Raw genomic sequence first — 72,089 nt, 5'->3', positions numbered from 1 at the left:
GTAAACATTTGTTCTCCAAATATTTTTCAACAAGGATAAAGGAGCATAAAATATATTTACTCTAGTAAACATGTGAGGAAAACGTCCTAAAAAATATCTAAGAGCGGTAAAATGTCTAATCCCATAACTACTGCTTCAGCTTATTACAGATTACTAATGGCGGAGATGGGGTCTCGCTGAGATGAGTGATGAGGGGGATTCACAGTGACCGACATGTAAATGCACCACACACAGTCTAAAATATTTTTTTTCATTACTGAATTTCTGATAATTTTTGCATCTGTTCAAGTACAAAAAAAAATCACTGAATGAAGATTGTAGTAAAGCTAAAACAAAATATTAAAAATAAATTGTACAACGTTTGTTGCTATTTTGGTTATATTTAGTTATCAATTTCTTATATTTTTTAATAATAAAGGATTTATCCAAGAAATAAAAGTGCAAATTCCCTGTTCACACTGCATTTCTCACCTTTCTCTGGGAATCCACGTAAAATCGTGTTCTAGACAAACTCCCGATGGGTCCAGAGACTGCAATGATGTGAACGGAGCCCAAGTGTATCGGGACAGGATATAGGACCAATAAGGGGGATATTTATCTAAAGGTACCGTCACACATAACGATTTCGTTAACGATATCGTTGCTTTTTGTGACGTAGCAACGATATCGTTAACGAAATCGTTATGCGTGACAGCGACCAACGATCAGGCCCCTGCTGGGAGATCGTTGGTCGCTGCGAATGATCAGGACCTTTATTTGGTCGCTGATCACCCGCTGTCATCGCTGGATCGGCGTGTGTGATACCGATCCAGCGATGTGTTCACTGGTAACCAGGGTAAACATCGGGTAACTAAGCGCAGGGCCACGCTTAGTAACCCGATGTTTACCCTGGTTACCATTGTAAATGTAAAAAAAAAAAACAAAAAAACTACATACTTACATTCCGGTGTCTGTCGCGTCCCCCGGCGTCAGCTTCCCTGCACTATGTCAGCGCCGGCCTTAAAGCAGAGCACAGCGGTGACGTCACCGCTCTGCTTTACGGCCGGCGCTTACACAGTGCAGGGAAGCTGACGCCGGGGGACGCGACAGACACCGTAATGTAAGTATGTAGTGTTTTTTTTTTTTTTTACTTTTACAATGGTAACCAGGGTAAACATCGGGTTACTAAGCGCGGCCCTGTGCTTAGTAACCCGATGTTTACCCTGGTTACCCGGGGACTTCGGCATCGTTGGTCGCTGGAGAGCTGTCTGTGTGACAGCTCTCCAGCGACCACACGACTTACCAACGATCACGGCCAGGTCGTATCCCTGGTCATGATCGTTGGTAAATCGTTTAGTGTAACGGTACCTTTAGTCTTATTTTAATAAAGGGACAATGGGTGAAGACATCATTGTAACTCATGTTCCGTATTCCCTCAGGTTCTCGCCTCCATGCTCCTTTGGAAGCAGTCGAACCGTTAGAAGGATCTTGGCAGCCTGTCTGGTTTCTCTGGTCATCCTCCTGGGCTCCGTCTCCATTGACCTCCATGACTGTATTAAGGAATGGAGGAACACCAAGGCCGCTCTTCAAGCTTTCTCCTCCTGTACGGTTCTTACCGCCATAAGGGTCATAGAATTTCTCCAAGACCAGAGAAGTTTCTGCTGTTGGGATGACCTGAACTCTACTGACGTTCAGACCGTGATGGTACACAAGGTGCGCTCATTGTGTACAGAGACTCAAGAACCTCATTCTGAGACCCTGAGATGTCTGGAAGCAGATGATGTCCGCGCCACCTGTCACTCATTCCTGGATAATTTTATAGTTGGGCGTGTGAACAGCTCCGACGTTAACAACTCATTATGTATGGTCGTTACTGATTTATTAGATGAGATAAGTAAGTCCATAACTGCGGAGACGGTGAAAATGAACCCCAACTGGGCAGACATGGCGTCTCTTCACCTCCTGATGAGAGTGACCGAGGACTTGCATCGCGTGATCCACCACAGTCCATTGTCTTCTTCTCTAATGTATGAAATCGCCACCAGGCTGAACTATGCCTTGTTCTTATCGGACACCATGAAGATGTGCTGTGCCCGTAATAACAACGTGTCCGTCTACCTGAGTCGCTTCCAGGACGTGTCCTTTGTGAGACCATTATGTACCAGTCCGTCATGCTCCGGTAATTTGGAGTTGGCCACCGGTCTGGTCTCCGTACAGAAATGCTTATTTTGGGAAGGTTTTGAAAAACTAAGGAATAAATCAAAAGATACGTTGTCTACGCTGAGCCTGAAGGTGACTCTCCTGACCGTGTCCTGCCTTATATACCCCATCGTGATGGTTTCTTTTAAGCAGATGACTGAGTGGATACAGAACTACGCCAGGAACCTTAAGGAAAGGACGGAAGATCTTAAGAAGGAGAGACGCTTGGCAGAAGATCTGCTCCATCAGATGCTGCCCAAATCTGTAGCCAAGCAGCTGAGGAAGAATAAGCACGTGGAGGCAGAAAGCTATGATCAGGTCGGTCTATGGCTCCTCTCCAGCTATTGTACAACTCCTAGTATGTGCCGACAGCCTGCGACCCCCAGTATCCTCCGCACCCTTAAGGCCTCATTGTAGTCACACCACTTGCCTCTGCATGCACCTTAAAGGGATTGTTTGAAATGAAAAAAGTCCATTGGTTGTATCTGATATTAACTTTAATGGGGTAGAGCTGCAATACCAGACACGGCCTAGTGCCAGGAGTGGCGCTGATCCCGGAGAACAACAAACTGATCGCTTATTTCTAATCTTAGGCAACTCCTTTAGGGGGTCGGGGTAAAGCGGCCCATAAGATAGAGGAAAGACAAAATGGTTCAAGTTGGCTGAGGTCTGACTATGGTTTCCCACAGTGTGACCTGTTTGGTTGGAATTTTTTGGCCATTAATTTATATGGAGAAAGCCAAAGTCTATGTCCCGTGCATCACTAGATAAAGGGGCACAAGGGTATCCCACTGAGAGTGACGGCACATTGCTGAGACCCCCATACAGCTACAAGGACCCCAGGGGCTGTGGACGTACAACTCTGCCCCATTCACGTGAATATCCCACATGATTCATGTCAGATTTTTACTTCATCAGCACAAGATGGAAAAAAAATCTTCAGGGAAATTAGCTCAAAATAAATCATTGTGTTTGGTATAGATGGATCCCACCGATCAGTGCAAGCAGGATATATCCAGGGGGGACGCCATCACCTGCCCTCAGCGGAATAGCCCCATGATAGTTCCTTTAGATCGTGCAATCTGCAATGTTATTATGTGCGACATCTGAGTCAGAAGAGCGCCATACACCATATAGTGGCCGTTCTCAGAACTGCAGCTCAAACCACATTCACTTCCATAGGGGCTGAGCTGCAGTACCGAGTATGACCACTACACACTGTATGGCGCTGTGTTGATCCAGCTCTGTGCATCTGATCTGTGGGGGGGGGGGCTGGGTGTCGGACCACCACCAATCTTATATTGATGACCTATCCAAAAGATCGAAAACCAACCTAAATATTACGACTCATATCCCCAACAATACAATATCTGTGCATGAAAGTGACACCCGGCGTCCTCCTCTGACACAGCGAGGACTGTCCTACTGTAGAAAGCCGCCAATCTGAGATTATATAATGCCGCGCTTTCTCCTATGTTTCCAGCTTGTGCTCATAACCCCCATCAGATTATGACTGCGCTCCATGTCAGACATTGTGTGCAGGGAGCGGAGAGTCATTATCCTAACCGGCCGCCATTGTCTGGATAATTGGCCGTACGCCTTGATCTTCATAGAGCGCCATCCTGATCACAGTCGGGCGAGTCGTGGCCATTGTGTCCAGCTGTGTTACACTAGGAAAGCGTCCACCATTGAACACCCATTGCACCCAGCTTTCCCTGGCTCCTGAATGGTGAACCTTTCATTCCTTGATCGTATCCTCCTGCCCGCTGAGCTTTTATGGAACAGGTTGAATCTGTGCATTGTTTCATTTGAAGCTTCTATGGGGGAAACTGAAAAATACACAGCTTTCTAAGTGCAGAATCACAAAGGAATAAACATAAAAAAGGGGAAAAGATTTAAAAAAAATGCAGCAATAATCTGAGCAGATTACTACTGACACGTGCGGAAATATGTAGCAGAGAAAAGAGCAGCATTTCTGCATGTGTGAACACGGCCCTGGACGCAGCAGATCTGACAACCACGTCCCAGCTCCCCGTTCCTCACTGCACAATATTATATCATCATTTCTTATATTTTTGTCCCCTCCAGGTCACCATCTTTTTTTCAGATATTGTGGGGTTCACTTCCATTTCGGCTTCCTGCACCCCTCTACAGGTGGTGGAGATGCTGAATAACCTGTACATCTGCTTTGACAGCAGAATAGAGTCGTACAATGTGTATAAGGTGGGTATGAGCCATTGTAAAGGGGTCTTGTCAGCACAAATGGGGGTCATCTCACTTCATTTGATTAAACTGCTCTTTAGGGGGGACACCAGAACCCCCCACATCTTCTGTCAGTCATTTGTACCTTTTTGGCCAATCAATACATTTTCTGATTGGCTGTGGGGCTCCGGCAAGCTCAATTTGCATTAAAGGGGGTTTCCGCTGATGTAGACCGCACAAGCCACCGAGATCAGCGATTGGCTGCAGCGTTGATGCGAGCTGTCAACTTTCAACTGTGGCAGCCAAAATACAGAGACCGGAGCAGCAGTGGAATGGGGAGGGGGAGAACTCTACAACTGTGTTGTTTTACAAGTGCAAAGTCCTTTGGGGTCAATGGAAGATCCTTTTAATACCTGCAAAGATTTTGGGGCCCGATCTCCAGGTTATAAGAACAACTAGAAGCTCTAAAATTATTTCCAATCCATCAGGCCAATTGTTTAAAGTGACAGTCCGGATCAAAAACTTTGGGGGGAAAACTATGTGCTAAGAGTTTTATTGCCAGTTAGCCCCCAGTAAGGCAGAAAACCACCTTGCTACTGCCACCTAGTGGAGGTTTCTAATCTACGCCGGACCCCCCAACATGATCAGGGATATTAGAACCCCCCATTTATAGACAGAAGTATCAGGAATTGAAATATCACTTTCTTCCCAGACCGGAGGTTTCCAGACGACCCCCAAAGTTTCACTCCGCTCTTCCCTTGCACAGGTTCCCGGTCGAGTCAAGAAGACAACTGCAACCCAGGACCTAAAAAAGTCCTGATGACCGACCTGCCGAAGGGACAGGAACGTAAAGCTCTGGGATGGGGCCCAAAAAAGGCAAAATTTTCCTGCTGAAGTTTCCACAGTTGAACATTTCGTAATGTTTAAATAAAAAAAAAAAATTGTTGGAACCCGAAAAAAAACTGAAATTTGCAACCTTTACTTGGAGTGTCACTTTAAAAGCTTTAATGCCTAGAAAAGACTCCTTTATGTGTAAGATATCGAGTTCCCCCTGCATATATGTAACTATATGTAACTATATGTCCCTATTTACAGGGGAGAGCCCCAGCGACAGATTCATTCATCGGATACATTTGCAGCCTGTCGCTCCTGTATACATGCGGCAGAATCTTTTCTGCAGAGATACATTGTAACGATTCCTCATCACCTGCTATAGGTGGAAACAATCGGTGACGCCTACATGGTGGTCAGCGGGCTACCGGAGAGGAGCAACGAAAAACACGCTGATGAAATCGCCAAGATGTCCCTGGACTTGGTGGCTGCCGTCCGGCAAGTGATCATTCCGCACATGCCGAGCGAGAGGCTGCAGCTGAGGGTGGGAGTGCACAGCGGTACGTCTGACGGCAAAAACAGCTTTATGTGTGAACGCGCTGCAACGTGTCCAATGTACGCTGTCCAAGTCACGAATACTGAACTCTGCAAGTGTCCCACCAGCCTTCCCCGTCACCGTCATGTATCCCACCAGCCTCCCCCGTCACCGTCATGTATCCCACCAGCCTCCCGTCACCGTCATGTATCCCACCAGCCTCCCCTGTCACCATCATGTATCCCGCCAGCCTTCCCCGTCACCGTCATGTATCCCACCAGCCTCCCCTGTCACCATCATGTATCCCGCCAGCCTCCCGTCACCGTCATGTATCCCACCAGCCTCCCCTGTCACCATCATGTATCCCGCCAGCCTTCCCTGTCACCGTCATGTATCCCGCCAGCCTCCCCTGTCACCGTCATGTATCCCACCAGCCTCCCGTCATCGTCATGTATCCCGCCAGCCTCCCGTCACCGTCATGTATCCCGCCAGCCTCCCGTCACCATCATGTATCCTGCCAGCCTCCCGTCACCGTCATGTATCCCGCCAGCCTCCCGTCACCGTCATGTATCCCCCCAGCCTCCCGTCACCGTCATGTATCCCACCAGCCTCCCCCGTCACCGTCATGTATCCCCCCAGCCTCCCGTCACCGTCATGTATCCCACCAGCCTCCCGTCACCGTCATGTATCCCACCAGCCTCCCCTGTCACCGTCATGTATCCCACCAGCCTCCCCTGTCACCTTCATGTATCCCACCAGCCCCCCCTGTCACTGTCATGTATCCCAGCAGCCTCCCGTCACCGTCATGTATCCCGCCAGCCTCCCCTGTCACCGTCATGTATCCCGCCAGCCTCCCCTGTCACCTTCATGTATCCCACCAGCCTCCCCTGTCACTGTCATGTATCCCAGCAGCCTCCCCTGTCACCGTCATGTATCCCGCCAGCCTCCCCTGTCACCATCATGTATCCCGCCAGCCTCCCGTCACCGTCATGTATCCCGGCAGCCTCCCCTGTCACTGTTATGTGTCCCACCAGCATCCCCCGTCACCGTCATGTATCCCACCAGCCTCCCGTCACCGTCATGTATCCCACCAGCCTCCCCTGTCACCGTCATGTATCCCACCAGCCTCCCATCACCGTCATGTATCCCGCCAGCCTCCCCTGTCACCGTCATGTATCCCGCCAGCCTCCCGTCACCGTCATGTATCCCGCCAGCCTCCCCTGTCACCATCATGTATCCCGCCAGCCTCCCGTCACCGTCATGTATCCCGGCAGCCTCCCCTGTCACTGTTATGTGTCCCACCAGCATCCCCCGTCACCGTCATGTATCCCAGCAGCCTCCCCTGTTACCGTCATGTATCCTGCCAGCCTCACGTCACGTATCCCGCCAGCCTCCCGTCACCGTCATGTATCCCACCAGCCTCCCATCACTGTCATGTATCCCGCCAGCCTCCCATCACCGTCATGCATCCCACCAGCCTCCCGTCACTGTCATGTATCCCAGCAGCCTCCCCTGTTACCGTCATGTATCCCACCAGCCTCCCCTGTCACCGTCATGAATCCCGCCAGCCTCCCCTCTCACTGTCATGTATCCCACCAGCCTCCCCCGTCACTGTCATGTATCCCGCCAGCCTCCCCCGTCACGTATCCCGCCAGCCTCCCGTCACCGTCATGTATCCCGCCAGCCTCCCGTCACGTATCCCAGCAGCCTCCCCTGTCACCGTCATGTATGCCACCAGCCTCCCCTGTTACCGTCATGTATCCCGCCAGCCTCCCCTGTCACCATCATGTATCCCACCAGCCTCCCATCACCGTCATGTATCCCGCCAGCCTCCCCTGTCACCGTCATGCATCCCACCAGCCTCCCGTCACTGTCATGTATCCCAGCAGCCTCCCATCACCGTCATGTATCCCGCCAGCCTCCCCTGTCACCGTCATGCATCCCACCAGCCTCCCGTCACTGTCATGTATCCCACCAGCCTCCCATCACCGTCATGTATCCCGCCAGCCTCCCATCACCGTCATGTATCCCGCCTGCCTCCCCTGTCACCGTCATGCATCCCACCAGCCTCCCTTCACCGTCATGTATCCCACCAGCCTCCCGTCACCGTCATGTATCCCGCCAGCCTCCCCCGTCACCGTCATGTATCCCGCCAGCCTCCCCCGTCACCGCCATGAATCCCGCCAGCCTCCCGTCACCGTCATGTATCCCGCCAGCCTCCTGTCACCGTCATGTATCCCACCAGCCTTCTGTCACCGTCATGTATCCCACCAGCCTCCCCCGTCACCGTCATGTATCCCGCCAGCCTCCCCCGTCACCGCCATGAATCCCGCCAGCCTCCCGTCACCGTCATGTATCCCGCCAGCCTCCTGTCACCGTCATGTATCCCACCAGCCTCCCGTCACCGTCATGTATCCCGGCAGCCTCCCCTGTCACCGTTATGTGTCCCACCAGCCTCCCCCATCACCGTCATGTATCCCGCCAGCCTCCCCTGTCACCGTCATGTATCCCACCAGCCTCCCTTCACCGTCATGTATCCCACCAGCCTCCCGTCACCGTCATGTATCCCGCCAGCCTCCCGTCACCGTCATGTATCCCGCCAGCCTCCCCGTCACCGTTATGTGTCCCAACAGCCTCCCATCACCGTCATGTATCCCACCAGCCTCCCATCACCGTCATGTATCCCGCCAGCCTCCCATCACCGTCATGTATCCCGCCAGCCTCCCGTCACCGTCATGTATCCCGCCAGCCTCCCCTGTCACCGTCATGTATCCCGCCAGCCTCCCGTCACCGTCATGTATCCCAGCAGCCTCCCCTGTCACCGTTATGTGTCCCACCAGCCTCCCCTGTCACCGTCATGTATCCCGCCAGCCTCCCCTGTCACCGTCATGTATCCCAGCAGGCTCCCATCACTGTCATGTATCCCAGCAGCCTCCCCTGTCACCGTTATGTGTCCTACCAGCCTCCCCTGTCACCGTCATGTATCCCGCCAGCCTCCCCTGTCACCGTCATGTATCCCGGCAGCCTCCCCTGTCACCGTTATGTGTCCCACCAGCCTCCCCCATCACCGTCATGTATCCCGCCAGCCTCCCCTGTCACCATCATGTATCCCACCAGCCTCCCTTCACCGTCATGTATCCCACCAGCCTCCCGTCACCGTCATGTATCCCGCCAGCCTCCCGTCACCGTCATGTATCCCGCCAGCCTCCCCGTCACCGTTATGTGTCCCAACAGCCTCCCATCACCGTCATGTATCCCACCAGCCTCCCATCACCGTCATGTATCCCGCCAGCCTCCTGTCACCGTCATGTATCCCACCAGCCTCCCGTCACCGTCATGTATCCCGGCAGCCTCCCCTGTCACCGTTATGTGTCCCACCAGCCTCCCCCATCACCGTCATGTATCCCGCCAGCCTCCCCTGTCACCGTCATGTATCCCACCAGCCTCCCTTCACCGTCATGTATCCCACCAGCCTCCCGTCACCGTCATGTATCCCGCCAGCCTCCCGTCACCGTCATGTATCCCGCCAGCCTCCCCGTCACCGTTATGTGTCCCAACAGCCTCCCATCACCGTCATGTATCCCACCAGCCTCCCATCACCGTCATGTATCCCGCCAGCCTCCCATCACCGTCATGTATCCCGCCAGCCTCCCGTCACCGTCATGTATCCCGCCAGCCTCCCCTGTCACCGTCATGTATCCCGCCAGCCTCCCGTCACCGTCATGTATCCCAGCAGCCTCCCCTGTCACCGTTATGTGTCCCACCAGCCTCCCCTGTCACCGTCATGTATCCCGCCAGCCTCCCCTGTCACCGTCATGTATCCCAGCAGGCTCCCATCACTGTCATGTATCCCAGCAGCCTCCCCTGTCACCGTTATGTGTCCTACCAGCCTCCCCTGTCACCGTCATGTATCCCGCCAGCCTCCCCTGTCACCGTCATGTATCCCGCCAGCCTCCCCTGTCACCGTCATGTATCACACCAGCCTCCCCTGTCATTGTGATGGTCTGTGTAACCAGTAGGGAGCATTGCCCTTTAAATATATAAATGGGACATAGAGGGCAAAAAGCACAATATACCCATGTCATCCTCCCAGTCTCATCTAAAAACAACATTTTACTTACGATATTTTAATTACTTTCTTCTCTAGTCACATCCAGAGCTGTATGTTCAAGTTATTGTGGGAGCTTAAGTCCTCTGCCTATATACGAGGACAGCCAGCAGAATTTTGAATGCAGCTTTGGATGTGAATGGAGTATAAGTAGAAATAGCTAGAAGAGCATAACCCAATAGAATAAAACATAACTTTTACTAATAATGTTAAAAAGTGGACAAAACAATACAGAAAGAAATAAACAAGTGCTCACGCCGAAAACTGTGCTCAGATAAAAAAATGGTTTGATCTCACCAATCATGGACAAAGGGTCCCATAGCCAATGCTGAAGGTCCCAATAGGGTTCCAGTAGTTGTGGGCTAGAGAGATGGGGGGGGGACTGGGGGCCTGTTCCCTAAACCACTGTCGTGCCCCAGTAATAACTCCTGTCCTCACAAGGACAGGCCCAAATCAGTCCCACTACGGACACCCTCCAAAAAGTGTTAGTTGCAGTAAAAAATAGCGTCTCCTCTTTTTTTACTGCAACTAACACTTTTTGGAGGGTGTCCGTAGTGGGACTGATTTGGGCCTGTCCTTGTGAGGACAGGAGTTATTACTGGGGCACGACAGTGGTTTAGGGAACAGGCCCCCAGTCCCCCCCCATCTCTCTAGCCCACAACTACTGGAACCCTATTGGGACCTTCAGCATTGGCTATGGGACCCTTTGTCCATGATTGGTGAGATCAAACCATTTTTTTATCTGAGCACAGTTTTCGGCGTGAGCACTTGTTTATTTCTTTCTGTATTGTTTTGTCCACTTTTTAACATTATTAGTAAAAGTTATGTTTTATTCTATTGGGTTATGCTCTTCTAGCTATTTCTACTGTTTACCCTAAGAGTTGTGCAACAGTCTGGTACTTTTTGCCTGTAGCTGTCCTATTATAGAATGGAGTATAAGACATATGCTTAATATTCAGCAGAATATTTATGAAGTATTTGCACTGTCTCTCGATGTTATGTACCGACCTAAACTTCCCAATGGCCACGGTCACGCGGTCAGTATTTGGTCAGTATTTGGTCAGTATTTGGTCAGTGTTTGTAAACAGGAGAGGAACAATCCGAGGAAAAGTAGAAAAGAAACTCGTCACCACTTCTGCATTTATCACCCACTCCTGGATTTGGCTACAAATACTGATGTGAAATACTGACCAAATACTGATAGTGTGACCGTGGCCTTAAAGTGATAATGTCGCATCTTTCCAGGAATGAATGTGGTTCTTGCAGGAGCCGTCACTGTAAGTGGTTCCTGGCCGGCCGTGGTGTCTGGGCTGTGCATGGTTTACCTATTATGTTCCTGGCAGGCGACTTGGCAGCGACGGCTGCATCGGAACTGGTTGTGGCTTTATGATATTTCCAGTCTCCGTTACTATTTGCTGACGTGTCCTTATAGCTGCTCATATGTCGTGTGTTATTTTAACTGAGCAAATATATTCCGTATCTTCTCTCTATAAGGCCGGCCTCACACTCAGCGTATAACAATACTGTCCGTTATTTACAGCCGTAATACGAAGAAAAGTCCCCAAAATAGTGACCCGTATGTCATCCGTAGGCAGGGTGTGTCCGCGTATTTTGCGCATGGCATCCTCCATATGTAATCCGTACTGCGAGATTTTCTCGCAGGCTTGCAAAACCGACATACAATGGATCCATGGGCTCAAATAATTGTGAAAACATATATACTGAGATATATATATATATATATATATATATACACATTCACCGTATATATATCAGTAGACACATATATGTATATATATATATATTATTACTTCATACAGCGCTAGATAGCTTAAAAGCTGGTAATTCAATTACCGGCTTTTGCTTTCTCCTTCCTAAAACCCGACATGATATGAGACATGGTTTACATACAGTAAACCATCTCATATCCCTTTTTTTTTGTGCAAAATTTGGGCGCTCTAGCTATTAAATTAAAGGGTTAAATCGCGGAAAAAATTGGTGTGGGCTCCCGCACAATTTTCTCCGCCAGAGTAGTAAAGCCAGTGACTGAGGGCAGATATTAATAGCCTGGAGAGGGTCCACGGTTATTGCTCCCCCTCCCCCTCTGGCTAAAAACATCTGCCCCCAGCCACCCCAGAAAAGGCACATCTGGAAGATGCGCCTATTCTGGCACTTGGCCACTCTCTTCCCATTCCCGTGTAGCGGTGGGATATGGGGTAATGAAGGGTTAATGTCACCTTGCTATTGCAAGGTGACATTAAGCCAGATTAATAATGGAGAGGCGTCAATTATGACACCTATCCATTATTAATCCAATAGTAGTAAAGGGTTAAAAACACACACACACACACACACACATTATTACAAAGTATTTTAATTAAATAAATACATAGGTTGTTGTAATATTTTATTATACTGGTAATCCAACTGAAGACCCTCGTCACCTGAAACAAATGTAAACAACACAAACAACAATATCCCATACCTTCCGACGATCAGTCTCGTCCCACGCTGTAAATCCATCTGAAGGGGTTAATGTTGTGAGTTCTGTTTTTGGGCTCCCTCTGGTGGTTACTGATGGTACTGGGTGATTTGTGTTCTGCTGTCTCTGGTGTCCACCTGTTCTATTAGGATTTGGGAGTTTCCTATTTAACCGGGCTTTCTTGTCATTTCCCCGCCGGCTATCAAGGTTATCAGAGTGTTTTGTTACCTCAGCTTCTGGCTTCAGTAATCTTCAGGACAAGCTAAGTTTTTGATTTTCTTGTTCCACGTTTTGCTTTATTTTTGTCTTGTCCAGCTTGCATATAATTGTTTCTTTGCTGCTGGTTGCTCTAGTGGGCTGTAATTGCTCCTCATGTTCCATGAGTTGGAACATGAGTTCAAGTAATTACAGGATGGTTTTTTGAAGGGTTTTTTGCTGACCGCGCAGTTTACTTTTGTATCCTCTGCTATCTAGTTTTAACGGGCCTCATTTTGCTGAATCTGTTTTCATACTGTGAATGTGCCTTCCTCTCATTTCACCGTCATTATATGTGGGGGGCTGCTATTTCTGTGGGGTATTTCTCTGGAGGCAAGAGAGGTCTGTGTTTCTTCTAATAGGGGAAGTTAGATCTTCGGCTGGTGCGAGACGTCTAGGATCAACGTAGGCACGTTCCCCGGCTATTGTTATTTGTGTGTTCAGGTTTAGGGTCGCGGTCAGCTCAGGTTCCATCACCCTAGAGCTCGTTGGTGCTTGTCCTTTTGTGATTCCCTGCCATTGGAATCATGACAGTATAGCCGGCCAAAAATATTTGGGCTGAAGTAGGAGGAAAAGTAGTCTGAGGAAGTTTTTTTTTTTTCTCCTCTGAGGTTGCTGCCTAGCCCTAATTGCAGCCTGGCTGATTTTTTTTTTTTTCCTCCTCTTAATCCTTGAATGGCTCTGACCTTAGCTGTTTATCATAGACGTCCAGAGTTTAGCTTCCAGCTTGAATAATCTTGCTGCTAAGGTTCAAAATATACAAGATTTTGTTGTACATGCTCCTATGTCTGAACCTAGAATTCCTATTCCAGAGTTCTTTGCTGGAGATAGATCTAGTTTTCTGAATTTTAGGAACAATTGCAAGCTGTTCCTTTCTTTGAAATCTCGCTCTTCTGGAGACCCTGCTCAGCAGGTTAAGATTATTATATCTTTCCTGCGGGGTGACCCTCAAAATTGGGCATTTGCATTGGCACCAGGGGATCCTGCGTTGCTTAATGTGGATGCGTTTTTTCTGGCATTGGGTTTGCTCTATGAGGAACCTAACCAAGAGATTCAGGCTGAAAAAGCTTTATTAGCTCTCTCTCAGGGGCAAGATGAAGCAGAAATATATTGTCAAAAATTTCGGAAATGGTCAGTGCTTACTCAGTGGAATGAGTGCGCCCTGGCTGCAAAGTTCAGAGATGGCCTTTCTGAGGCCATTAAAGATGTTATGGTGGGGTTCCCTGCGCCTACGTGTCTGAATGAGTCTATGACTATGGCTATTCAGATTGATCGGCGTTTACGGGAGCGCAAACCTGTGCACCATTTGGCGGTGTCTTCTGAACAGGCACTTGAGACAATGCAATGTGATAGAGTTCAGTCTAGAAGTGAACGGCAAAACTATAGGCGGAAAAATGGGTTGTGCTTTTATTGTGGTGATTCAGCTCATGTTATATCAGCATGCTCTAAACGCACAAAAAAGGTTGATAAGTCTGTTGCCATTAGTACGTTACAGTCTAAGTTCATTCTGTCTGTGACTCTGATTTGTTCATTATCATCCATTTCCGTCGATGCCTATGTGGATTCAGGCGCTGCCCTGAGTCTTATGGATTGGTCATTTGCCAATCGCTGTGGGTTTAGTCTGGAGCCTCTGGAAGTCCCTATTCCTTTGAAGGGAATTGACTCTACACCTTTGGCTATGAATAAACCTCAGTACTGGACACAAGTGACCATGCGTATGACTCCCGTTCATCAGGAGGTGATTCGCTTCCTGGTATTGTATAATTTACATGATGTTCTAGTACTTGGTCTGCCATGGTTACAAACTCATAATCCAGTCCTTGACTGGAAAACAATGTCTGTGTTAAGCTGGGGATGTCAGGGGGTTCATGATGATGCACCTCCGATTTCTATCGCTTCATCTACTCCTTCTGAGGTTCCTGTATTTTTGTCGGATTATCGGGATGTTTTTGAGGAGCCTAAGCTCAGTTCGCTTCCTCCTCACAGGGATTGCGATTGTGCTATAGATTTAATTCCTGGTAGTAAATTTCCTAAAGGTCGTTTGTTCAATCTGTCAGTGCCAGAGCATACTGCTATGCGGGATTATGTTAAGGAGTCCTTGGAAAAGGGACATATTCGTCCATCTTCGTCCCCTTTGGGGGCAGTTTTTTTTTTCGTGGCCAAGAAAGATGGTTCCTTGAGGCCTTGTATAGATTATCGTCTTTTGAATAAGATTTGTTAAATTTGCTAATGACAGGTGTTATGAAGGCAATCCAGAAACACAGTGTGCTTAGCGATCAGAGCGCACACAGTGATCTGACAAATACCCAAAAATACAAGAACGAGCTCTGAGACGTGGAAACTCTGTAGACTGCACACCTGATCCTATCCTAAACACAACTAAAAGCGGCTGTGGATTGCGCCTAACAACTACCTAGGCAACTCGGCACAGCCTAAGAAACTAGCTAGCCTGAAGATAGAAAAATAGGCCTGACTTGCCCCAGAGAAATTCCCCAAAGGAAAAGGCAGCCCCCCACATATAATGACTGTGAGTAAGATGAAAAGACAAAACGTAGGGATGAAATAGATTCAGCAAAGTGGGGCCCGATATTCTAGGACAGAGCGAGGACAGTAAAGCGAACTTTGCAGTCTACAAAAAACCCTAAAGCAAAACCACGCAAAGGGGGCAAAAAAAACCCCACCGTGCCGAACTAACGGCACGGCGGTACACCCTTTGCGTCTCAGAGCTTCCAGCAAAACAAAAGACAAGCTGGACAGAAAAAAAGCAACAAAAAAAACAAAAAGCACTTAGCTATACAGAGCAGCAGGTCACAGGAACAATCAGGAGAAGCTCAGATCCAACACTGAAACATTGACAAGGAGCAAGGACAGCAGCATCAGGCGGAGTTAAGTAATGAAGCAGTTAACGAGCTCACCAGAACACCTGAGGGAGGAAGCTCAGAAGCTGCAGTACCACTTGTGACCACAGGAGTGAATTCAGCCACAGAATTCACAACAGTACCCCCCCCTTGAGGAGGGGTCACCGAACCCTCACCAGAGCCCCCAGGCCGACCAGGATGAGCCGCATGAAAGGCACGAACAAGATCGGAAGCATGAACATCAGAGGCAAAAACCCAGGAATTATCTTCCTGAGCATAACCCTTCCATTTAACCAGATACTGGAGTTTCCGTCTAGAAACACGAGAATCCAAAATCTTCTCCACAATATACTCCAATTCCCCCTCCACCAAAACCGGGGCAGGAGGCTCAACAGATGGAACCATAGGTGCCACGTATCTCCGCAACAACGACCTATGGAATACATTATGTATGGAAAAGGAGTCTGGGAGGGTCAAACGAAAAGACACAGGATTGAGAACCTCAGAAATCCTATACGGACCAATAAAACGAGGTTTAAATTTAGGAGAGGAAACCTTCATAGGAATATGACGAGAAGATAACCAAACCAGATCCCCAACACGAAGTCGGGGACCCACACGGCGTCTGCGATTAGCGAAAAGTTGAGCTTTTTCCTGGGACAAGATCAAATTGTCCACTACCTGAGTCCAGATCTGCTGCAACCTATCCACCACAGAATCCACACCAGGACAGTCCGAAGACTCAACCTGTCCTGAAGAGAAACGAGGATGGAACCCAGAATTGCAAAAAAATGGAGAAACCAAGGTAGCCGAGCTGGCCCGATTATTAAGGGCGAACTCAGCCAACGGCAAAAAGGACACCCAATCATCCTGGTCTGCAGAAACAAAACATCTCAGATATGTTTCCAAGGTCTGATTGGTTCGTTCGGTCTGGCCATTAGTCTGAGGATGGAAAGCTGAGGAAAAGGATAGGTCAATGCCCATCCTACCACAAAAGGCTCGCCAAAACCTTGAAACAAACTGGGAACCTCTGTCAGAAACAATATTCTCAGGAATGCCATGCAACCGAACCACATGCTGAAAGAACAAAGGTACCAAATCAGAGGAGGAAGGCAATTTAGCCAAGGGCACCAGATGGACCATTTTAGAAAAGCGATCACAGACCACCCAAATAACTGACATCTTTTGAGAAACGGGAAGGTCAGAAATGAAATCCATCGAAATATGTGTCCAAGGCCTCTTTGGGACCGGCAAGGGCAAAAGCAACCCACTGGCACGAGAACAGCAGGGCTTAGCCCTAGCACAAATCCCACAGGACTGCACAAAAGTACGTACATCCCGTGACAGAGATGGCCACCAGAAGGATCTAGCCACTAACTCTCTGGTACCAAAGATTCCAGGATGACCAGCCAACACCGAACAATGAAGTTCAGAGATAAGTTTATTAGTCCACCTATCAGGGACGAACAGTTTCTCTGCTGGACAACGATCAGGTTTATTCGCCTGAAATTTTTGCAGCACCCGCCGCAAATCAGGGGAGATGGCAGACACAATGACTCCTTCCTTGAGGATACCCGCTGGCTCAGATAAACCCGGAGAGTCGGGCACAAAACTCCTAGACAGAGCATCCGCCTTCACATTTTTAGAGCCCGGAAGGTACGAAATCACAAAGTCGAAGCGGGCAAAAAATAACGACCAACGGGCCTGTCTAGGATTCAAGCGCTTGGCAGACTCGAGATAAGTCAAGTTCTTATGATCAGTCAATACCACCACGCGATGCTTAGCTCCTTCAAGCCAATGACGCCACTCCTCGAATGCCCACTTCATGGCCAGCAACTCTCGATTGCCCACATCATAATTACGCTCAGCGGGCGAAAACTTCCTGGAAAAGAAAGCACATGGTTTCATCACTGAGCAATCAGAACCTCTCTGTGACAAAACCGCCCCTGCTCCAATCTCAGAAGCATCAACCTCGACCTGGAACGGAAGAGAAACATCTGGCTGACACAACACAGGGGCAGAACAAAAACGACGCTTCAACTCCTGAAAAGCTTCCACAGCAGCAGAAGACCAATTAACCAAATCAGCACCCTTCTTGGTCAAATCGGTCAATGGTTTGGCAATGCTAGAAAAATTACAGATGAAGCGACGATAAAAATTAGCAAAGCCCAGGAACTTTTGCAGACTTTTCAGAGATGTCGGCTGAATCCAATCCTGGATGGCTTGGACCTTAACTGGATCCATCTCGATAGTAGAAGGGGTAAAGATGAACCCCAAAAATGAAACTTTCTGCACACCGAAGAGACACTTTGATCCCTTCACAAACAAAGAGTTAGCACGCAGGACCTGAAAAACCATTCTGACCTGCTTCACATGAGACTCCCAATCATCTGAGAAGATCAAAATGTCATCCAAGTAAACAATCAGGAATTTATCCAGATACTCACGGAAGATGTCATGCATAAAAGACTGAAACACAGATGGAGCATTGGCAAGTCCGAACGGCATCACTAGATACTCAAAATGACCCTCGGGCATATTGAATGCAGTTTTCCATTCATCTCCTTGCCTGATTCTCACCAGATTATACGCACCACGAAGATCTATCTTAGTGAACCAACTAGCCCCCTTAATCCGAGCAAACAAGTCAGATAACAATGGCAAGGGATACTGAAATTTAACAGTGATCTTATTAAGAAGGCGGTAATCAATACACGGTCTCAGCGAACCATCCTTCTTGGCCACAAAGAAGAACCCTGCTCCCAGTGGTGATGACGATGGGCGAATATGTCCCTTCTCCAGGGATTCCTTCACATAACTGCGCATAGCGGCGTGTTCGGGCATGGATAAATTAAATAATCGACCTTTAGGGAATTTACTACCAGGAATCAAATTGATAGCACAATCACAATTCCTATGCGGAGGTAGAGCATCGGACTTGGGCTCTTCAAATACATCCTGATAATCAGACAAGAACTCTGGGACCTCAGAAGGGGTGGATGACGAAATCGACAAAAATGGAACATCACCATGTACCCCCTGACAACCCCAGCTGGATACCGACATGGAATTCCAATCCAATACTGGATTATGGGTTTGTAGCCATGGCAACCCCAACACGACCACATCATGCAGATTATGCAACACCAGAAAGCGAATAACTTCCTGATGTGCAGGAGCCATGCACATGGTCAGCTGGGCCCAGTATTGAGGTTTATTCTTGGCCAAAGGTGTAGCATCAATTCCTCTCAATGGAATAGGACACCGCAAAGGCTCCAAGAAAAACCCACAACGTTTAGCATAATCCAAATCCATCAGATTCAGTGCAGCGCCCGAATCCACAAACGCCATGACAGAAAACGACGACAAAGAGCATATCAAGGTAATGTACAGAAGGAATTTGGACTGTACAGTACCAATGACGGCAGACCTAGCGGACCGCTTAGTGCGCTTAGGACAATCAGAAATAGCATGAGTGGAATCACCACAGTAGAAACACAGACCATTCAGACGTCTGTATTCCTGCCGTTCAACTCTAGTCATAGTCCTATCGCACTGCATAGGCTCAGGTTTAACCTCAGGCAGTACCGCCAAATGGTGCACAGATTTACGCTCGCGCAAGCGTCGACCGATCTGAATGGCCAAAGACAAAGACTCATTCAAACCAGCAGGCATAGGAAATCCCACCATGACATCCTTAAGAGCCTCAGAGAGACCCTTTCTGAACAAAGCTGCCAGCGCAGATTCATTCCACTGAGTGAGTACTGACCATTTCCTAAATTTCTGACAATATACTTCTATATCATCCTGACCCTGGCACAAAGCCAGCAAATTTTTCTCAGCCTGATCCACTGAATTAGGCTCATCGTACAGCAATCCGAGCGCCAGGAAAAACGCATCGACACTACTCAATGCAGGGTCTCCTGGCGCAAGAGAAAATGCCCAGTCTTGAGGGTCGCCGCGCAAAAAATAAATAATAATCAAAACCTGTTGAATAGGATTACCAGAAGAATGAGGTTTCAAGGCCAGAAATAGCTTACAATTATTTTTGAAACTTAGAAACTTAGTTCTATCTCCAAAAAACAAATCAGGAATAGGAATTCTTGGTTCTAACATAGATTTCTGATCAATAGTATCTTGAATTTTTTTGTACATTTATAATGAGATTATCCATTGAAGAGCACAGACCCTGAATATCCATGTCCACACCTGTGTCCAGAATCACCCAAATGTCTAGGGGGAAAAAAAAAAAAGTGAACACAGAGCAGAAAAAAAAAAAAAAAAAAAAATGATGTCAGAACTTTTTCTTTCCCTCTATTGAGAATCATTAGTTAGGCTCCTTGTACTGTTAAATTTGCTAATGACAGGTGTTATGAAGGCAATCCAGAAACACAGTGTGCTTAGCGATCAGAGCGCACACAGTGATTTGACAAATACCCAAAAATACAAGAACGAGCTCTGAGACGTGGAAACTCTGTAGACTGCACACCTGATCCTATCCTAAACACAACTAAAAGCGGCTGTGGATTGCGCCTAACAACTACCTAGGCAACTCGGCACAGCCTAAGAAACTAGCTAGCCTGAAGATAGAAAAATAGGCCTGACTTGCCCCAGAGAAATTCCCCAAAGGAAAAGGCAGCCCCCCACATATAATGACTGTGAGTAAGATGAAAAGACAAAACGTAGGGATGAAATAGATTCAGCAAAGTGGGGCCCGATATTCTAGGACAGAGCGAGGACAGTAAAGCGAACTTTGCAGTCTACAAAAAACCCTAAAGCAAAACCACGCAAAGGGGGCAAAAAAAAAACCACCGTGCCGAACTAACGGCACGGCGGTACACCCTTTGCGTCTCAGAGCTTCCAGCAAAACAAAAGACAAGCTGGACAGAAAAAAAGCAACAAAAAAAACAAAAAGCACTTAGCTATACAGAGCAGCAGGTCACAGGAACAATCAGGAGAAGCTCAGATCCAACACTGAAACATTGACAAGGAGCAAGGACAGCAGCATCAGGTGGAGTTAAGTAATGAAGCAGTTAACGAGCTCACCAGAACACCTGAGGGAGGAAGCTCAGAAGCTGCAGTACCACTTGTGACCACAGGAGTGAATTCAGCCACAGAATTCACAACAAAGATTACCGTAAAATATCAGTATCCTTTGCCTTTGTTGACTGATTTGTTTGCTCGCATTAAGGGGGCTAAATGGTTCACTAAGATTGATCTCCGGGGTGCGTATAATCTTATACGAATAAAGCAAGGTGATGAGTGGAAAACCGCATTTAATACGCCTGAGGGCCATTTTGAGTATTTGGTAATGCCTTTCGGACTTTCTAATGCTCCTTCAGTCTTCCAGTCCTTTATGCACGATATTTTCCGTGAATATCTGGATAAATTTATGATTGTGTATTTGGATGATATTTTGTTTTTTTCTGATGACTGGGAGTCTCATGTTCAGCAGGTCAGGAAGGTGTTTCAGGTCCTGCGGGCTAATTCCTTGTTTGTAAAGGGCTCAAAGTGTCTCTTTGGAGTCCAGAAGATTTCTTTCTAGGGGTATATTTTTTCCCCTTCTACTATTGAGATGGATCCTGTCAAGGTTCGGGCTATTTGTGACTGGACGCAGCCTGCATCTCTTAAGAGTTTGCAGAAGTTCTTGGGCTTTGCTAATTTCTATCGTCGTTTTATAACTAATTTTTCTAGTGTTGTTAAGCCTTTGACGGATTTGACTAAGAAGGGTGCTGATGTTGCTGATTGGTCTCCTGCGGCTCTGGAGGCCTTTCAGGAACTTAAACGCCGGTTTTCTTCTGCTCCTGTGTTGCGTCAGCCTGATGTTTCGCTTCCTTTCCAAGTTGAGGTTGATGCTTCTGAGATTGGAGCGGGGGCGGTTTTGTCACAGAGAAGCTCCGATTGCTCGGTGATGAAGCCATGTGCGTTCTTTTCTAGAAAATTTTCGCCCGCTGAGCGGAATTATGATGTGGGTAATCGGGAACTTTTGGCCATGAAGTGGGCATTTGAGGAGTGGCGTCATTGGCTGGAGGGTGCTAGACATCGTGTGGTGGTCTTGACTGATCACAAAAATCTGATTTACCTTGAGTCTGCCAGGCGTCTGAATCCTAGACAGGCTCGTTGGTCACTGTTTTTCTCTCGTTTCAATTTTGTGGTTTCATACCTGCCAGGTTCAAAGAATGTGAAGGCGGATGCTCTTTCTAGGAGTTTTGTGCCTGACTCCCCTGGAAATTCTGAGCCCACTGGTATCCTTAGGGATGGGGTGATTTTGTCGGCCGTCTTCCCAGACTTGCGACGTGCTTTGCAGGAGTTTCAGGCGGGTAAACCTGATCGTTGTCCGCCTGAGAGACTGTTTGTTCCGGATAGTTGGACCAGTAGAGTCATCTCCGAGGTCCATTCTTCTGCGTTGGCAGGTCATCCTGGAATATTTGGTACTAGAGACTTGGTGGCCAGGTCTTTTTGGTGGCCTTCCTTGTCGAGGGATGTGCGTTCTTTTGTGCAGTCTTGTGAGGTTTGTGCTCGGGCTAAGCCTTGCTGTTCTCGAGCCAGTGGATTGTTGTCACCTTTGCCTATCCCGAAGAGGCCTTGGACGCACATTTCCATGGACTTTATTTCGGATCTCCCTGTCTCTCAAAAAATGTCCGTCATCTGGGTTGTGTGTGACCGCTTTTCTAAAATGGTTCATCTTGTACCCTTGCCTAAGTTGTCTTCCTCCTCTGAGTTGGTCCCTCTGTTTTTCCAGAACGTGGTTCGTTTGCATGGGATTCCGGAGAACATCGTTTCTGACAGGGGATCCCAGTTTGTGTCTAGATTTTGGCGGACGTTCTGTGCTAAGATGGGCATTGATTTGTCCTTTTCGTCTGCATTCCACCCTCAGACGAATGGCCAGACGGAGCGAACTAATCAGACCTTGGAAACTTATTTGAGGTGTTTTGTTTCTGCTGATCAGGATGACTGGGTTACCTTTTTGCCGCTGGCCGAGTTTGCCCTTAATAATCGGGCTAGTTCTGCTACCTTGGTTTCTCCTTTCTTTTGTAATTCGGGGTTTCATCCTCGTTTTTCCTCTGGTCAGGTGGAGCCTTCTGATTGTCCTGGAGTGGACATGGTGGTGGATAGGTTGCATCAGATTTGGAGTCATGTGGTGGACAATTTGAAGTTGTCCCAGGACAAGACTCAGCAGTTTGCTAATCGCCGTCGCCGCGTGGGTCCTCGACTTCATGTTGGGGACTTGGTGTGGTTGTCTTCTCGTTTTGTTCCTATGAAGGTCTCTTCTCCTAAGTTCAAGCCTCGGTTCATCGGTCCTTATAGGATCTTGGAAATTCTTAACCCTGTGTCGTTTCGTTTGGATCTCCCGGCATCGTTTGCTATTCATAATGTGTTCCATCGGTCGTTGTTGCGGAGGTATGAGGTACCTGTTGTTCCTTCGCTTGAGCCTCCTGCTCCGGTGCTGGTGGAGGGAGAATTGGAGTATGTTGTGGAGAAGATCTTGGATTCTCGTGTTTCCAGATGGAAACTCCAATATTTGGTCAAGTGGAAGGGTTATGGTCAGGAGGATAATTCTTGGGTGGTTGCCTCTGATGTTCATGCTGATGATTTGGTCCGCGCTTTTCATAGGGCTCATCCTGGTCGCCCTGGTGGTTCTCGTGAGGGTTCGGTGACCCCTCCTCAAGGGGGGGTACTGTTGTGAGTTCTGTTTTTGGGCTCCCTCTGGTGGTTACTGATGGTACTGGGTGATTTGTGTTCTGCTGTCTCTGGTGTCCACCTGTTCTATTAGGATTTGGGAGTTTCCTATTTAACCGGGCTTTCTTGTCATTTCCCCGCCGGCTATCAAGGTTATCAGAGTGTTTTGTTACCTCAGCTTCTGGCTTCAGTAATCTTCAGGACAAGCTAAGTTTTTGATTTTCTTGTTCCACGTTTTGCTTTATTTTTGTCTTGTCCAGCTTGCATATAATTGTTTCTTTGCTGCTGGTTGATCTAGCGGGCTTTAATTGCTCCTCATGTTCCATGAGTTGGAACATGAGTTCAAGTAATTACAGGATGGTTTTTTGAAGGGTTTTTTGCTGACCGCGCAGTTTACTTTTGTATCCTCTGCTATCTAGTTTTAACGGGCCTCATTTTGCTGAATCTGTTTTCATACTGTGTATGTGCCTTCCTCTCATTTCACCGTCATTATATGTGGGGGGCTGCTATTTCTGTGGGGTATTTCTCTGGAGGCAAGAGAGGTCTGTGTTTCTTCTAATAGGGGAAGTTAGATCTTCGGCTGGTGCGAGACGTCTAGGATCAACGTAGGCACGTTCCCCGGCTATTGTTATTTGTGTGTTCAGGTTTAGGGTCGCGGTCAGCTCAGGTTCCATCACCCTAGAGCTCGTTGGTGCTTGTCCTTTTGTGATTCCCTGCCATTGGAATCATGACAGGTTAACTAATTTTACAAGCAGGAGCTCTGCTAATGCAGCTGTGCCCCTGCCTGTAAAACCCTGGGGAATTAATGGAATGTAGGTCAATGACCTGTAGTTACCTTGAGTTGCGGTGATGCGCCCTCTGCTGGATGTCCTCATATGAACTCGAGCCTGGGAAAATATTCTGAAAAGTTCCCAGCCCAGGGGTTAGTAATGGAGAGGTGTCTATCAAACACCCCCATTGCTAACTCACTAATCCAAAATATATTTTTTTTTAAAAACCCACACCCAGGAAAAAATAGTTTATTAAAAAAAAAAAAAAAAAAACACTCCTCCCCCACAACTCGTTCATCCATATATTAAAAAGCAAAATGCAAACCATGAAGAATAGATCCGACGTAATCCAGCGAATTAGAAATAGTCCAGAAATGGAAACCTGAAAGATATAAAAAGAGCATTAAATAAATAAGAACAAGAGACGCTCCTCATGCAGCAATTTATTAAAATCCCCAAATCTCTGATGTAATCCATTGGGGTCCCACGACGTCCATCGATTCCGTACACTGACAGCAAGCAGAGATATGCACCGGTAGAAGGTCCTCAGCCTCAGTGGAGGCATCTTCTGAATGAGTGTGGCTTCTATGTTGCCCTGTACAGACCACCGTGTCCCCGTCCGTAGCCCCCCATCATACCTCGCAGTCAGGTAATGGGGTCCGGCTGTGTTGTTGCAGGTCCTTGTGTTGCTGGAGTTGTTGGATACAAGATGCCTCGTTATTGCCTGTTTGGCGACACAGTGAACACGGCGTCCCGGATGGAGTCTACAAGCCTACGTATGTATGATGTGTAGTGTGACCACCGAGGGTAAATCAGACGCCCTGGCAGTGGCAAGCGAAGCAGTCACACACTGTACATCTGTCAGTGCTGAAGGGGGCGCTACTGGCCCTGAATAGAATGTTTTCAGGGCACTGTATGGCGGTATTATTAGGGCTCTCTATGGGGTACTATTAGGAAACTTTACAATGCTATTAGGGTATGCATGGTGGTATTAGCGGACTGTATGGAAGTATTATTAGGGCACTCTATGTGGAATTAGAGAGGTGTATGGCGGTATTATTAGGGCATGGTACGGTGGAATTATTAAGGCTCTATATGGTGGCAATGTTAATGCCTTTATAATGGTATTACTACAGCACTGTGTGCGGTATTTATGGGTTATGGTATAGTGGTATTATAGTATTAGGGCACTATATGAAGTTATTATTAGGGCACTATATCATGGCATTATTACCGTACTCTATAAAGGCATTATTAGGGCACTATATGAAGGCATTATTAGGGCACTATATGAAGGCATTATTAGGGCAGTATATGAAGGCATTATTAGGGCACTATATGAAGGCATTATTAGGGCACTATATGAAGGCATTATTAGGGCACTATATCATGGCATTATTACGGTACTCTATAAAGGCATTATTAGGGCACTATATGAAGGCATTATTAGGACACTATGAAGGCATTATTAGGGCACTATATGAAGGCATTATTAGGGCACTATATGAAGGCATTATTAGGGCACTATATGAAGGCATTATTAGGGCACTATATGAAGGCATTATTAGGGCACTATATGAAGGTATTATTAGGGCACTATATGAAGGCATTATTAGGGCACTATGTGAAGGCATTATTAGGGCACTATATGAAGGCATTATTAGGGCACTATGTGAAGTCATTATTAGGGCACTATGTGAAGGCATTATTAGGGCACTATGTGAAGGCATTATTAGGGCACTATGTGAAGGCATTATTAGGGCACTATATGAAGGCATTATTAGGGCACTATATGAAGTCATTATTAGGGCACTATATGACGTCATTATTAGGGCACTATATGAAGGCATTATTAGGGCACTATATGAAGGCATTATTAGGGCACTATATGAAGGCATTATTAGGGCACTATATGAAGGTATTATTAGGGCACTATGTGAAGGCATTATTAGGGCACTATGTGAAGGCATTATTAGGGCACTATATGAAGGCATTATTAGGGCACTATGTGAAGGCATTATTAGGGCACTATGTGAAGGCATTATTAGGGCACTATGTGAAGGCATTATTAGGGCACTATATGAAGGCATTATTAGGGCACTATATGAAGGCATTATTAGGGCACTATATGAAGGCATTATTAGGGCACTATATGAAGGCATTATTAGGGCACTATATTATGGCATTATTACGGTACTCTATAAAGGCATTATTAGGGCACTATATGAAGGTATTATTAGGACACTATATGAAGGCATTATTAGGACACTTTATGAAGGCATTATTAGGGCAGTATATGAAGGCATTATTAGGGCACTATATGAAGGCATTATTAGGGCACTATATGAAGGTATTATTAGGGCACTATGTGAAGGCATTATTAGGGCACTATGTGAAGGCATTATTAGGGCACTATGTGAAGGCATTATTAGGGCACTATGTGAAGGCATTATTAGGGCACTATGTGAAGGCATTATTAGGGCACTATATGAAGGCATTATTAGGGCACTATATGAAGGCATTATTAGGGCACTATATGAAGGCATTATTAGGGCACTATATGAAGTCATTATTAGGGCACTATGTGAAGTCATTATTAGGGCACTATGTGAAGGCATTATTAGGGCACTATGTGAAGGCATTATTAGGGCACTATGTGAAGGCATTATTAGGGCACTTTGTGAAGGCATTATTAGGGCACTATATGAAGGCATTATTAGGGCACTATATGACGGCATTATTAGAACACTATATGAAGGCATTATTGGAACACTATGTGAAGGCATTATTAGGGCACTATATGAAGTCATTATTAGGGCACTATATGAAGGCATTATTAGGGCACTATATGAAGGCATTATTAGGGCACTATATGAAGTCATTATTAGGGCACTATATGAAGTCATTATTAGGGCACTATATGAAGTCATTATTAGGGCACTATATGAAGGCATTATTAGGGCTCTATACGAAGGTATTATTAGGGCACTATATGAAGTCATTATTAGGACACTATGTGAAGGCATTATTAGGACACTATATGAAGGCATTATTAGGACACTATATGACGGCATTATTAGGGCACTATATGACGGCATTATTAGAACACTATATGAAGGCATTATTGGAACACTATGTGAAGGCATTATTAGGACACTATATGAAGGCATTATTAGGACACTATATGACGGCATTATTAGGACACTATATGAAGGCATTATTAGGGCACTATGTGAAGGCATTATTAGGGCACTATGTGAAGGCATTATTAGGGCACTATGTGAAGGCATTATTAGGGCACTATGTGAAGGCATTATTAGGGCACTATGTGAAGGCATTATTAGGGCACTATATGAAGGCATTATTAGGGCACTATATGAAGGCATTATTAGGGCACTATATGAAGGCATTATTAGGGCACTATATGAAGTCATTATTAGGGCACTATGTGAAGTCATTATTAGGGCACTATGTGAAGGCATTATTAGGGCACTATGTGAAGGCATTATTAGGGCACTATGTGAAGGCATTATTAGGGCACTTTGTGAAGGCATTATTAGGGCACTATATGAAGGCATTATTAGGGCACTATATGACGGCATTATTAGAACACTATATGAAGGCATTATTGGAACACTATGTGAAGGCATTATTAGGGCACTATATGAAGTCATTATTAGGGCACTATATGAAGGCATTATTAGGGCACTATATGAAGGCATTATTAGGGCACTATATGAAGTCATTATTAGGGCACTATATGAAGTCATTATTAGGGCACTATATGAAGTCATTATTAGGGCACTATATGAAGGCATTATTAGGGCTCTATACGAAGGTATTATTAGGGCACTATATGAAGTCATTATTAGGACACTATGTGAAGGCATTATTAGGACACTATATGAAGGCATTATTAGGACACTATATGACGGCATTATTAGGGCACTATATGACGGCATTATTAGAACACTATATGAAGGCATTATTGGAACACTATGTGAAGGCATTATTAGGACACTATATGAAGGCATTATTAGGACACTATATGACGGCATTATTAGGACACTATATGAAGGCATTATTAGGGCACTATGTGAAGGCATTATTAGGGCACTATGTGAAGGCATTATTAGGGCACTATGTGAAGGCATTATTAGGGCACTTTGTGAAGGCATTATTAGGGCACTATATGACGGCATTATTAGAACACTATATGAAGGCATTATTGGAACACTATGTGAAGGCATTATTAGGGCACTATATGAAGTCATTATTAGGGCACTATATGAAGGCATTATTAGGGCACTATATGAAGGCATTATTAGGGCACTATATGAAGTCATTATTAGGGCACTATATGAAGTCATTATTAGGGCACTATATGAAGTCATTATTAGGGCACTATATGAAGGCATTATTAGGGCACTATACGAAGGTATTATTAGGGCACTATATGAAGTCATTATTAGGACACTATGTGAAGGCATTATTAGGACACTATATGAAGGCATTATTAGGACACTATATGACGGCATTATTAGGGCACTATATGACGGCATTATTAGAACACTATATGAAGGCATTATTGGAACACTATGTGAAGGCATTATTAGGACACTATATGAAGGCATTATTAGGACACTATATGACGGCATTATTAGGACACTATATGAAGGCATTATTAGGGCACTATGTGAAGGCATTATTAGGGCACTATGTGAAGGCATTATTAGGGCACTATGTGAAGGCATTATTAGGGCACTTTGTGAAGGCATTATTAGGGCACTATATGACGGCATTATTAGAACACTATATGAAGGCATTATTGGAACACTATGTGAAGGCATTATTAGGACACTATATGAAGGCATTATTAGGACACTATATGACGGCATTATTAGGACACTATATGAAGGCATTATTAGGGCACTATGTGAAGGCATTATTAGGGCACTATGTGAAGGCATTATTAGGGCACTATGTGAAGGCATTATTAGGGCACTTTGTGAAGGCATTATTAGGGCACTATATGACGGCATTATTAGAACACTATATGAAGGCATTATTGGAACACTATGTGAAGGCATTATTAGGACACTATATGAAGGCATTATTAGGACACTATATGACGGCATTATTAGGTTTTCTTCACTATATGAAGGCATTATTAGGGCACTTTATGGAGATATTATTAGTGTATTTAAGCCTGCCATACAAAAGATATTTATATCTTAGCTGGTGACAATATATCGCCAAGATCAATGAGCGTCGGACTCCTGTGACCACTATTGATCCTGAGAATGAACAGGCTTCAGCGCTGGATTCTCGTCCCTGCTTTTCCCTGCACAGTGCCACCTGACCACCTGGATGTGCAGGGTACTGCAGTCGTCCCTATTCAGTTGTATGGAGTTATGTTGCAGTGGGCTGAATGGAGCATCTCTGTACAGATTGTAAAGGGGCTGCAGAGCTATGGTGGTCCCAGAGGGTAAGATGAGACCTATGTTTCTGGGTAACACCTCATATACTTATTCTCTTGTGGCTTCTGAGTTTTGTGATGTTTTCTTCTCCATTGCCATCCAATGGCCTCCGGTGACCCCACGGCGTTACATAATGGCAGCTACATTGGGAACTCGGCTGTCAGGACACGATGGACAGAAGTAACAACCAGCGAGATGTCTCCTTGTGCTTCGGATGTGAAGAGAGAAGAATATGTGAACATCAGGATGTAAATTACGGCCTAAGATGCTGAAGTTCTGATTCTTCCATTATTCCATTGTGTTATATTGCTCCTTTCTGTGTCTCATGTCTCTGCCCCGTCATGTTCCAGTCTGTATAGAAGACAATGTCGGTGTCTTTCTCTCGCAGCTCAGAAGATCCACATCAGTTCTGCCACCTTCCAGGTCCTGCTCATTGACAACGCCTATGAGATTGAGCCCCGTGGGGAGATTGAAGTCAAGGTAATGGGATATGGTGGATACAGCGGTCCTATGTCATCCATCCGCGGCCGGGCAGCATGATATCCCCACGTATAATGGTGTCAGTCTCCACTGCAGAGCCGGAATTCTACTCATGGACCCGGAGGCGCAGGACACAAATATACCTTTTGGAAGTGTCTATAAATAGGAAAATGTCAATTTTTCATTTCAGGGGAAAGGGAAAATGAAAACATATTGGCTGATTGGAAACAAGAATTACAGCGTGCAGAACGATAGTCTGGTCTGTCACTGGAACCCCGAAATCTCCAGGAAGAAGAAGATGGAGAGCAGCCTGGGGTCCGGCCACCGGGTGAGAGACGGATCACATTTAAAGGGGTTGTCCATTCTTCTGTAAATAAAGCTTAAAGGGGTTGTTAAGGATTAGAAAACATGGCTGCTTTCTTTGGAATATCAGGGCCTCCTGTCTGTAGATTGTGAGCGGTATTGCAGCTCTGCCCCTGTACAAAGTGTTTGCATTACAGAAAACAAAATGAGAACTAACGATGTGTCAGCTCCTGACAGTGGATTCCGGTTCTGTATTCTTTCTGCACCGAATGTTTTTATTATAGTTTTTTTTCCCCTTCCTGCGAGTTCTGACACAAATGTATAAGCGTTCTGTGATGGATGTGATGGCTCTCTCTGCTTTACAATGTAAAATTAGCGGTTTTGGCCATACATAGTGGATGCTTTCCTGAAACGGAAAGTACTTGCAAGCAGCATAATACAAAGAATAGCAGGTTTACCCAGAATCCTTTGCAGTAGGCGGAGCTATGCAAATCATCTCTTTCCACCCCTGTCTAATCCACAGCGCTTGGAACCGCCAAGCGTGCAATGCTGCGGATTAGTTTCTAAATTTACACAGCCAACCAATTCCTACCTGTGGACACGTGTTTCGGGCTTTAGGCCCTCATCAGCACAGGGCTGGAATTGGTTGGCTGTATGGAGTGGGGCTCGGTGAGCAAGCGATACATACATGCTAGCCACCTTAGGGAGAGACCCAAGTTGGGCTAAATGTAGCGGGACGAAAGAGACCGAAAAGCCCTCTACTTAAAGGAAATACATAGTGGATGCTTTCCTGAAACGGAAAGTACTTGCAAGCAGCATAATACAAAGAATAGCAGGTTTACCCAGAATCCTTTAATTCGTTAAGAACAACTTGTTTTTTTCCCCCCAAAGTCCTTATCCAGTAACGTCCCATCAGATACGAGCCGGGTGAACACACCGCGGATTGTGGAGGAGCTATCGATACAAGATGGACCCCGAGCTGCTTCACCAAACACGGAGAAAATGACGGAAACTGAGGAACAGAGCAAAGTCCCAACTCTGGAACTAGCAGTCCCTGCAAGGACCGAGCTGGAGGCCAAGAGACGCGTCTCCTCAGAGAAGACCATTGTCCTTCCGGGATTTGTGGAGGAATCCATATAATATTGGGGGAGTGCCATACTTAACACCTGATCAGTAGAACAGAGGCCAGACAGGACCCCCAGGACATGGTGATGATCAGAGAGTCCATGGTTTTATATCTGGTGAAGGACCCGGGGAGGAGGAACACGACAAAGGGATTATGTCTGGTGCAGGACCCGGGGAGGAGGAACATGACACAGGGATTATGTCTGGTGCAGGACCCGGGGAGGAGGAACATGATACAGGGATTATGTCTGGTTCAGGACCCGGGGAGGAGGAACACGACACAGGGATTATGTCTGGTGCAGGACCCGGGGAGGAGGAACATGACACAGGGATTATATCTGGTGCAGGACCAAGGGAGGAGGAACACGACACAGGGATTATGTCTGAATCAGGACCCGGGGAGGAGGAACACGACACAGGGATTATATCTGGTGCAGGACCAAGGGAGGAGGAACATGACACAGGGATTATGTCTGGTTCAGGACCCGGGGAGGAGGAACACGACACAGGGATTATGTCTGGTGCAGGACCAAGGGAGGAGGAACACGACACAGGGATTATGTCTGGTGCAGGACCCGGGGAGGAGGAACACGACACAGGGATTATATCTGGTACAGGACCAAGGGAGGAGGAACATGACACAGGGATTATGTCTGGTTCAGGACCCGGGGAGGAGGAACATGACACAGGGATTATATCTGGTGCAGGACCAGGAGAGGAGGAACATGACTCAGGGATTATGTCTGGTGCAGTACCCGGGGAGGAGGAACATGACCCAGGGATTATGTCTGGTGCAGAACCCGGGGAGGAGGAACATGATACAGGGATTATGTCTGGTGCAGGACCTGGGAAGGAGGAACATGATACAGGGATTATATCTGGTGCAGGACCCGGGGAGGAGGAACATGACTCAGGGATTATGTCTGGTGCAGGACCCGGGGAGGAGGAACACGACTCAGGGATTATGTCTGGTGCAGGACCCGGGGAGGAGGAACATGACACAGGAATTATGTCTGGTGCAGGACCCGGGGAGGAGGAACATGATACAGGGATTATGTCTGGTGCAGGACCCGGGGAGGAGGAACATGATACAGGGATTATGTCTGGTGCAGGACCTGGGGAGGAGGAACATGATACAGGGATTATATCTGGTGCAGGACCCGGGAAGGAGGAACATAACACAGGGATTATGTCTGGTGCAGGACCCGGGTAGGAGGAACACGACGCAGGGATTATGTCTGGTGCAGGACCCGGGGAGGAGGAACACGACACAGGGATTATGTCTGGTTCAGGACCCGGGGAGGAGGAACACGGCACAGGGATTATGTCTGGTGCAGGACCCGGGGAGGAGGAACACGACACAGGGATTACATCTGGTGCAGGACGAAGGGAGGAGGAACATGACACAGGGATTATGTCAGGTGCAGGACCCGGGGAGGAGGAACACGACACAGGGATTATGTCTGGTGCAGGACCCGGGGAGGAGGAACACGACACAGGGATTATATCTGGTGTAGGACCAGGGGAGGAGGAACACGACACAGATATTATGTCTGGTGCAGGACCTGGGGAGGAGGAACATGACACAGGGATTATATCTGGTGCAGGACCAGGAGAGGAGGAACACGACACAGAGATTTTGTCTGGTGCAGGACCCAGGGAGGAGGAACAAGACACAGGGATTATATCTGGTGTAGGACCAGGAGAGGAGGAACATGACTCAGGGATTATGTCTGGTGCAGTACCCGGGGAGGAGGAACATGACCCAGGGATTATGTCTGGTGCAGAACCCGGGGAGGAGGAACATGATACAGGGATTATGTCTGGTGCAGGACCTGGGAAGGAGGAACATGATACAGGGATTATATCTGGTGCAGGACCCGGGGAGGAGGAACATGACTCAGGGATTATGTCTGGTGCAGGACCCGGGGAGGAGGAACACGACTCAGGGATTATGTCTGGTGCAGGACCCGGGGAGGAGGAACATGACACAGGAATTATGTCTGGTGCCGGACCCGGGGAGGAGGAACATGATACAGGGATTATGTCTGGTGCAGGACCAGGGGAGGAGTAACATGATACAGGGATTATGTCTGGTGCAGGACCTGGGGAGGAGGAACATGATACAGGGATTATATCTGGTGCAGGACCCGGGGAGGAGGAACATGACACAGGGATTATGTCTGGTGCAGGACCCGGGTAGGAGGAACACGACGCAGGGATTATGTCTGGTGCAGGACCCGGGGAGGAGGAACATGACCCAGGGATTATGTCTGGTGCAGGACCCAGGGAGGAGGAACTCGACACAGGGATTATGTCTGGTGCAGGACCCGGGGAGGAGGAACATGACTCAGGGATTATGTCTGGTGCAGGACCCGGGGAGGAGGAACACGACACAGGGATTATGTCTGGTGCAGGACCCGGGGAGGAGGAACATGACTCAGGGATTATGTCTGGTGCAGGACCCGGAGAGGAGGAGCACGACACAGGGATTATGTCTGGTGCAGGACCCGGAGAGGAGGAACACCACGCAGGGATTATGTCTGGTGCAGGACCTGGGGAGGAGGAACATGACGCAGGGATTATGTCTGGTGCAGGACCCGGAGAGGAGGAACACGACACAGGGATTATGTCTGGTGCAGGACCTGGGGAGGAGGAACATGATCCAGGGATTATATCTGGTGCAGGACCCAGGGAGGAGGAACATGACTCAGGGATTATGTCTGGTGCAGGACCGGGAGAGGAGGAACATGACTCAGGGATTATGTCTGGTGCAGGACCCAGGGAGGAGGAACTCGACGCAGGGATTATGTCTGGTGCAGGACCCGGGGAGGAGGAACATGACTCAGGGATTATGTCTGGTGCAGGACCCGGGGAGGAGGAACACGACACAGGGATTATGTCTGGTGCAGGACCCGGGGGGAGGAACATGACTCAGGGATTATGTCTGATGCAGGACCCGGAGAGGAGGAGCACGACACAGGGATTATGTCTGGTGCAGGACCCGGAGAGGAGGAACACGACACAGGGATTATGTCTGGTGCAGGACCTGGGGAGGAGGAACATGACGCAGGGATTATGTCTGGTGCAGGACCCGGAGAGGAGGAACACGACACAGGGATTATGTCTGGTGCAGGACCTGGGGAGGAGGAACATGATCCAGGGATTATATCTGGTGCAGGACCCAGGGAGGAGGAACATGACTCAGGGATTATGTCTGGTGCAGGACCCGGAGAGGAGGAACACGACACATGGATTATGTCTGGTGCAGGACCCGGGGAGGAGGACCACGACACAGTGATTGTGTCTAGTGTAGGACCAGGGGAGGAGGAACACGACTCAGGGATTATGTCTGGTGCAGGACCCGGGGAGGAGGAACACGACCCAGGGATTATGTCTGGTGCAGGACCCGGGGAGGAGGAACATGACACAGGGATTATGTCTGGTGCAGGACCCGGGGAGGAGGAACATGACACAGGGATTATGTCTGGTGCAGGACCCGGGGAGGAGGAACATGATCCAGGGATTATATCTGGTGCAGGACCCAACGAGGAGGACCATGAAACAGGGATTATGTCTGGTGCAGGACCCGGAGAGGAGGAAAACGACACAGGGATTATTTCTGGTGCAGGACCAGGGGAGGAGGAACACGACGCAGGGATTATGTCTGGTGCAGGACCAGGGGAGGAGGAACATGATAGAGGGATTATATCTGGTGCAGGACCCAACGAGGAGGACCATGAAACAGGGATTATGTCTGGTGCAGGACCCGGAGAGGAGGAACACGACAGAGGGATTATGTCTGGTGCAGGACCCGGAGAGGAGGAACACGACACAGGGATTATGTCTGGTGCAGGACCTGGGGAGGAGGAACACGACACAGGGATTATGTCTGGTGCAGGACCAGGGGAGGAGGAACACGACTCAGGGATTATGTCTGGTGCAGGACCAGGGGAGAAGGAACACAGCACAGGGATTATATCTGGTGCAGGACCAGGGGAGGAGGAACACGACACAGGGATTATATCAGGTGCAGGACGAGGGGAGGAGGAACACGACACAGGGATTATATCTGGTGCAGGACGAGGGGAGGAGAAACACGACACAGGGATTATGTCTGGTGCAGGACCAGGGGAGGAGGAACATGACTCAGGGATTATGTCTGGTGCAGGACCCGGGGAGGAGGAACATGACACAGGGATTATGTCTGGTGCAGGACCCGGGGAGGAGGAACACGACACAGGGATTATGTCTGGAGCAGGACCCGGGGAGGAGGAACATGAAACAGGGATTATGTCTGGTGCAGGACCCGGGGAGGAGGAACATGACTCATGGATTATGTCTAGTGCAGGACCCGGGGAGGAGGAACACGACTCAGGGATTATACATGGTGCAGGACCCGGGGAGGAGGAACATGACACAGGGATTATGTCTGGTGTAGGACCTAGGGAGGAGGAACATGACACAGGGATTATGTCTGGTGCAGGACCCGGGGAGGAGGAACATGACACAGGGGTTATGTCTAGTGCATGACCCGGGGAGGAGGAACACGTCACAGGGATTATATCTAGTGCAGGACCCGGGGAGGAGGAACACGTCACAGGGATTATGTCTAGTGCAGGACCCAGGGAGGAGGAACACGACGCAGGGATTATGTCTAGTGCAGGACCCGGGGAGGAGGAACACGACTCAGGGATTATACATGGTGCAGGACCTGGGGATGAGGAACATGACACAGGGATTATGTCTGGTGCAGGACCCGGGGAGGAGGAGCACGACACAGGGATTATGTCTGGTGCAGGACCCGGGGAGGAGGAACATGACACAGGGATTATGTCTGGTGCAGGACCTGGGGAGGAGGAACATGACACAGGGATTATGTCTGGTGCAGGACCCGGGGAGGAGGAACATGATACAGGGATTATATCTGGTGCAGGACCCAACGAGGAGGACCATGAAACAGGGATTATGTCTGGTGCAGGACCCGGAGAGGAGGAACACGACACAGGGATTATGTCTGGTGCAGGACCAGGGGAGGAGGAACACGACACAGGGATTATGTCTGGTGCAGGACCAGGGGAGGAGGAACATGATACAGGGATTATATCTGGTGCAGGACCCAACGAGGAGGACCATGAAACAGGGATTATGTCTGGTGCAGGACCCGGAGAGGAGGAACACGACACAGGGATTATATCAGGTGCAGAACGAGGGGAGGAGGAACACGACACAGGGATTATATCTGGTGCAGGACGAGGGGAGGAGAAACACGACACAGGGATTATGTCTGGTGCAGGACCAGGGGAGGAGGAACATGACTCAGGGATTATGTCTGGTGCAGGACCCGGGGAGGAGGAACATGACCCAGGGATTATGTCTGGTGCAGGACCCGGGGAGGAGGAACATGACACAGGGATTATGTCTGGTGCAGGACCCGGGGAGGAGGAACACGACACAGGGATGTCTGGAGCAGGACCCGGGGAGGAGGAACATGAAACAGGGATTATGTCTGGTGCAGGACCCGGGGAGGAGGAACATGACTCATGGATTATGTCTAGTGCAGGACCCGGGGAGGAGGAACACGACTCAGGGATTATACATGGTGCAGGACCCGGGGAGGAGGAACATGACACAGTGATTATGTCTGGTGTAGGACCTAGGGAGGAGGAACATGACACAGGGATTATGTCTGGTGCAGGACCCGGGGAGGAGGAACATGACACAGGGATTATGTCTAGTGCATGACCCGGGGAGGAGGAACACGTCACAGGGATTATATCTAGTGCAGGACCCGGGGAGGAGGAACACGTCACAGGGATTATGTCTAGTGCAGGACCCAGGGAGGAGGAACACGACGCAGGGATTATGTCTAGTGCAGGACCCGGGGAGGAGGAACACGACTCAGGGATTATACATGGTGCAGGACCTGGGGAGGAGGAACATGACACAGGGATTATGTCTGGTGCAGGACCCGGGGAGGAGGAACATGACACAGGGATTATGTCTGGTGCAGGACCCGGGGAGGAGGAACACGACACAGGGATTATGTCTGGTGCAGGACCCGGGGAGGAGGAACATGACTCAGGGATTATGTCTGATGCAGGACCCGGAGAGGAGGAGCACGACCAGGGATTATGTCTGGTGCAGGACCCGGAGAGGAGGAACACGACACAGGGATTATGTCTGGTGCAGGACCTGGGGAGGAGGAACATGACGCAGGGATTATGTCTGGTGCAGGACCCGGAGAGGAGGAACACGACACAGGGATTATGTCTGGTGCAGGACCTGGGGAGGAGGAACATGATCCAGGGATTATATCTGGTGCAGGACCCAGGGAGGAGGAACATGACTCAGGGATTATGTCTGGTGCAGGACCCGGAGAGGAGGAACACGACACATGGATTATGTCTGGTGCAGGACCCGGGGAGGAGGACCACGACACAGTGATTGTGTCTGGTGTAGGACCAGGGGAGGAGGAACACGACTCAGGGATTATGTCTGGTGCAGGACCCGGGGAGGAGGAACACGACCCAGGGATTATGTCTGGTGCAGGACCCGGGGAGGAGGAACATGACACAGGGATTATGTCTGGTGCAGGACTCGGGGAGGAGGAACATGACACAGGGATTATGTCTGGTGCAGGACCCGGGGAGGAGGAACATGATCCAGGGATTATATCTGGTGCAGGACCCGGGGAGGAGGAACACGTCACAGGGATTATATCTAGTGCAGGACCCGGGGAGGAGGAACACATCACAGGGATTATGTCTAGTGCAGGACCCAGGGAGGAGGAACACGACGCAGGGATTATGTCTAGTGCAGGACCCGGGGAGGAGGAACACGACTCAGGGATTATACATGGTGCAGGACCTGGGGAGGAGGAACATGACACAGGGATTATGTCTGGTGCAGGACCCGGGGAGGAGGAACATGACACAGGGATTATGTCTGGTGTAGGACCCGGGGAGGAGGAGCACGACACAGGGATTATGTCTGGTGCAGGACCCGGGGAGGAGGAACATGACACAGGGATTATGTCTGGTGCAGGACCTGGGGAGGAGGAACATGACACAGGGATTATGTCTGGTGCAGGACCCGGGGAGGAGCAACATGATACAGGGATTATATCTGGTGCAGGACCCAACGAGGAGGACCATGAAACAGGGATTATGTCTGGTGCAGGACCCGGAGAGGAGGAACACGACACAGGGATTATGTCTGGTGCAGGACCAGGGGAGGAGGAACACGACACAGGGATTATGTCTGGTGCAGGACCAGGGGAGGAGGAACATGATACAGGGATTATATCTGGTGCAGGACCCAACGAGGAGGACCATGAAACAGGGATTATGTCTGGTGCAGGACCCGGAGAGGAGGAACACGACACAGGGATTATGTCTGGTGCAGGACCCGGAGAGGAGGAACATGACACAGGGATTATGTCTGGTGCAGGACCTGGGGAGGAGGAACACGACACAGGGATTATGTCTGGTGCAGGACCAGGGGAGGAGGAACACGACTCAGGGATTATGTCTGGTGCAGGACCAGGGGAGGAGGAACACGACACAGGGATTATGTCTGGTGCAGGACCAGGGGAGGAGGAACATGATACAGGGATTATATCTGGTGCAGGACCCAACGAGGAGGACCATGAAACAGGGATTATGTCTGGTGCAGGACCCGGAGAGGAGGAACACGACACAGGGATTATGTCTGGTGCAGGACCCGGAGAGGAGGAACATGACACAGGGATTATGTCTGGTGCAGGACCTGGGGAGGAGGAACACGACACAGGGATTATGTCTGGTGCAGGACCAGGGGAGGAGGAACACGACTCAGGGATTATGTCTGGTGCAGGACCAGGGGAGGAGGAACACGACACAGGGATTATATCAGGTGCAGGACGAGGGGAGGAGGAACACGACACAGGGATTATATCTGGTGCAGGACGAGGGGAGGAGGAACACGACACAGGGATTATGTCTGGTGCAGGACCAGGGGAGGAGGAACATGACTCAGGGATTATGTCTGGTGCAGGACCCGGGGAGGAGGAACATTACACAGGGATTATGTCTGGTGCAGGACCCGGGGAGGAGGAACATGACACAGGGATTATGTCTGGTGCAGGACCCGGGGAGGAGGAACATGACCCGGGGATTATGTCTGGTGCAGGACCCGGGGAGGAGGAACTCGACACGCCGATTATATCTGGCGCAGGACCCGGGGAGAAGGAAATAGACTCAGGAATTATATCTGGTGCAGGACCCGGGGAGGAGGAACACGACACAGGGATTATGTCTGGTGCAGAACCTGGGGAGGAGGAACATGACTCAGGGATTATATCTGGTGCAGGACCCAGGGAGGAGGAACACGACACAGATTATGTCTGGAGCAGGACCCGGGGAGGAGGAAATGACACGGGGATTATATCTGGCGCAGGACCCGGGGAGAAGGAAATAGACTCAGGGATTATATCTGGTGCAGGACCCAGGGAGGAGGAACACGACACAGATTATGTCTGGTGCAGGACCAGGGGAGGAGGAACACGACTCAGGGATTATGTCTGGTGCAGGACCAGGGGAGGAGGAACACGACCCAGGGATTATGTCTGGTGCAGGACCCGGGGAGGAGGAACATGACACAGGGATTATGTCTGGTGCAGGACCCGGGGAGGAGGAACATGACACAGGGATTATGTCTGGTGCAGGACCCGGGGAGGAGGAACATGATCCAGGGATTATATCTGGTGCAGGACCCAACGAGGAGGACCATGAAACAGGGATTATGTCTGGTGCAGGACCCGGAGAGGAGGAAAACGACACAGGGATTATGTCTGGTGCAGGACCAGGGGAGGAGGAACACGACAAAGGGATTATGTCTGGTGCAGGACCAGGGGAGGAGGAACATGATAGAGGGATTATATCTGGTGCAGGACCCAACGAGGAGGACCATGAAACAGGGATTATGTCTGGTGCAGGACCCGGAGAGGAGGAACACGACACAGGGATTATGTCTGGTGCAGGACCCGGAGAGGAGGAACACGACACAGGGATTATGTCTGGTGCAGGACCTGGGGAGGAGGAACACGACACAGGGATTATGTCTGGTGCAGGACCAGGGGAGGAGGAACACGACTCAGGGATTATGTCTGGTGCAGGACCAGGGGAGAAGGAACACAGCACAGGGATTATATCTGGTGCAGGACCAGGGGAGGAGGAACACGAATAGGGATTATATCAGGTGCAGGACGAGGGGAGGAGGAACACGACACAGGGATTATATCTGGTGCAGGACGAGGGGAGGAGAAACACGACACAGGGATTATGTCTGGTGCAGGACCAGGGGAGGAGGAACATGACTCAGGGATTATGTCTGGTGCAGGACCCGGGGAGGAGGAACATGACACAGGGATTATGTCTGGTGCAGGACCCGGGGAGGAGGAACACGACACAGGGATTATGTCTGGAGCAGGACCCGGGGAGGAGGAACATGAAACAGGGATTATGTCTGGTGCAGGACCCGGGGAGGAGGAACATGACTCATGGATTATGTCTAGTGCAGGACCCGGGGAGGAGGAACACGACTCAGGGATTATACATGGTGCAGGACCCGGGGAGGAGGAACATGACGCAGGGATTATGTCTGGTGTAGGACCTAGGGAGGAGGAACATGACACAGGGATTATGTCTGGTGCAGGACCCGGGGAGGAGGAACATGACACAGGGATTATGTCTAGTGCATGACCCGGGGAGGAGGAACACGTCACAGGGATTATATCTAGTGCAGGACCCGGGGAGGAGGAACACGTCACAGGGATTATGTCTAGTGCAGGACCCAGGGAGGAGGAACACGACGCAGGGATTATGTCTAGTGCAGGACCCGGGGAGGAGGAACACGACTCAGGGATTATACATGGTGCAGGACCTGGGGATGAGGAACATGACACAGGGATTATGTCTGGTGCAGGACCCGGGGAGGAGGAGCACGACACAGGGATTATGTCTGGTGCAGGACCCGGGGAGGAGGAACATGACACAGGGATTATGTCTGGTGCAGGACCTGGGGAGGAGGAACATGACACAGGGATTATGTCTGGTGCAGGACCCGGGGAGGAGGAACATGATACAGGGATTATATCTGGTGCAGGACCCAACGAGGAGGACCATGAAACAGGGATTATGTCTGGTGCAGGACCCGGAGAGGAGGAACACGACACAGGGATTATGTCTGGTGCAGGACCAGGGGAGGAGGAACACGACCCAGGGATTATGTCTGGTGCAGGACCAGGGGAGGAGGAACATGATACATGGATTATATCTGGTGCAGGACCCAACGAGGAGGACCATGAAACAGGGATTATGTCTGGTGCAGGACCCGGAGAGGAGGAACACGACACAGGGATTATATCAGGTGCAGAACGAGGGGAGGAGGAACACGACACAGGGATTATATCTGGTGCAGGACGAGGGGAGGAGAAACACGACACAGGGATTATGTCTGGTGCAGGACCCGGGGAGGAGGAACATGACTCAGGGATTATGTCTGGTGCAGGACCCGGGGAAGAGGAACATGACACAGGGATTATGTCTGGTGCAGGACCCGGGGAGGAGGAACACGACAAAGGGATTATGTCTGGAGCAGGACCCGGGGAGGAGGAACACGACAAAGGGATTATGTCTGGAGCAGGACCCGGGGAGGAGGAACATGAAACAGGGATTATACATGGTGCAGGACCCGGGGAGGAGGAACATGACACAGGGATTATGTCTGGTGCAGGACCCGGGGAGGAGGAACATGACACAGGGATTATGTCTGGTGCAGGACCCGGGGAGGAGGAACACGACAAAGGGATTATGTCTGGAGCAGGACCCGGGGAGGAGGAACATGAAACAGGGATTATGTCTGGTGCAGGACCCGGGGAGGAGGAACATGACTCATGGATTATGTCTAGTGCAGGACCCGGGGAGGAGGAACACGACTCAGGGATTATACATGGTGCAGGACCCGGGGAGGAGGAACATGACACAGGGATTATGTCTGGTGTAGGACCTAGGGAGGAGGAACATGACACAGGGATTATGTCTGGTGCAGGACCCGGGGAGGAGGAACATGACACAGGGATTATGTCTAGTGCATGACCCGGGGAGGAGGAACACGTCACAGGGATTATATCTAGTGCAGGACCCGGGGAGGAGGAACACGTCACAGGGATTATGTCTAGTGCAGGACCCAGGGAGGAGGAACACGACGCAGGGATTATGTCTAGTGCAGGACCCGGGAGGAGGAACACGACTCAGGGATTATACATGGTGCAGGACCTGGGGAGGAGGAACATGACACAGGGATTATGTCTGGTGCAGGACCCGGGGAGGAGGAACATGACACAGGGATTATGTCTGGTGTAGGACCCGGGGAGGAGGAGCACGACACAGGGATTATGTCTGGTGCAGGACCCGGGGAGGAGGAACATGACACAGGGATTATGTCTGGTGCAGGACCTGGGGAGGAGGAACATGACACAGGGATTATGTCTGGTGCAGGACCCGGGGAGGAGGAACATGATACAGGGATTATATCTGGTGCAGGACCCAACGAGGAGGACCATGAAACAGGGATTATGTCTGGTGCAGGACCCGGAGAGGAGGAACACGACACAGGGATTATGTCTGGTGCAGGACCAGGGGAGGAGGAACACGACACAGGGATTATGTCTGGTGCAGGACCAGGGGAGGAGGAACATGATACAGGGATTATATCTGGTGCAGGAACCAACGAGGAGGACCATGAAACAGGGATTATGTCTGGTGCAGGACCCGGAGAGGAGGAACACGACACAGGGATTATGTCTGGTGCAGGACCCGGAGAGGAGGAACACGACACAGGGATTATGTCTGGTGCAGGACCAGGGGAGGAGGAACACGACACAGGGATTATGTCTGGTGCAGGACCAGGGGAGGAGGAACATGATACAGGGATTATATCTGGTGCAGGACCCAACGAGGAGGACCATGAAACAGGGATTATGTCTGGTGCAGGACCCGGAGAGGAGGAACACGACACAGGGATTATGTCTGGTGCAGGACCCGGAGAGGAGGAACATGACACAGGGATTATGTCTGGTGCAGGACCTGGGGAGGAGGAACACGACACAGGGATTATGTCTGGTGCAGGACCAGGGGAGGAGGAACACGACTCAGGGATTATGTCTGGTGCAGGACCAGGGGAGGAGGAACACGACACAGGGATTATATCAGGTGCAGGACGAGGGGAGGAGGAACACGACACAGGGATTATATCTGGTGCAGGACGAGGGGTGGAGGAACACGACACAGGGATTATGTCTGGTGCAGGACCAGGGGAGGAGGAACATGACTCAGGGATTATGTCTGGTGCAGGACCCGGGGAGGAGGAACATGACTCAGAGATTATGTCTGGTGCAGGACCCGGGGAGGAGGAACATGACACAGGGATTATGTCTGGTGCAGGACCCGGGGAGGAGGAACATGACCCGGGGATTATGTCTGGTGCAGGACCCGGGGAGGAGGAACTCGACACGGGGATTATATCTGGCGCAGGACCCGGGGAGAAGGAAATAGACTCAGGAATTATATCTGGTGCAGGACCCGGGGAGGAGGAACACGACACAGGGATTATGTCTGGTGCAGAACCTGGGGAGGAGGAACATGACTCAGGGATTATATCTGGTGCAGGACCCAGGGAGGAGGAACACGACACAGATTATGTCTGGAGCAGGACCCGGGGAGGAGGAACATGACACGGGGATTATATCTGGCGCAGGACCCGGGGAGAAGGAAATAGACTCAGGGATTATATCTGGTGCAGGACCCAGGGAGGAGGAACACGACACAGATTATGTCTGGTGCAGGACCAGGGGAGGAGGAACACGACTCAGGGATTATGTCTGGTGCAGGACCAGGGGACGAGGAACACGACACAGGGATTATATCAGGTGCAGGACGAGGGGAGGAGGAACACGACACAGGGATTATATCTGGTGCAGGACGAGGGGAGGAGGAACACGACACAGGGATTATGTCTGGTGCAGGAACAGGGAAGGAGGAACAGGACTCAGGGATTATGTCTGGTGCAGGACCCGGGGAGGAGGAACATTACACAGGGATTATGTCTGGTGCAGGACCCGGGGAGGAGGAACATGACTCAGAGATTATGTCTGGTGCAGGACCCGGGGAGGAGGAACATGACACAGGGATTATGTCTGGTGCAGGACCCGGGGAGGAGGAACATGACCCGGGGATTATGTCTGGTGCAGGACCCGGGGAGGAGGAACTCAACACGAGGATTATATCTGGCGCAGGACCCGGGGAGAAGGAAATAGACTCAGGAATTATATCTGGTGCAGGACCCGGGGAGGAGGAACACGACACAGGGATTATGTCTGGTGCAGAACCTGGGGAGGAGGAACATGACTCAGGGATTATATCTGGTGCAGGACCCAGGGAGGAGGAACACGACACAGATTATATCTGGAGCAGGACCCGGGGAGGATGAACATGACACAGGGATTATGTCTGGTGCAGGACCCGGGGAGGAGGAACACGACGCAGGTATTATATCTGGTGCAGGACCCGAGGAGGAGGAACACGACACAGGGATTATATCTAGTGCAGGACCCGGGGAGGAGGAACACGTCACAGGGATTATATCTAGTGCAGGACCCGGGGAGGAGGAACACGTCACAGGGATTATATCTAGTGCAGGACCCGGGGAGGAGGAACACGTCACAGGGATTATGTCTAGTGCAGGACCCGGGGAGGAGGAACACGACACAGGGATTATGTCTGGTGCAGGACCTGGGGGAGGAGTAACACGACACAGGGATTATGTCTAGTGCAGGACCCGGGGAGGAGGAACATGAAACAGGGATTATGTCTGGTGCAGGACCCGGGGAGGAGGAACATGACTCAGAGATTATGTCTGGTGCAGGACCCGGGGAGGAGGAACATGACACAGGGATTATGTCTGGTGCAGGACCCGGGGAGGAGGAACATGACACGGGGATTATGTCTGGTGCAGGATCCGGGGAGGAGGAACTCGACACGGGAATTATATCTGGCGCAGGACCCGGGGAGAAGGAAATAGACTCAGGAATTATATCTGGTGCAGGACCCGGGGAGGAGGAACACGACACAGGGATTATGTCTGGTGCAGAACCTGGGGAGGAGGAACATGACTCAGGGATTATATCTGGTGCAGGACCCAGGGAGGAGGAACACGACACAGATTATGTCTGGAGCAGGACCCGGGGAGGAGGAACATGACACAGGGATTATATCTGGTTCAGGACCCAGGGAGGAGGAACACGACACAGGGATTATGTCTGGTGCAGGACCTGGGGAGGAGGAACACGACTCAGGGATTATGTCTGGTGCAGGACCCGGGGAGGAGGAACACGACACAGGGATTATGTCTGGTGCAGGACCTGGGGAGGAGGAACACGACTCAGGGATTATGTCTGGTGCAGGACCAGGGGAGGAGGAACACTACTCAGGGATTATACATGGTGCAGGACCCGGGGAGGAGGAACACGACACAGGAATTATGTCTGGTGCAGGACCCGGGGAGGAGGAACATGACAGGGATTATGTCTAGTGCATGACCCGGGGAGGAGGAACATGACGCAGGGATTATGTCTGGTGCAGGACCCGGGGAGGAGGAACATGACTCAGGGATTATATCTGGTGCAGGACCCAGGGAGGAGGAACACGACACAGGGATTATGTCTGGTGCAGGACCCGGGGAGGAGGAACATGCCCCAGGGATTATATCTGGTGCAGGACCTGGGGAGGAGGATCACGACACAGGGATTATGTCTGGTGCAGGACCTGGGGAGGAGGAACACGACTCAGGGATTATGTCTGGTGCAGGACCCGGGGAGGAGGAACACGACACAGGGATCATGTCTGGTGCAGGACCAGGGGAGGAGGAACACGACACAGGGATTATGTCTGGTGCAGGACCAGGGGAGGAGGAACACGACTCAGGGATTATATATGGTGCAGGACCCGGGGAGGAGGAACACGACACAGGGATTATGTCTGGTGCAGGACCCGGGGAGGAGGAACATGACAGGGATTATGTCTAGTGCATGACCCGGGGAGGAGGAACACGGCACAGGGATTATGTCTGGTGCAGGACCCGGGGAGGAGGAACACGACGCAGGTATTATATCTGGTGCATGACCCGGGGAGGAGGAACACGACACAGGGATTATATCTAGTGCAGGACCCGGGGAGGAGGAACACGTCACAGGGATTATATCTAGTGCAGGACCCGGGGAGGAGGAACACGTCACAGGGATTATGTCTAGTGCAGGACCCGGGGAGGAGGAACACGACGCAGGGATTATGTCTGGTGCAGGACCTGGGGGAGGAGTAACACGACACAGGGATTATGTCTAGTGCAGGACCCGGGGAGGAGGAACACGACTCAGGGATTATACATGGTGCAGGACCCGGGGAGGAGGAACACGACGCAGGGATTATGTTTGATGCAGGACCCGGGGAGGAGGCACACGACTCAGGGATTATATATGGTGCAGGACCCGGGGAGGAGGAACACGACCAAGGGATTATATCTGGTGCAGGACCCGGGGAGGAGTAACACGACACAGGGATTATGTCTAGTGCAGAACCCGGGGAGGAGGAACACGACTCAGGGATTATACATGGTGCAGGACCCGGGGAGGAGGAACACGACGCAGGGATTATGTCTAGTGCAGGACCTGGGGAGGAGGAACACGACTCAGGGATTATACATGGTGCAGGACCCGGGGAGGAGGAACACGACGCAGGGATTATGTCTGATGCAGGACCCGGGGAGGAGGAACACGACGCAGGGATTATGTCTAGTGCAGGACCTGGGGAGGAGGAACACGACTCAGGGATTATACATGGTGCAGGACCCGGGGAGGAGGAACACGACGCAGGGATTATGTCTGATGCAGGACCCGGGGAGGAGGAACACGACTCAGGGATTATATATGGTGCAGGACCCGGGGAGGAGGAACACGACCCAGGGATTATATCTGGTGCAGGACCCGGGTAGGAGGAACACGACGCAGGGATTATGTCTGGTGCAGGATCCGGGGAGGAGGAACACGACTCAGGGATTATATCTGGTGCAGGACGCGGGGAGGAGGAACACGATACAGGGATTATACATGGTGCAGGACCTGGGGAGGAGGAACATGACACAGGGTTTATATATGGTGCAGGACCCGAGAGGGGTCTGTTTTCGAAGTGATGTGGGTGGAGGTGCAGTACCCACCAGCGGACACTATACAGGTGATGCCCCTGAGTATTCCCAGCGGCTGAGTGTTCGGGGTGTCGCACCCTGATCACATATTGAGGAGCTATCGTAAGGACAGTCCATCATTATAAAAGTCTCGGCCCTTTAATGCTACAATCCCTGACAATCTCTTCACACTCCTGTATCTATAGATGGAGTCTGAACGATCACATTTGGGATCCACAACCTTTCGACTACAAAATCCACTTTTCCCAAAAACGATGCCCAAATGATTGAACAGCTGTAAAACAATAAAGCCAGATGGTACTCGCCCTCCCCAGCGCCGGCTCTCCATCACTACTTATGTCTCCGTGTTTTTGTTGCGGCGGTGACGTCACGACCCCACCACACATGACCGCTGCAGACAATCACTGATCTCAGTACCTCTTCTGATGTAGACCACTGAGCTCAGTGATTGCTTGCAGCGGTAATGACAAGACGCCTGTGTCCCCATCCAGACTCCTCTGGCGCCCCCTAGCTCCTGCAGAACAGAAGGCTCATCAGTTGGGGGACCCCCATACCCTGACGATAACATGGTGTGTATGGGGACCCTCAGATCCCCCGTTCTGAGTAATAATGGGGGCAGACACCTCCCAGCTGGCGGCTAATCCGCCGCCCAGTCCCAATAGCCTTGTTACCGTCATTACCGTGTGATCGCGGCCGGTTCATACGAGGATTATGTTCAATAGAATTTTAATTTAACAAATTAGAGAAAATTGCTTTGTTACCATGAGCACGGTAATTACCCGGATCAGACAATGCGGCCTGCGCTAAACCAGCTCTGCTACACAACAGCGAGCGCCACGAATCCCCTGCGCGGACAATAGAAGAAAGCGGCTGTAATTACAGGACAAGGGGGTCCCGGCGGCCCCTCGCATAACGGTTTTCTGTCGATTAACCAGATATTTTCTCCAGCTTTCTGCACTTGCCTCTAATTCTTCACTCCTTTCAGCTGCTGTTTTCACCATCTCTGATTGCTGTCAGTGAATAGAAGGCTGAAGCTTTTCCTACGTGACGCTGACACGACGGCGGAGGTTTAACTTTCCGCTAAGGATTACATGATCGGAGCGTTTCTATTCACTGACAGCAAGCAGAGAACAAGGGGCAGAAGAAAGCAAGGATCACATTGTCGTAGGACTGGATCACACGCAGGGTTTGTTAGTGGCCTGTAGCCATGGAGACACATAGGATTGCAATGGAGCTGCGGACATAAATTCATGACTATTGGCAAAGTGGATTCATTTCTTTTTATTTCCATTGCTTCAGAGCAGTAATAAAAAATTATGAATTTTGCCAATCTCATTAACAAGCTTTTGAGATGGCATGGTGGGGGTTAAAGAGAATAAATGTTATTTAATTTAGTTCATGAATAGATTATGCTTGGTATAGAACAGAAATAAAAAAGGAAAAAAGTAATATTATTTGTCGCATACCTAAATAAAGACCATGAAATCGGCAGAGACGCGGGAGCGCGGATCCAGCTACAAATACTCAAAAATGCGCAAAAAATCTGGGGCTCCATCAGATCTTCATGTGATCCTATAAGAGGCTGCAATTTGCTCAGACTGCCACCAGAGGGCAGTATAAGACATGCAGATCTGAAGCTGAGCTTGTACTAAAGGGTTTTCTCATTTTCATAAATGGTTAAAACTGCGAAGATCTTGTAAAAAAAACAAACAATATTGTAATTTCCTTCTTACAAAGCCGCCTCTCCTTTCTGAAGATCAGATGGATGTTTTAATTCTATTTCTTCCTGATAATTGCATAGATTACTGGCCACCTCTGTAGTTTAGAAAAGGTGGCCGGTTTCTCAGGCAACGAGCGAGCACTTGCAAGGTCTCTTTTTTTTTATAAAGCTTAAAGCGCTGCTCTGAAGCTGCCAGATCTCTGGATCAGACAAGCGCAGTCCCCGTGTGCTGCTCCTCCGATGCTGCCATGCCGCCAGTCCAATCTGTCAATTTTCAGGATCACAAATCCCTCCCAAGAAGCAGTAAGCCGGAGACAGAGAAGCGGTTTCGCTACTGAAGAAATAAGATGAGAAAACCCTTTTAAGTTCTCTCTTCTATAACTTGAGTTTATATGATTGTGTAGAATTTTAAAAGATAAGACAGTCGATGCTTTTATGACCATAAAGCATCGCTCCAGCATTGAGAAATCGGGTTCTGAACTTGTGTCTGGAAGTGTGTTGGGGAGTGATGGTGCACTTACAGCTTCTCAGCTTCACGCTATATTTCCTGCACAGCAGCGCCCTCTGCTGCCTGATTGACAGGTCGTTTACTCTTGTACATGGCCACTGAGCTGAGTCAGCCAGCAGAGGGCGCTGCTGTGCAGGAAATAAAGTGTGAAGTTAAGGCGCTGTAAGTGCACCGTCACTCCCCAAAACACTTCCAGAAGCAATTTCAGAACACAGTTTTCACTCCTGGTGCATTAATTTGGGGTAAAAAGGGGATCAACTGGCTTATCTTTTAAAAGGTTAGACAATCATATTAAGGCCTAGTTCACATGTTAAGCATTTGGTCAGTATTTTACATCAGTATTTGAAATCCAAAACCAGTAGTTGGGAAAGCAATTGGGTAAAAGTTTCTGACAAGTTCCGTTTAGATTGAAATTACTTATTCATTAAATCAGATTTTTGTGTTAAATTGTAAACAAAAAATTCAATATGGTTTTTCATGTCACAAGAAAAAATGAATAAATAGAAATCTTGCAATTTTCACACTGATCTCTGGGCTATTTTAGACTCACACCTCATGTGCATTATAGAAACCTTTTTCAGAAGTCTCATCATCACAGGCAAAATTACAGTGAGTGACTGATAACACCTCTATATACAGCAGATAACAGGATCCACCATACACAATAGGTGATGTCACAGCTCACCTCCTCCTCCTGTACAATGACTGATAACACCTCTATATACAGTAGATAACACAGGATCCACCATTCACAATAGGTGATGTCACAGCTCACCTCCTCCTCCTCCTCCTGTACAATGACTGATAAGTGATAACACCTCTATATACAGTAGATAACACAGGATCCACCATTCACAATAGGTGATGTCACAGCTCACCTCCTCCTCCGGTACAATGACTGATAACTCCTCTATATGCAGTAGATAACACAGGATCCACCATTCACAATAGGTGATGTCACAGCTCACCTCCTCCTCCTCCTCCTGTACAATGACTGATAAGTGATAACACCTCTATATACAGTAGATAACACAGGATCCACCATTCACAATAGGTGATGTCACAGCTCACCTCCTCCTCCTGTACAATGACTGATAACACCTCTATATACAGTAGATAACACAGGATCCACCATTCACAATAGGTGATGTCACAGCTCGCCTCCTCCTCCTGTACAATGACTGATAACATTTCTATATACAGTAGATAACACAGGATCCGCCATTCACAATAGGTGATGTCACAGCTCACCTCCTCCTCCTCCTGTACAATGACTGATAACACCTCTATATACAGTAGATAACACAGGATCCACCATTCACAATAGGTGATGTCACAGCTCACCTCCTCCTCCTGTACAATGACTGATAACACCTCTATATACAGTAACATAGTAACATAGTTAGTAAGGCCGAAAAAAGACATTTGTCCATCCAGTTCAGCCTATATTCCATCATAATAAATACCCAGATCTACGTCCTTCTACAGAACCTAATTGTATGATACAATATTGTTCTGCTCCAGGAAGACATCCAGGCCTCTCTTGAACCCCTCAACTGAGTTCGCCATCAGCACCTCCTCAGGCAAGCAATTCCAGATTCTCACTGCCCTAACAGTAAAGAATCCTCTTCTATGTTGGTGGAAAAACCTTCTCTCCTCCAGACGCAAAGAATGCCCCCTTGTGCCCGTCACCTTCCTTGGTATAAACAGATCCTCAGCGAGATATTTGTATTGTCCCCTTATATACTTATACATGGTTATTAGATCGCCCCTCAGTCGTCTTTTTTCTAGACTAAATAATCCTAATTTCGCTAATCTATCTGGGTATTGTAGTTCTCCCATCCCCTTTATTAATTTTGTTGCCCTCCTTTGTACTCTCTCTAGTTCCATTATATCCTTCCTGAGCACCGGTGCCCAAAACTGGACACAGTACTCCATGTGCGGTCTAACTAGGGATTTGTACAGAGGCAGTATAATGCTCTCATCATGTGTATCCAGACCTCTTTTAATGCACCCCATGATCCTGTTTGCCTTGGCAGCTGCTGCCTGGCACTGGCTGCTCCAGGTAAGTTTATCATTAACTAGGATCCCCAAGTCCTTCTCCCTGTCAGATTTACCCAGTGGTTTCCCATTCAGTGTGTAATGGTGACATTGATTCCCTCTTCCCATGTGTATAACCTTACATTTATCATTGTTAAACCTCATCTGCCACCTTTCAGCCCAAGTTTCCAACTTATCCAGATCCATCTGTAGCAGAATACTATCTTCTCTTGTATTAACTGCTTTACATAGTTTTGTATCATCTGCAAATATCGATATTTTACTGTGTAAACCTTCTACCAGATCATTAATGAATATGTTGAAGAGAACAGGTCCCAATACTGACCCCTGCGGTACCCCACTGGTCACAGCGACCCAGTTAGAGACTATACCATTTATAACCACCCTCTGCTTTCTATCACTAAGCCAGTTACTAACCCATTTACACACATTTTCCCCCAGACCAAGCATTCTCATTTTGTGTACCAACCTCTTGTGCGGCACGGTATCAAACGCTTTGGAAAAATCGAGATATACCACGTCCAATGACTCACCGTGGTCCAGCCTATAGCTTACCTCTTCATAAAAACTGATTAGATTGGTTTGACAGGAGCGATTTCTCATAAACCCATGCTGATATGGAGTTAAACAGTTATTCTCATTGAGATAATCCAGAATAACATCCCTCAGAAACCCTTCAAATATTTTACCAACAATAGAGGTTAGACTTACTGGCCTATAATTTCCAGGTTCACTTTTAGAGCCCTTTTTGAATATTGGCACCACATTTGCTATGCGCCAGTCCTGCGGAACAGACCCTGTCGCTATAGAGTCCCTAAAAATAAGAAATAATGGTTTATCTATTACATTACTTAGTTCTCTTAGTACTCGTGGGTGTATGCCATCCGGACCCGGAGATTTATCTATTTTAATCTTATTTAGCCGGTTTCGCATCTCTTCTTGGGTTAGATTGGTGACCCTTAATATAGGGTTTTCATTGTTTCTTGGGATTTCACCTAGCATTTCATTTTCCACCGTGAATACCGTGGAGAAGAAGGTGTTTAATATGTTAGCTTTTTCCTCGTCATCTACAACCATTCTTTCCTCACTATTTTTTAAGGGGCCTACATTTTCAGTTTTTATTCTTTTACTATTGATATAGTTGAAGAACAGTTTGGGATTAGTTTTACTCTCCTTAGCAATGTGCTTCTCTGTTTCCTTTTTGGCAGCTTTAATTAGTTTTTTAGATAAAGTATTTTTCTCCCTATAGTTTTTTAGAGCTTCAATGGTGCCATCCTGCTTTAGTAGTGCAAATGCTTTCTTTTTACTGTTAATTGCCTGTCTTACTTCTTTGTTTAGCCACATTGGGTTTTTCCTATTTCTAGTCCTTTTATTCCCACAAGGTATAAACCGCTTACAGTGCCTATTTAGGATGTTCTTAAACATTTCCCATTTATTATCTGTATTCTCATTTCTGAGGATATTGTCCCAGTCTACCAGATTAAGGGCATCTCTAAGCTGGTCAAACTTTGCCTTCCTAAAGTTCAGTGTTTTTGTGACTCCCTGACAAGTCCCCCTAGTAAAAGACAGGTGAAACTGTACAATATTGTGGTCGCTATTTCCTAGATGCCCGACCACCTGCAGATTTGTTATTCTGTCAGGTTTATTAGATAGTATTAGGTCTAAAAGTGCTGCTCCTCTGGTTGGATTCTGCACCAATTGTGAAAGATAATTTTTCTTAGTTATTAGCAGAAACCTGTTGCCTTTATGGGTTTCACAGGTTTCTGTTTCCCAGTTAATATCCGGGTAGTTAAAGTAGATAACACAGGATCCACCATTCACAATAGCTGATGTAACAGCTCACCTCCTCCTCCTGTACAATGACTGATAGCTCCTCTATATACAGTAGATAACACAGGATCCACCATTCACAACAGGTGATGTCACAGCTCACCTCCTCCTGTACAATGACTGATAACACCTCTATATACAGTAGATAACACAGGTTCCACCATTCACAATAGATGATGTCACAGCTCACCTCCTCCTCCTGTACAATGACTGATAACTCCTCTATATACAGTAGATAACACAGGATCCACCATTCACAATAGCTGATGTCACAGCTCACCTCCTCCTCCTGTACAATGACTGATAGCTCCTCTATATACAGTAGATAACACAGGATCCACCATTCACAACAGGTGATGTCACAGCTCACCTCCTCCTGTACAATGACTGATAACACCTCTATATACAGTAGATAACACAGGTTCCACCATTCACAATAGATGATGTCACAGCTCACCTCCTCCTCCTGTACAATGACTGATAACTCCTCTATATACAGTAGATAACACAGGATCCACCATTCACAATAGCTGATGTCACAGCTCACCTCCTCCTCCTGTACAATGACTGATAACTCCTCTATATACAGTAGATAACACAGGATCCACCATTCACAATAGGTGATGTCACAGCTCACCTCCTCCTCCTGTACAATGACTGATAACACCTCTATATACAGTAGATAACACAGGATCCACCATTCACAATAGCTGATGTCACAGCTCACCTCCTCCTCCTGTACAATGACTGATAACTCCTCTATATACAGTAGATAACACAGTATCCATCATTCACAATAGCTGATGTCACAGCTCACCTCCTCCTCCTGTACAATGACTGATAACTCCTCTATATACAGTAGATAACACAGGATCCACCATTCATAATAGGTGATGTCACAGCTCACCTCCTCCTCCTCTACAATGACTGATAACACCTCTATATACAGTAGATAACACAGGTTCCACCATTCACAATAGATGATGTCACAGCTCACCTCCTCCTCCTGTACAATGACTGATAACTCCTCTATATACAGTAGATAACACAGGATCCACCATTCACAATAGCTGATGTCACAGCTCACCTCCTCCTCCTGTACAATGACTGATAACTCCTCTATATACAGTAGATAACACAGGATCCACCATTCACAATAGGTGATGTCACAGCTCACCTCCTCCTCCTGTACAATGACTGATAACACCTCTATATACAGTAGATAACACAGGATCCACCATTCACAATAGATGATGTCACAGCTCACCTCCTCCTCCTGTACAATGACTGATAACTCCTCTATATACAGTAGATAATACAGGATCCACCATTCACAATAGCTGATGTCACAGCTCACCTCCTCCTCCTGTACAATGACTGATAACTCCTCTATATACAGTAGATAACACAGTATCCACCATTCACAATAGCTGATGTCACAGCTCACCTCCTCCTCCTGTACAATGACTGATAACTCCTCTATATACAGTAGATAACACAGGATCCACCATTCACAATAGGTGATGTCACAGCTCACCTCCTCCTCCTGTACAATGACTGATAACACCTCTATATACAGTAGATAACACAGGATCCACCATTCACAATAGCTGATGTCACAGCTCACCTCCTCCTCCTGTACAATGACTGATAACTCCTCTATATACAGTAGATAACACAGTATCCACCATTCACAATAGCTGATGTCACAGCTCACCTCCTCCTCCTGTACAATGACTGATAACTCCTCTATATACAGTAGATAACACAGGATCCACCATTCACAATAGCTGATGTCACAGCTCACCTCCTCCTCCTGTACAATGACTGATAACTCCTCTATATACAGTAGATAACACAGTATCCACCATTCACAATAGCTGATGTCACAGCTCACCTCCTCCTCCTGTACAATGACTGATAACACCTCTATATACAGTAGATAACACAGGACCCACCATTCACAATAGGGGATGTCTAATTTGCCTTTGCGGGAAATATTAAACAGTAGGTGGCGCTGTACACTAAGAAAATTTGGTAAATGAAACTACATCTAAGGCCGGCGTCACACACAGCGTAAAACAATACGGTCCGTATATTACGGCCGTAATACGCTGAAAAGTCCCGAAAAAAGTGGTCCGTAGCTCCTCCGTAGGCAGGGTGTGTCAGCGTTTTTTGCGCATGGCATCCTCCGTATGTAATCCGTATGGCATCCGTACTGCGTGGTTTTCTCGCAGGCTAGCAAAACCAACATACCGCTATAGAAGTGATCCATGTGTCCCAAAAAGAAAAGAAAATATATATATACTGTCTATATATATATATATATATATATATATATATATATATATGTGTCAGTAGACACATATATTAGAGAGAAAAGCCGGTAATTCAGTGCGGTGTACAGTAAAATCACACTGACAGCTTACAGTAGAATAGGTAGAATAAATGTGTACACATAGAATAGGTATATATATATATATATATATGTCAGTGAGACATATGAAAGCTCCCTGGCTTTCTAGGTAATTTCCCACGATCTATGAACAGCCAGCAGAGGGCGCCTCACCGCAAATAAAGCTAAATATAGATCATTGATCTATTTTTAGCCTCATTCCCTGGGGTTTTGCAGCGAGGAGCAGCCTGCATTAGCACAGCTCCTTGCTGCAAAATGTTTTAACCCCTTCAGAAGGATTTACATCGTTGGACGTTACAGATCTGCGGAGGGTAAGTATATTGTTGGTTTATTATGTTTTTTTACTCACAGAACGAGGGTCTTCAGTGACTGGATTGGGCGTTGAATAAAATACTGCAACAACCATTGTTTTTATTTCATTAAAATAATTTTAAAAAATGTGTTTGTGTTTTATTTAACCCTTTACTAGTATTGGATTAATAATGGATAGGTGTCATAATTGACGCCTCTCCATTATTAATTAGGCTTAATGTCACCTTACAATAGCAAGGTGGCATTAACCCTTCATTACCCCATATCCCACCGCTACAGGGGAATGGGAAGAGAGTGGCCAAGTGCCAGAATAGGCGCATCTTCCAGATGTGCCTTTTCTGGGGTGGCTGGGGGCAGATATTTTTAGCCAGGGGGGGGCCAATAACCGTGGACCCTCTCCAGGCTATTAATATCTGCCCTCAGTCACTGGCTTTACTACTCTGGCGGAGAAAATTGCGCGGGAGCCCACGCCAATTTTTTCCGCCATTTAACCCTTTATTTTAAGAGCTAGAACGGCCAAATTTTGCAGATACACACTACTGACATTAGTAGTGTGGAATCTGCCAAAAAAATGGAGAGAAGACATGGTTTACTGTATGTAAACCATGTCTCAAATCATGTCGGGTTTTAGGAAGGAGAAGGAAAAAGCCGGTAATTGAATTACCGGCTTTCAAGCTGTATAGCGCTGGAAAAAATATTAATATATATATACATATATGTGTCTCACTGACATATATATATATATACCTATTCTATGTGTACACATTTATTCTACCTATTGTAATGTAACCTGTCAGTGTGATTTTACTGTACACCGCACTGAATTACCGGCTTTTCTCTCTAACAGCGCTGCGTATTTCTCGCAAGTCACACTGCTTGTCCGTGTGTAATCCGTATTTTTCACGCTTCCATAGACTTTCATTGGCGTATTTCTTGCGCAGTACGGTGACAAACGCAGCATGCTGCGATTTTGTACGGCCGTAGAAAGCCGTATAATACTGATCAGTAAAATACGGCAAATAGGAGCAGGGGCATAGAGAATAATTGTGCCGTATTTTTTGCGAGTTTTACGGACGTAGATTCTGCGCTCTTACGTCCGTAAAACTCGCATGTGTGACGGCGGCCTAATAGTTTGTGGGATTTGAAATTAATATGGAGGTGACTAAAATGGTGACAGTGAGAGCCCCCTCCAGTGTCTGCCATATTATAGAAGTCCTCCTCCTCCTCCTTCTCCTCTTATCAAAGTTTTATCCTCTTATTATATTGCAATCATCATATTATACAGCACTGTGCACTTACAATTGCTCTCTCTCTGCACTATGTAGGAACAGGAAGTCTCTTGTCCCTGCATTTATCCTTCCCCTCTTCAACTCCAGACTCCCCTGTGCCATGACCTTTGCAGTGACTTGTGACTCATGCAGGGTAAATTGACCTCCTGTTTCTCCATAGAGCTTAGAAGGATTCAGTTTGTTTGTTTTTAATTATGTGATATCATAGACCTAAATGTAAAGAGAATAATTATGTGGATAGAAAGGTAAAATGAGCAATAGTGAGTGCACAATGCTATATAATATGAGGAATGCAATGTATTAGGAGGATAAACATTTTGATGGTAGACTGATGAAAACAAGGAAGAGGAGGAGGAGGACAAGGAGAACGAAGAGGATGAGGGGGAGAAGGAGGAGGACAAGAGCAAGGAAGAGGAGGAGGAGGACGATGGCGAGGAGGAGAAGGACAAGGAGAAAGACGAGAGCAAGGAAGAGGAGAAGGAGGAGGATGAGAGCAAGCATAAGGAGGAGAAGGAGGGTGAGGAGGAGAGGAGGACAAGGATGAGGAGGAGAAGGGAGAGGACAAGGAGGAGGAATAGGACAAGGAGGAGGAGGAGGAGGACAAGAAGGAAGAGTTATTTAATATTTGTTCCTTTTTTTCTGTTGTGCTGCCTGATGTACATTTTCCGATCTGATGAGACCAGACCTGTCTATTCTGCTGCCGTCATCGTGTGATTCGCCTCCTACATGTTTCCTTGTATAAAGCACTACAGAGACAATGTATCATTCATGTTATTGGTTTTTCCAAGTCAATTTACTTTTTTGTTTTGTGGCATTCATTGCTGTTTTTTCCTCCAAATTCTTCAAACTGGTGCACTTGGGGTTCATGTATTTTTCGCAAAATAAAAAAATCTGTATTTTATGTCAATGTTAGGGCAGCACGGTGGCTCAGTGGTTAGCACTCTACAGTGGCTCAGTGGTTAGCACTCTAAAGTGGATCAGTGGTTAGCACTCTACAGTGGCTCAGTGGTTAGCACTCTACAGTGGCTCAGTGGTTAGCACTCTACAGTGGCTCAGTGGTTAGCACTCTACAGTGGCTCAGTGGTTAGCACTATACAGTGGCTCAGTGGTTAGCACTCTACAGTGGCTCAGTGGTTAGCACTATACAGTGGCTCAGTGGTTAGCACTCTACAGTGGCTCAGTGGTTAGCACTCTACAGTGGCTCAGTGGTTAGCACTATACAGTGGCTCAGTGGTTAGCACTTTACAGTGGCTCAGTGGTTAGCACTCTACAGTGGCTCAGTGGTTAGCACTATACAGTGGCTCAGTGGTTAGCACTATACAGTGGCTCAGTGGTTAGCACTCTACAGTGGCTCAGTGGTTAGCACTATAAAGTGGCTCAGTGGTTAGCACTCTACAGTGGCTCAGTGGTTAGCACTATACAGTGGCTCAGTGGTTAGCACTCTACAGTGGCTCAGTGGTTAGCACTCTACAGTGGCTCAGTGGTTAGCACTATACAGTGGCTCAGTGGTTAGCACTATACAGTGGCTCAGTGGTTAGCACTCTACAGTGGCTCAGTGGTTAGCACTCTACAGTGGCTCAGTGGTTAGCACTATACAGTGGCTCAGTGGTTAGCACTATACAGTGGCTCAGTGGTTAGCACTCTACAGTGGCTCAGTGGTTAGCACTCTACAGTGGCTCAGTGGTTAGCACTATACAGTGGCTCAGTGGTTAGCACTCTACAGTGGCTCAGTGGTTAGTACTCTACAGTGGCTCAGTGGTTAGCACTATACAGTGGCTCAGTGGTTAGCACTCTACAGTGGCTCAGTGGTTAGCACTATACAGTGGCTCAGTGGTTAGCACTCTACAGTGGCTCAGTGGTTAGCACTATACAGTGGCTCAGTGGTTAGCACTCTACAGTGGCTCAGTGGTTAGCACTATACAGTGGCTCAGTGGTTAGCACTCTACAGTGGCTCAGTGGTTAGCACTCTACAGTGGCTCAGTGGTTAGCACTCTACAGTGGCTCAGTGGTTAGCACTATACAGTGGCTCAGTGGTTAGCACTATACAGTGGCTCAGTGGTTAGCACTCTACAGTGGCTCAGTGGTTAGCACTATACAGTGGCTCAGTGGTTAGCACTCTACAGTGGCTCAGTGGTTAGCACTCTACAGTGGCTCAGTGGTTAGCACTCTACAGTGGCTCAGTGGTTAGCACTCTACAGTGGCTCAGTGGTTAGCACTATACATTGGCTCAGTGGTTAGCACTATACAGTGGCTCAGTGGTTAGCACTCTACAGTGGCTCAGTGGTTAGCACTATACAGTGGCTCAGTGGTTAGCACTCTACAGTGGCTCAGTGGTTAGCACTATACAGTGGCTCAGTGGTTAGCACTCTACAGTGGCTCAGTGGTTAGCACTCTACAGTGGCTCAGTGGTTAGCACTCTACAGTGGCTCAGTGGTTAGCACTCTACAGTGGCTCAGTGGTTAGCACTCTACAGTGGCTCAGTGGTTAGCACTCTACAGTGGCTCAGTGGTTAGCACTCTACAGTGGCTCAGTGGTTAGCACTCTACAGTGGCTCAGTGGTTAGCACTCTACAGTGGCTCAGTGGTTAGCACTCTACAGTGGCTCAGTGGTTAGCACTCTACAGTGGCTCAGTGGTTAGCATTGCAGCCTTGCAGCGCCGGGGTCCTGGGTTCTAATCCCACTAAGGACAACATCTGCAAAGAGTTTGTATGTTCTCTCCGTGTTTGTGTGGGTTTCCTCCGGGTTCTCCGGTTTCCTCCCACATTCCATAGACTGATAGGGAATGTAGATTGTGAGCCCCAATGGGGACAGCGGTGATAGTGTGTGCAAACTGTAAAGCGCTGCGGAATATGTTAGTGCTATATAAAAATAACGATTATTATAATATTATTAATGATGTAGCTATGTAATTAATCAGTTATAAACTTGCCATTTCCATGATGAGATATTCCGGGACCAGACACACACGTGAGGACGCTGTCTTCCTCGCTTTGTCACCTTTCACCTGCGGTCGTCATTAGTAGTTTTCGTGTAATAAATACTGAATACAACTCGATATCGTAACATTTCATTTGCAGCGATAATTAGACGCCTGGAGCTCGTCAAACCCAAAAGCGTCTCCCATTCCCGCCGCATTCTATCAAGTCTCTCCCCGAACACACGTACAACATGGATCCTCATTAAACCCCGGACTCTAATGTCATATTTATGCGCGGCTAATTGAGCCGCCCCGTCAGATGAGTCAGAATAAGAACCGCAGCCGACATTTCTTCCTTCATTACTAAATCTTGCCTTAAGGCGTTGATTAAGGAAGAAAGCTGGGGCGTCCCGTTGCTTTTGGCCATGGGGAACCGCAGCTGCAAACAGGACGCGGAAAGATGTAGTTTATTTGTTCCATCAGTTAGGCAACGTGCGCCAAAGTGCCAGCGTCACCCCCACCCCGGTGCGAAGCGGGGCATTAGGGCGCGGATAGCCTCGTAGCCCATTGTGCCTTCGCTCTTCCAAGTAGATTGAACGTAAATTGCAAAACTCCTTGTAACAGGTTTCCCGCAGACATAATGGACTCCAGGAACATCTCTGAGACTCGGCAAATTAGTGACAGCGCGCCGCACGTCAGGTGTCGCGGAAAATGAGCGACCTGCTGTCCAGCTTCTATAGAACGGCATTAATAGATCCTCTCCTACAATAACCAATTATACACGGAGCCTCATTAAAGGTGAAGGATCCCGGTCTCCGTCCGAAAGAAAATCCTCGCACATCCGCCCGATGCATTAAAGGCCTCCATTGTAATTAAGTCTTATCAAACTGAGATTTTGTCAATGGAAGGTGAAAAACAAACCGGATAATGGATCGTGAAATATTTATGATGACTGGTTTCCTTGGAATAATGTATTGTTCCCAAGTAGAGGAAAGATTTAATGGTTGAAGAAAAAGTGTTTCAAGTCTTCGGCGTTATGTCTCGATGTTGCCACTAGGGGCGCTGTCACATTGTTGGTTTTGGGACAGAAAACTAAACAGATACAAAGTGTTGAAGTGTCAGTGTATATATGTAATGTATCCATCAAGGACCACAGAGCAAAGGGACCGTGATGGAAGGCAGACCTGTCCCCCTTTCCTATAGGCTTTCCCCCTAATCAACAATATGGAAGTGGAGGCCATTGATGTGGGGTGGGGGAACCATCTCCACCAAAGCCTCCATTTAATTTTTAGCAAAGTGTCAGTGCGGTATTTCCATCACACAGGATGATCTTCCTTTTGGCCAGGATTTCTGTAGACTTTTCCTCCTGAAATTCTCTCTGCCACTAATTGTTTTTCCTTCTGCTTCTACTGTTATATAATTCTCATTATAAAAAAACAAAGAATTTTGTTAGATGGAAGGAAACTATTTTGCGTCCCACAATATTGGTTACTGACCTTGTTTTGCAATTGGAATTAAAAAAAATATATATTTTGAGTCATAAAATAGAATTTTGTATTGAAAAACGTCATTCTGCACCTAGAAAAATGCATTGTGTGTTTTATTGCACTGCATGTTGTGACTTTATGTAGTTTGTATTTACAAAAGAAAAAAAGAAAAATGAAGTGATAAATATTGATAGGATTCTTTCTGCAAAGCTTATAGTCAGAGTCAGACATATTATTGGTGCAACAGGGGCCCAAGAGGTCGGGGGGCCACAAACACCTCCAAAGCAGGTGGAGTTGTGCATTATGAGGAGCGATTGGGCTGCACAGGGCCCATATACCGTTCTTGCACAGGGCCCATATACCGTTCTTGCACAGGGCCCATATACCGTTCTTGCACAGGGCCCATATACTGTTCTTGCACAGGGCCCATATACAGTTCTTGCACAGGGCCCATATACCGTTCTTGCACAGGGGCCCATATACCGTCCTTGCACAGGGGCCATATACCGTTCTTGCACAGGGCCCATATACTGTTCTTGCACAGGGCCCATATACAGTTCTTGCACAGGGCCCATATACTGTTCTTGCCCAGGGGCCCATATACCGTTCTTGCCCAGGGGCCATATACCGTTCTTGCACAGGGGCCATATACCGTTCTTGCACAGGGCCCATATACTGTTCTTGCACAGGGCCCATATACAGTTCTTGCACAGGGCCCATATACCGTTCTTGCCCAGGGGCCCATATACCGTTCTTGCCCAGGGGCCATATACCGTTCTTGCACAGGGCCCATATACTGTTTTTGCACAGGGCCCATATACCGTTCTTGCACAGGGGCCCATATACCGTTCTTGCACAGGGGCCCATATACCGTTCTTGCCCAGGAGCCCATATACCGTTCTTGCCCAGGGGCCCATATACCGTTCTTGCCCAGGGGCCATATACCGTTCTTGCCCAGGGGCCCATATACCGTTCTTGCCCAGGGGCCATATACCGTTCTTGCACAGGGCCCATATACTGTTCTTGCACAGGGGCCCATATACCATTCTTGCCCAGGGGCCCATATACCGTTCTTGCACAGGGCCCATATACCGTTCTTGCACAGGGCCCATATATCGTTCTTGTACAGGGCCCATATACCGTTCTTGCACAGGGCCCATATACCGTTCTTGCACAGGGCCCATATACCGTTCTTGCCCAGGAGCCCATATACTGTTCTTGCACAGGGCCCATATACCGTTCTTGCACAGGGCCCATATACCGTTCTTGTACAGGGCCCATATACCATTCTTGCGCAGGGCTCATATACCGTTCTTGCCCAGGGGCCCATATACCGTTCTTGCACAGGGCCCATATACCGTTCTTGCACAGGGCCCATATACCGTTCTTGTACAGGGCCCATATACCGTTCTTGCCCAGGGGCCCATATACCGTCCTTGCACAGGGCCCATATACCGTCCTTGTACAGGGCCCATATACCGTCCTTGCCCAGGGGCCCATATACCGTTCTTGTACAGGTCCCATATACCATTCTTGGCCAGGGGCCCATATACCGTTCTTGCCCAGGGGCCATATACCATTCTTGCACAGGGCCCATATACTGTTTTTGCACAGGGCCCATATACCGTTCTTGCACAGGGGCCCATATACCGTTCTTGCCCAGGGGCCCATATACCGTTCTTGCCCAGGGGCCATATACCGTTCTTGCACAGGGCCCATATACTGTTTTTGCACAGGGCCCATATACCGTTCTTGCACAGGGGCCCACATACCGTTCTTGTACAGGGCCCATATACCGTTCTTGCACAGGGCCCATATACCGTTATTGTACAGGGGCCCATATACCGATCTTGTACAGGGGCCCATATACCGTCCTTGTACAGGGGCCATATACCGTTCTTGCACAGGGGCCCATATACCATTCTTGTACAGGGCCCATATACCGTCCTTGCACAGGGCTCATATACCGTCCTTGTACAGGGCCCATATACCATCCTTGCCCAGGGGCCCATATACCGTTCTTGTACAGGGCCCATATACTGTTCTTGCCCAGGGGCCCATATACCGTTCTTGCCCAGGGGCCATATACCGTTCTTGCACAGGGCCCATATACTGTTTTTGCACAGGGCCCATATACCGTTCTTGCACAGGGGCCCATATACCGTTCTTGCACAGGGGCCCATATACCGTTCTTGCCCAGGAGCCCATATACCGTTCTTGCCCAGGGGCCCATATACCGTTCTTGCCCAGGGGCCATATACTGTTCTTGCCCAGGGGCCCATATACCGTTCTTGCCCAGGGGCCATATACCGTTCTTGCACAGGGCCCATATACTGTTCTTGCACAGGGGCCCATATACCATTCTTGCCCAGGGGCCCATATACTGTTCTTGCACAGGGGCCCATATACCGTTCTTGCCCAGGGGCCCATATACCGTTCTTGCACAGGGCCCATATACCGTTCTTGTACAGGGCCCATATATCGTCCTTGTACAGGGCCCATATACCGTTCTTGCACAGGGCCCATATACCGTTCTTGCACAGGGCCCATATACCGTTCTTGCACAGGGCTCATATACCGTTCTTGTACAGGGCCCATATACTGTTCTTGCCCAGGGGCCCATATACCGTTCTTGCCCAGGGGCCATATACCGTTCTTGCACAGGGCCCATATACTGTTTTTGCACAGGGCCCATATACCGTTCTTGCACAGGGGCCCATATACCGTTCTTGCACAGGGGCCCATATACTGTTCTTGCCCAGGGGCCCATATACCGTTCTTGCCCAGGAGCCCATATACCGTTCTTGCCCAGGGGCCCATATACCGTTCTTGCCCAGGGGCCATATACCGTTCTTGCCCAGGGGCCCATATACCGTTCTTGCCCAGGGGCCATATACCGTTCTTGCACAGGGCCCATATACTGTTCTTGCACAGGGGCCCATATACCGTTCTTGCCCAGGGGCCCATATACCGTTCTTGCACAGGGCCCATATACCGTTCTTGCACAGGGCCCATATACCGTTCTTGTACAGGGCCCATATACCGTTCTTGCACAGGGCTCATATACCGTTCTTGCACAGGGGCCCATATACCATTCTTGTACAGGGCCCATATACCATCCTTGCACAGGGCCCATATACCATTCTTGCACAGGGCCCATACACCGTTCTTGTACAGGGGCCCATATACCGTCCTTGTACAGGGGCCATATACCGTTCTTGCATAGGGGCCCACATACCGTTCATGCACAGGGGCCCATATACCATTCTTGTACAGGGGCCCATACACCTTTCTTGCCCAGGGCCAATATACCGTTCTTGCACAGGGCCCATATACTGTTTTTGCACAGGGCCCATATACTGTTCTTGCCCAGGGGCCCATATACCGTTCTTGCCCAGGGGCCATATACCGTTCTTGCACAGGGCCCATATACTGTTTTTGCACAGGGCCCATATACCGTTCTTGCACAGGGGCTCATATACCGTTCTTGCACAGGGGCCCATATACCGTTCTTGCCCAGGAGCCCATATACCGTTCTTGCCCAGGGGCCCATATACCGTTCTTGCCCAGGGGCCATATACCGTTTTTGCACGGGGCCCATATACCGTTCTTGCCCAGGGGCCATATACCGTTTTTGCACAGGGCCCATATACCGTTCTTGCACAGGGGCCCATATACCGTTCTTGCACAGGGGCCCATATACCGTTCTTGCACAGGGCCCATATACTGTTCTTGCACAGGGGCCCATATACCGTTCTTGCCCAGGGGCCCATATACCGTTCTTGCACAGGGCCCATATACCGTTCTTGTACAGGGCCCATATATCGTCCTTGTACAGGGCCCATATACCGTTCTTGCACAGGGCCCATATACCGTTCTTGCACAGGGCCCATATACCGTTCTTGCACAGGGCTCATATACCGTTCTTGTACAGGGCCCATATACTGTTCTTGCCCAGGGGCCCATATACCGTTCTTGCCCAGGGGCCATATACCGTTCTTGCACAGGGCCCATATACTGTTTTTGCACAGGGCCCATATACCGTTCTTGCACAGGGGCCCATATACCGTTCTTGCACAGGGGCCCATATACTGTTCTTGCCCAGGGGCCCATATACCGTTCTTGCCCAGGAGCCCATATACCGTTCTTGCCCAGGGGCCCATATACCGTTCTTGCCCAGGGGCCATATACCGTTCTTGCCCAGGGGCCCATATACCGTTCTTGCCCAGGGGCCATATACCGTTCTTGCACAGGGCCCATATACTGTTCTTGCACAGGGGCCCATATACCGTTCTTGCCCAGGGGCCCATATACCGTTCTTGCACAGGGCCCATATACCGTTCTTGCACAGGGCCCATATACCGTTCTTGTACAGGGCCCATATACCGTTCTTGCACAGGGCTCATATACCGTTCTTGCACAGGGGCCCATATACCATTCTTGTACAGGGCCCATATACCATCCTTGCACAGGGCCCATATACCGTTCTTGCACAGGGCCCATATACCGTTCTTGTACAGGGGCCCATATACCGTCCTTGTACAGGGGCCATATACCGTTCTTGCATAGGGGCCCACATACCGTTCATGCACAGGGGCCCATATACCATTCTTGTACAGGGGCCCATATACCTTTCTTGCCCAGGGCCAATATACCGTTCTTGCACAGGGCCCATATACTGTTTTTGCACAGGGCCCATATACCGTTCTTGCACAGGGCCATATACCGTTCTTGCCCAGGGGCCCATATACTGTTCTTGCCCAGGGGCCCATATACCGTTCTTGCACAGGGGCCCATATACTGTTCTTGCACAGGGCCCATATACTGTTCTTGCCCAGGGGCCCATATACCGTTCTTGCACAGGGGCCCATATACTGTTTTTACACAGGGCCCATATACCGTTCTTGCACAGGGGCCCATATACTGTTCTTGCACAGGGGCCCATATACCGTTCTTGCCCAGGGGCCATATACCGTTCTTGCCCAGGGGCCTCTTCTGTCTGTGTCCACCAGTGCTCATAGTGTGGCTCAGATGCCGACGTATCGATCTATGATCTTTATATGTTTCTCCATCACGTTGTAACGACTATTAATAATATTGTAGATTTGGAGCTGCCAGTTCATTTTTATCGATTAACAATATGAATATTAAATGAACAGAAGAGATATCTCAGTCACATCAATATTTGCTACGATTCTCTTTTTGCCTTCAAAACAGCATCAAGTGTTGAGGACATCAAGAAATGGATCAAAGTGGAGGAAGAAGTCGGCCATGGAAACTTAGTGCGGCAGATGAGATACATCTTGTTACAAGAAGATGTCCAGCAGTGCCATCAGCTCAGACCTGGCAGCAACCAGTGGGACCAGCTATACCCATCTAATTTCGGAGAAGTCTGACCAAAAACTGTCTCCATGGAAGAATTATGGCCAAAAACCAAGCCTGTCTGGGATCACATGAAGACACAGAGGTATCTGCACAGGCCTCATACACAGATCTGGGGTCAGGTCTCCAAGATGTTTGGAACAACCTCCTGCTGAGATCCTTCAAAAACTGCAAGTAAATGACCAAAAACAAGTGATGAAGGTGATGGTCAGTCACCAGATACGGATGATGGATTTGACGGGCGGTCACCAGATACGGATGATGGATTTGACGGGCGGTCACCAGATACTGATGATGGAGGTGACGGGCGGTCATCAGATACTGATGATGGAGGTGATGGTCAGTCACCAGATACTGATGATGAAGGTGATGGTCAGTCACCAGATACGGATGATGGTGGTAATGGGCGGTCACCAGATACTGATGATGGAGGTTACGGGCGGTCACCAGATACTGATGATGGAGGAGACAGGCGGTCACCAGATACTGATGATGGAGGCGACGGGCAGTCACCAGATACTGATGATGGAGGTGATGGGCGGTCACCAGATACTGATGATGGAGGTGATGGGCGGTCACCAGATACTGATGATGGAGGTGATGGGCGGTCACCAGATACGGATGATGGATTTGACGGGCGGTCACCAGATACTGATGATGGAGGTGACGGGCGGTCACCAGATACTGATGATGGAGGCAACGGACGGTCACCAGATACTGATGATGGAGGCAACGGACGGTCACCAGATACTGATGATGGAGGTGACGGGAGGTCACTAGATACTGATGATGGAGGTGATGGGCGGTCACCAGATACTGATGATGGAGGTGACGGGCAGTCACCAGATATTGAAGTAGCACTTCTATTTTTCTAAGCTTCTTACTTTACAGCCTTTTTTTCACACATAATATATATATTACACATTTTATGCATTTATTTAGTAGCACCTGGATTTCCACTCCTCCTTCTCTGCAATGTATCTTTTCTGGATGTCATATCCGAAATTCTCTAGCGTGAAGATAATGAGTCGTGTTCTCGGCTTCACGATCTTGGTCTCTCCGAAAAAAATGTGACTATAGGTCTCGAAGGAAATATTCCCAGTTCCGGTACACGGAGGCCCAATTAGAGGAAACTCTGCGGTCAGAAGCGGATTGACAGCTACTTTTTTTTTAGGTGGAGCTGGGGCAGACTGTCAGGTTGCGGGGGGCTCACAGACCCCTCTTCTGTATATGTAAGAGAGTTGAATTCATTTTCGCTCTGTCGATGACTCCTCGCCATCCGCCGGCTGTCGTCACTACCTCCAGTCTGAGGACCTGACGCAAATGAAGTGCAAATGATCGGGTTCCTAAAAATGTTGGCGTCTGGGAAAGCGGGGTTAGAGCAGCCGTCTTTGGTCAGAATGGCCACCATACTGTCCACCAGTCGTTCTAGATAAGGTCACCACACAGTGGAGCTGGAAATGTTCTCCACATTCCTGACATTTTCCGAGCTTCCGTGATTCATAGATTTCTGTTCTTCTCACAGCGAGACCCTGACGTGATGTCATGTCCTATAATTACAGCGACACTTCAACACCGCGCTATGAGCCCTGTTGTGTCACTTGGGCAGGCGACAAGGCGTAGAAACCTGTCCGGCTGCAGCCAGATAGCGGCCCGCTCGCTCTTCCCCGGCCATTCCAGAGCCGCCTGGTGACAGCCGCCGCAGTTCACACCTCTCCTCTTGTGACTTATTTCAGGAGATTGTCACCTCCAAGAATGCGACCACATTCCCGGCAGAGGATACAAAGGCGAGGACAGCGGCGGGAGAATGGTTACGCCGGTATCGGTTTATACCGTTGCCCAAATGACCCGGATTGGATCAATATGTGTCAGAAAATGAAATATTACAAAATGCAAAGTGCTCAAAAACAATAGCAGTATGTTCAGAAACTTTGAGTTATCACAATCTTCCTACTAGTTGTTATTTCCAGCATTGGGGACATTGCACGCTGTTCTCTAATTCACAACATGGAGAGAAATGTAGATAATTTATAACTACTTTACAGAAAAATAACAAAAAAATGAACATTTTCTGTTCTAATAAATAGCAGTGTCTGCATTTGTCTTTACAAACTCACAATACGTGTTTTTTTGTGGATTTATCATTCCTGGGAATCACTGACCTAATATTTAGTTGTTACCCACAGTTTTTTAGAACTTCTTCACGTCTATGTTGCGCTGAGTCTCCATCTTCTGGCCCCGGTCACCTGTTATTCCAGCCCAGGATGACCGGACTACATCCCACAATTTATTGGCATTTGTTGGCTTTGCCTCAGAATCTGCATTTTTGATGTCGCCCCACAAGTGTTCTATCGGGTTAAGGTCCGGGGATAGGGCCGGCTGCTCCATAACATCAATTTTGTTGCACTGGAAACAAAGATTTTGCTCTTGTACTGGTGTGTTAGGGTCGTTGTCTTGGTGAAATCCCCATTTCACAGGCATATCCTCATCAGCGTAAGGCAACATGACCTCTTCAAGTATTTTAATATATGTAAACTGGTCCATGATCCCTGGTGTGCGGTAAAAAGGTCCGGCACCATAATAAGATAAACGTGTCCATATCATGATGGTTCACCACCATGCTTCACTGTGTGTAGAGTGTACTGTGGCTAAATGCAGAGTTTGGGGGTCGTCTGATGAACTGACTGTGGCCCTCGGACCCAAAAAGAACAATTTTACTTTCATCAGTCCACAAAATGTTTCTCCATTTCTCTTTAGGCCGGTTGATGTGTTCTTTGGCACATTATATCCTCTTCGGTACATGTGTTTATTAACAGTGGGACTTTGTGTGGACTTCTTGGTAAGACATTAGCATCACACAGGCATCTTCTAAAGGCCCCTCCACATTAAGCGACGCTGCAGCGATACCGACAACGATCCGGATCGCTGCAGCGTCGCTGTGTGGTCGCTGGAGAGCTGTCACACAGACCGCTCTCCAGCGACCAACGATGCCGGTAACCAGGGTAAACATCGGGTAACTAAGCGCAGGGCCGCGCTTAGTAACCCGATGTTTACCCTGGTTACCATCCTAAAAGTAAAAAAAACAAACAGTACATACTTACCTAACGCTGTCTGTCCCCGACGCTCTGCTCTGCACTCCTCCTGTACTGTCTGTGTGAGCACAGCGGCCGGAAAGCAGAGCGGTGGCGTCACCGCTCTGCTTTCCGGCTGACCGACGCTCACAGCCAGTGCAGGAGGAGTGCAGAGAAGCAGAGCGCCGGGGACAGACAGCGGTAGGTAAGTATGTACTGTTTGTTTTTTTACTTTTAGGGTGGTAACCAGGGTAAACATCGGGTTACTAAGCGCGGCCCTGCGCTTAGTTACCCGATGTTTACCCTGGTTACCAGTGAAGACATCGCTGGATCGGTGTCACACACGCCGATCCAGCGATGTCCGCGGGACATCCAGCGACGAAATAAAGTTCTGGACTTTGTTCAGCGACCAACGATCTCCCAGCAGGGGCCTGATCGTTGGTCGCTGTCACACATAACGATTTCATTAACGATATCGTTGCTATGTCACAAAATGCAACGATATCGTTAACAATATCGTTATGTGTGAAGGTACCTTAAGTGTCACAGTCCTCACAGGTAACGTGAGACTGTCTGTGATCATCCCGGAGCCGATCACTGGCTGAGCCTTTGCCATTTTGGCCTTTCTTCCGTCCATTACAAGGGTTGTCTTCCGTTTTCTTCACGTCTCTTCATGTCTCTGGTCCATTGTAAAGCATTAAAGATCATTTTAGCTGCACAGCCGATCATTGTCTGCACTTCTTTATAAGTTTTACCCCCTCCAATCAACTTTTTAATCACAGGCAGGAGTTGTACTCTCCATCAAAGAAGTTGGAAAGGACTTCAATCTACTGCTCACTCAAGATTCAGCGATGACACCAGAAGTCATTAGGACAAATCAACAATGAAGTCACCGGACAAGGTCTTCAAATCGAGGAACATTTCACCTTGTGATGAAGACGCGGCTCGTACATAGTTTGGTCCTCACTGTGCTAACACATGGATGCGAAACCTGGACGAGAAAGAAACAAAACATCTCGAAATCTGGTGTTTGAAAAGGATGTTATCAATACCACGGATGACAAGAAGAACAATCAATTTTGGAACAAATCAAGTCGGACATGTCACTGGGTGCAAGGATCACCAAGCTACGACTTGTCTACTGTGGACACATCACACGAAGAGAGCGATCACCGGAGAAGGACATCATGGTCGGAAGAATAGAAGGAACGAGGCGAAGGGGAAGACCTGAAACCCGATGGCTTGATACTATCAAGATAATGGCGGAGAAGACCCTGGTGGACCTATCTAGGCTGCACAATTTCAATCTTCCTACAGAGCGTTCTTCCATCAAGGCGCCATGGCTCGGGATTGTGCCAAAAGACATTACAATTGCTAGGAGCAGTTTGTAACAATATTTGTCACCTTAAAGCGGTTGTCCGGTCAACCTTTATAAGGTGCAAAATATTGTTGCAAAGTGCTTATACATTTACACATTACCAACAAAAATGGCGCAAATCACAGATCAACTATA

This window comes from Ranitomeya imitator, chromosome 10, assembly GCF_032444005.1.
Source record: "Ranitomeya imitator isolate aRanImi1 chromosome 10, aRanImi1.pri, whole genome shotgun sequence".
NCBI lineage: Eukaryota > Metazoa > Chordata > Amphibia > Anura > Dendrobatidae > Ranitomeya > Ranitomeya imitator.
This window is presented reverse-complemented; position numbering follows the sequence as displayed.